This window comes from Lynx rufus, unplaced genomic scaffold (genome assembly GCF_022079265.1).
Source record: "Lynx rufus isolate CCGP_SWC_20201006 ecotype Redwood Valley unplaced genomic scaffold, mLynRuf1.p SCAF_6, whole genome shotgun sequence".
Taxonomy (NCBI): Eukaryota; Metazoa; Chordata; class Mammalia; order Carnivora; family Felidae; genus Lynx; species Lynx rufus.
This window is the reverse complement of record NW_025814878.1, coordinates 95,822,904-95,894,992: the sequence shown is the minus strand read 5'-3', so window position 1 is coordinate 95,894,992 and position 72,089 is coordinate 95,822,904. Positions and strand designations below refer to the sequence as shown.

The window sequence follows — 72,089 nt, the reverse complement described above, 5'->3', positions numbered from 1 at the left end:
CATGCTAGAACCAAGACAGATGAAAAACCTCTACCACGAGGCTAGCAGATCTCGGGAATGCCTTTTATATTGGGTTTTAAATAAAATACAGGGCACCCAATTGAATGTGAATTTCAGATACATAATACATTATCTTTTGGTACTGGCACAAAAATAGACATATAGATCCATGGAGCAGAATAGAGAGCCCCAGAAACAAACTCATCATTATATGGTCAGTTAATCTTCAAAAAAGGAGGCAAGAATATACAATAGGAAAAGAGTCTCTTCAACAAATGGTGCTGGGAAAACTGGACAGCTACATGCAAAAGAATGAAATTGGACTACTTTCTAACACCATTACAGAAAAATTAACTCTCAATCGATTAAAGATCTAAATGTGAGACGTGAACCGGGAAAATCCTAGAAGAGAACACAGGCAGTAGTTTCTCTGACATCAGCCTTAGCAACCTTTTTCTTTCTTTTTTTTTTTTTTAATTTTTTTTTTTTAACGTTTATTTTTTTTTTGAGACAGAGAAAGACAGAGCATGAACGGGAGAGGGTCAGAGAGAGGGAGACACAGAATTTGAAACAGGTTCCAGGCTCTGAGCTGTCAGCACAGAGCCTGATGCAGGGTTCGAACTCGCAGACCCCGAGATCATGACCTGAGCTGAAGTCGGCCACTTAACCAACTGAGCCACCCAGGTGCCCCACAACATTTTTCTAAATATGTCTCATAAGGCAAGGGCACAAAAGCAAAAATAAACTGTTGGGACTGAATCAAAATAAAAAGCTTTGCACAGAACAGAAACAATCAACAAAACAAAAAAGCAACTTCCTGAATGGGAGAAGATATTTGCAAATGATATACCTGCTGAGGGGCTAATATCCAAAATATCTAAAGAACTTATTTATACAACTCAACACCCAGAAAACAAATAATATAATTTAAAAATGGGCAGAAGATATCAAGAGACATTTCTCCAAAGAAGACATCCAGATGGCCAAGAGACACATGAAAACCTGCTCAACGTCACTCATCGTCAGGGAAATACAAATCAAAACCACTATGAGATATCATCTCACTCCTGTGAGAATCGCTAAAATCAAAAACACAAGAAACAATGAGTGTTGGTGAGAATGTGGAGAAAAAGGAAGCCTTGTGGTTGGTGGGAATGCAAAATAGTGCTGCCCCTGTGAAAAACACTATAGAGTTTCCTCAAAAATTAAAATTATAATTACGGTATGAGCCAGTAATTCCACTGCTGGGTATTTACTCAAGGAACATGACAGCAATGCAAAAAAAAAAAAAAAAAAAAAAATATATATATATATATATATATATATATATACACTCCAATGTTTATTGCAGCATTATTTAGAATAGCCAAGATATGGAAGCAACGCAAGTGTACCTGGACAGATAAATGGATAAAGAAGATGTGGTGTGGGGTTCCTGTGTGGCTCAGTTGATTGAGGGTCCAACTCTTGATTTGGAGTCTGGTCATGATCCCAGGGTTGTGCGATCAAGCCCTGCATCAGGCTTCACACTGAGTGTGGAGCCTGCTTAAGACTCTCTCTCTCTCCCTCTCTCTCTCTCTCTCTCTCTCTCCCCCTCTGCCCCACTTCCCCACTCACCCTGTCTCTCTCTCTCTGCCTCCCTAAAATAAAATAAATAATTAAAGCAAAGATGTTCTGTGTATATACACAAAAAAATATTACTCAATCATAAAAAGAATGAAATTTTGTCATTTGCAACAACACAAATTGACCTAGAGAGTATAAAGCTGAGTGAAATAAGTCAGTCAAAGACAAATACCATACGATTTCACTCATCTGTGGAATATAAGAAACAAAAGTAAAAAGAGAAACAAAAAAACAAAAAAAAACCCAGACTCTTAACTATAGAGAACAAACAGATGGTGATCAGAGGGGAGGTCAGTGGGGGATTAAGAGTATGAGTAGTGTGATGAGCACTGAGTAATATATAAAATCTTTGAATCACTGTATTGTACACCTGAACCTAATATCACACTGTATGTTAATGATGCTAGAATTAAAAAAATTTTTAATTACAAAAATAAAAGCTTTCAAAAAATAAATACTCATTTAGTATAAGTATGCCCTTAATGTTGTTTGGAACATACTTAACACTAAAGAATTATTGTTTACTTGAAACTCACATTTAACTGGTATCCTGAATTTTTTCTGCTAAATCTAGAAATCCAGTTCGCATGCTTTTTTCTCACTGTCACACTCCAACCAGCCTTCCTAGCCTCTGGGCCTTTGCACTTACTATTTGTTCAGTTTGGAATACTCTACCTAAAGCTACTGTATTTATCCAATTATGTTCTTTCTAACAGTATTTTGACATTATATGTTTACTATCAGTTTCCTCCATGGACTACAAACTCTTGGAAAAGAGTCTTCATCTTGTTTTCAGTCAAGCCCCCATTGCCTGGCACAGCATCGGACACATATTGGCACGTAGAGCTCAATAAATACTATGCTGTTTTAAAATAATTAAATGGAGGGCGCCTGGGTGGCGCAGTCGGTTAAGCGTCCGACTTCAGCCAGGTCACGATCTTGCTGTCCGTGAGTTCGAGCCCCGCGTCGGGCTCTGGGCTGACAGCTCAGAGCCTGGAGCCTGTTTCCGATTCTGTGTCTCCCTCTCTCTCTGCCCCTCCCCCGTTCATGCTCTGTCTCTCTCTGTCCCAAAAATAAATAAACGTTGAAAAAAAAAAAACTCATTTAAAATAATTAAATGGAAAATTTCTAGCAAATGCAAATTAGAGGGAACAGAGTAATAAATCCCGATGTACTCATCCCCCTGCTTCAGCAACTGCCAACAATCTTTTTTCATCAACACCCTGTAATGGGTGGTATACCGGCCTCCTAAAAAGATAGGTCCATGTCCAAATCTCTGGAACCTGTGAATGTGATCTTATTTGGAGAAGAGGTCTTTGAGGATGTCATGAAGTTAAGGAACTTGAGATGAGATCATCATGGATGATCTAAGTGGAACCTAAATCCAATAACACATGTCCTTGTAACATAAGGAAAAATACAGATACACAGAAGGTGAGGTGGTACAAAGATGGAGGCAGAGATGCAGACGATGTGGCCATGAGTCAAGAAAAGCAAGGAGTGCGAAAAGCCACCAGAAGCTGGAAGAGGCAGGGAAGGATTCTCCCCTAGAGCCGCTGGAGGAAGAGCAGCCCAGCCACCATCTTGACTCTAGACTTCTGGCCTCCCAAAGTGTGAGTTCTGTTGTTTTAAGCCTTCCCTCTGTAGTACTTTGTTAGAGCAACCATAAAAAACCACTGTATACTTCCATCTACTGCCCCCCAATATCATGGGAGTTTGTGAAGAAAACCCTAGACAGTGTATCACTCCATCTATCAAACATTTAATACATTATCTCTAAAATGTAAACAGTTTTGGGGTGCGTGGGTGGTTCAGTCAGTTAAGCATCTAACTTCGGTTCTGGTCATGATCTCATGGTCTGCAGTCCATGGGTTCCAGTCCCACTTTGGGGTCTGTGCTGACAACTCAGACCCTGGAGCCTGCTTTGGATTTTGTGTCTCCCTCTCTATGCCCCTACTCTGCTGGCATTCTGTCTCTCTCTTAAAAACAAATAAACATTAAAAAAAACTTTTTTAAAGAAATACAGCAAATACAAAGGAAAAAAAGAGTATTTTTTGTGTTACTAAATACAGGTCACATGAAACTTTCTACTTCAATCTTTTTGACAAGGTATATGATAGCTGTTATGACAATTTTTTAATACATCAAAGAATCCATTAAATTTTTTTCTCCCTTTATTTATTTTTAAGTCCAAGAGATGTCCTAGGGGCTGATCATGATTTGATATTTGGTAAAAACAAAATAAATTGCTTTGCAAATCTTCGTGTAGATGAAATTATATACTTTTGAAAACTTTACTAGCCTCACAATCATCAGCATCTTACATCAGGTAACGCACGTCATTGTTGGAAGCCCCAGATGCAAGTGCTGGCCATCCATGCCTGCTTCATTTAATCCTGAAAATCTTCCTTGCTTTTTCTAAATCTTCCTCACTGATAGGAGGCTTCCTCTGGCTGCCAGGCTGCAGAAACTTCTTCACGGGAGGGAGATTGCTGATTCTGGTCTTCAGGGCCTGCAATACACAAGGGCACAGCCTCAGACGGAGCCAGGGCCAGCCCCACTCCTGGCACAAGCCAGAGACCGTCCTAGACAAGGACCAGCTGAGTGCCCTCCATCAGCACCAGTGTGAGGCTGGGAAATGCACAGCCAGTGAGACAGGAAGACGGGAGGAAGAAAAGACAGCTCGATCCCATTTTCCCCAAAGATGTCTTTCAGGCTCTATTCAGTTTCTATTCAGTTTCTTCTTCCCTACACGAAAATCCTGTAGCTTCATGGCTTTTGTGCAATACAGGGAAGAGGATTGTGTCTGTCAGAATCCACACACATCAAGTCTCCAAACAGACAATGAAAATGTAGGAAAATTGCCCTGGATGAGAGACAGAAAATATAGAAAGCTGAACCATGAGACTGGTCAAAACCAGGCATCCCACTGAGCAAGGGACGGAGAGAGGGAGACTCTGCCCAGGGAAACATGATGTCTGCTCTTAGGAGCAGGTGCGGAGGGAAGAAATCAGAAGGCAGGAAACCTGCTCAGACAGGCACAGGAAGGAAAGAGAAGGACACAGGTGGATAAGGGAAATCCCAGAGAAACCAAGGACAAAAGCCACAGAGCAATGGGGATGGGGAGACTGATGCCGAGCCCTGGGTCCTTCTCATGGTAAAGACAAAGTGTTTTTCTTGGGGAAGCATCCACCTCAGATGTTCTGGGCATGACAAGATTCTCTGCATGCCTCGACCAGCACCCAGGAGGTAATTGATGCTGGAGATGTGGGGACAGCCAAGTCCTGGGCAACGATGGGACCCGAATGTAAATGTTAGATTCTGGAGGGGGAGATGCGAGCCTTCCCTCCTGAAGGCTGTGAGAGAGATTACCTTCAGCAGAGGGAAGTTGGCCATAAGGCTGGAGTCAAGCTCTTCCACATAGTACAGAAGTTCAACCAGGTGAATGTCAGCCCTGCTCAGCCTGTTGCCAACAAGGTAGTCTTGTCCGTGGCCCTTTAACACCTGGCAGGTTTGAGGAATTACATCATGAGCACAGGCATGGTCAGGCTGGGTCCCTCTGCCCCTCCCCACACTCTCCAACCCAACCTCCCCACCTCTGCTGCCTCACTGAGGGGTGTTGGCTGCAGACCCTCTTCACTGCACTCTGACTCAGTGTGACAGCAGGTCTCTGCTGTTCTGTCCCTGCTCCTCAGCTGAAGCCCCAGCTACCGTTTCCCTGAAACGTGTGCTCCTGTGTATCCCTTTCAACTATTCTGATGTATGCAACTTTTCCTAATAAAATGTTGGGGAAATTCACAGAATTTATTAAAACATCCCAATAATATGCAAATGATAACGTGAAGAGAAAACCCCACGGCATCACCAGCTTAAGGCAATTTGCGTAAACATCCTTTCACACTATGTACACATATAGAAACATGGATAATTGTTATGCAAAGAATATAAGACCACTTTAAATGCCATATGGTAACATATGTTTTGCATTTAACTTACCATAGGGCGCTTTGATTTCAAAGTATAGGCTTGCTCAAGTGGGATGACTGTTCAGGTCTTTGTCATGTGAATGCGCCCCAACTCTCAGCACCACAAAGGTCAGGAAAGAGAGTTTTTTTTTTTTTAAGTTTATTTACTTACTTTGAGAGAGAGAGAGAGAGAGAACGTGCACGAGTGGGGGCAGGGGCAGAAAGAGAGGGAGAGAGAGAATCCCAAGCAGGCCCTGGGCTGTCAGCACAGGGCTCAGTCTCACCAACTGTGAGATCAGGACCTGGGCTGAAATCAACAGTGGGATGCTTAACCAACTGAGTCACCCGGGTGCCCCAGCCCATAGTTTCCATTTAGCATGATTTCAGGTAGTTTGGATCTTGAAACATTCTCCTCTTACGTCCAAGGAGAAACATTAACTGAGATAAGCACTGTCTATGATGGAACCTTATTTCCTTAGTTTGCATGGCTGTCCTCTGAAGTGTGAGAGCCATGCCTTCGAGTAGGTCAATTCTTTTCTCCCTAACATCTCTCCATCTGTATCTTCCTCTTCATCACACTGCCCCCATCTCTGACTAGACACACCTCATCTGTCCACCCCCAAGACACTGCCACTTTCTCCCGAAGGGCAGCTGGCCTCATGTCTCCCTATCTCCCTACGCATGTTGCCACAGTATCTCCTGATGCATTGCTCTCACTGTGTTCCTCTTGGATCAAAGCCCCTATGTGGTGCTCTGTCTGCAGGACCTACTCCAGTGTCCAGTGTGGCTCTTAGAGCCTTCAGCAGCCCAGGCTCTAACTATGACCATGAAAGTCTGCCAAATAGAGAATTCTCGATTGGCTCCTGGTAAGTTGAAGTCTTGCTGGAAAATTAAAACTTGGGTATCACTGGTGCAATTCTTCCTCACAGTCAGTTTTTATGAAATGCCTTGAGAGTAAGGGTGCTGCATCAATATTCAGGAAGGCTCATTGGAAGTGAAGGTAAAGGTTCAAGGGCTGCCAGCCACTGTCTTTCTTTGTCCTCTATGTCCAGCACCCAAAGTGCTCAATGACTGTCCACTTACTTTTTCAAACATGGGGAGATAACGATCTGTTACTTTCTCTTTGATCTGGGCAATCTTGGCTTCTTTCTGATCAGGTGGACACAGAGGCAAAACGAGGATCATTTCATTCAAATCTGCCATACCTTCTGTGTACATATGTGTTCTGAAAGACAAAATGACTGAATTGTCAAATGCCTTCTGCCTTGTTTTTAGAGTTGAAAAACATATAAGAACAGGCATCAGGAGGTAGCAAAGTATATCAGCTCCACTGGATTCAATTTTTTAATGTTTATTTATTTTTGGGAGAAAGAGAGAGAGAGAACAAGTGGAAGAGGGGCAGAGAGAGGTAGGAGAGAGGATCTGAAGCAGGCTCTGTGATGACAGCAGAGCGCCCAGTGTGGGGCTTGATCATGACTGCGAGATCATGACCTGAGCTGAAGTCAGATGCTTAACCGACTGAGCCACCCAGGCATCCCTTGATTCATTTTTATATGCCAGTCATTCAGCTCTGATTTTTACTTGATTTGACCATTTCAGCCTGGAACAAGCCATCAAGGTACATATACATGTCTAAAATTGTCATTATACTCATGACCAAATAGAGGGACAGAGTCACACACAAATCAGTGAAATCCTACAAATACCCACTAGGACCATACCTAGGGTCTGTCACCTCTGCCATGACTTATTCTGTGCACAAATGGAGTGTGACTCTATGTGGCTATGACCTGCCCCCTAAGTGATCTCCAGAGAGAGTCCCTGGAACAGCCATCTTTCCCTTCCCCTCTCATCCTGTTACACCACACAGACCCGTTTATGTGCCCAACATCAGCAGGTTTTCCAATTATTTCCCACAGCACATGGTTCCACACTCCGTCCATATGCAGTTGCCCAACTCTGGCCTTGTTTGCATTTCTCAAGTCTTCACCTAAAATATCCCCTGAAATGGTGAAATTCTTAATACAGTTTCAACCAGTGCATATTATAAGGGATCTCTTTTTCTTTTGTTTCAAACTGGCTTTTCTATCTTACTTATAAAAATACCGGTTCTGCTGACATATATTCACATAATTGTCACCCTTTACAATGCATTTCTGTAGTTTTTAGTACATTATGAAACCATCAACACATTCTAATTCCAGAACATTTTTATCACCCCAAAAACAATTCTGTGCCCGTGACAGCCACACGCCATAATCTCATCCCTCCAGCCCCAGGCAACCACTCAACTACTTTCTGTTTCTGTTGATTTAAACATCTGGACATTTAATACAATTGAAATCATACAATATGTGGCCTTTTGTGTCTGGTTTCTTTCATATGGTATGTTTTCTTAAAAAAATTTTTTTTTCAACGTTTATTTATTTTTGGGACAGAGAGAGACAGAGCATGAACGGGGGAGGGGCAGAGAGAGAGGGAGACACAGAATCGGAAACAGGCTCCAGGCTCTGAGCCATCAGCCCAGAGCCTGACGCGGGGCTCGAACTCACGGAACGCGAGATCGTGACCTGGCTGAAGTCGGACGCTTAACCGACTGCGCCACCCAGGCGCCCCTCATATGATATGTTTTCAAAGCTCATCCTTGTTGCAGCAGGCATCAGTAATTTATTTTCTTCGTGGTTAAATAATATTCCATTGAATGGATATTCCACCTTTTGCTCATCCATCCATCGTTGATGGACATTTTATTTATTTCACCTTTGTGACTACTAAGAACAGTGCTGCTATAAATGTTTGTGAACAAGTTCTTGTGTGAATATTTTTTTTAAATTCTCCTGGGTGCATATGCAGCAGTAGAATTGCTGAAATATGACAACTATGTGTAATTTTTGTGTACTTGCTGAGAGTCCTTTATAAGATTTAAGTTTCAATCATGTGGTCCCATCACAACAGACAGGAGATTGCCCAGACAGCATATTGACTAAATCTGGCTGCTTCAGTCCTGTATCAAAGTGTTCAAAGTAACCGTGGCACCTTGAGGACCAGCCTCTGTTAACTTTTGTCAAATGGCCAGTTCATATAACTGGCTGATAAGTTAGGGTCCTAGTCATTCTAATTTCTGTAATTTCTGAAACTTGTAATTTCTTAATTTGTAATTTCTGAAATTTGAGAATCCAAAGGATCCTCCTTTGGATCCTTCCTTTCTCAAGCCTTATTCTCTAGACACTCAGACACTTGTCCCTTGTCTCTAGTTGTTGGCTATCTTCAGCTCCTAAGGCCTGAGTACATGAGTCATGTTGCACCATCTTCTTGGTTTCATAGTTCATCAGTTTTGGAAACCTCTGTCATTCTGCTATACCTCTAGACACACCCCCTTATATAACCACACTCACTTGAGCCCATGCCAAGTTTACTATTTCCTCTCCCTGGTAGGTCTCTCCTGTGCTAGACCTCAGTTATACCACCAAGGCCTCTACTGCTGTTGGCCATAAAACCTGTGAGCGCAGTTTGTTCATTCAGGGAAGGAACTAGATTGTTCCTCTTAACTGTTGCTGAAAACCCAGAAAATGTACCAAACAGGGCTCTCTCCTTTATGTCTTTCCCTCAGAGGTCATATGTGGTGGCAATGTCGTTGAGAATAGCTCTGGTCTGTACCATCTTCATTCCATTGATTTCGACCATTGGCACTTACTGGAACTTACAGACTTCCATCTTTTGAAAAAAAGAAAAAAAAAGCAGAGTTAAATGTTTGATGCATTATACTCTTTTGGGATGAAAAAAAAAGTTTGTGGAAATGACTAGAGATTTTTTTAAAAATGAAACTAAAATGACCTGCTAACACTTTAACAGAATGGCATTTTATTTTTAGGTTCCTAGAGTCCTTGTTTTTCCTCTCAGTCTTTTACTCTTTACCCTATTATTTCATTTATCTTTTGATTTCTCATCCAGGTCCATGAGAAGTCCCACATAATTTTGTGACAATTTATCTTCATGGAGACTTTAGGAAGATTTTGGAAGAGGGCTACAAGGCTGCCAACCAGATGTCATTTCAGATGGGAAGTTCCCAAGTAAGTCTGCAACAGCACTCCAGCCCGTCCTAAAGGCTAACTTGCTTTGAGTTAATACATTCCTTCCTTGCTGACCTAAGTCCCTGGATCTGTGACAGACTGGCCACGGGCCTTGAGGAGTGAGGGATCAGACCTTTCCCAGGCTGCAGAAGCCAGTGGGTTTGTTTGAAGATGCCTTGGCTTTCTGATTAACACAGCAATTTTTTTTTTCAGCAAAATAATTTTTATTTTTTAGGTCATACAAATGATTTTACTAACCTCCCTTTGTGTATCTGTAGACCTTAACCTCCTCTGCAGAAAGAACAGCATTCCTGCGTATTATGAAACAGGAACTAGACCCGCTCACACAACTCTGAGCAGTGAGATGACATTTGCAGCTGGCATCAAGTCTGTGCGTAATCAAGAAATGTTGCAGACCGCTGCATTCCCTTTACTGATTAACTACCGTGACCCCCCTGAAAAATTCCTTTGGAAACCTTGGAGTCGGCTTTTGGACAAGAGTCTGCTTCTCCCCATGTGTCCAGCCTCCTGAATAAAGCTCATATTCCTTTCCAATCAAAACCCACCTCTTGAGTATTGGCCTTTTGAATGACAGGCTTGGAGCTCATAAACAAAGCTCAGGTGTTCATGGCACTTAAATGAGTTTTGAAAGAGAGTTCTATGGAGGGGTTCCTTTCCCTGCTCTTCAAAATCTGCATTATTTGATAGGATATTAGCTTGCAATAACCCATCAGAGAAAAGAACTCACATAACTGCTGGCCTATTTCTACTCTTTTCATTCTACTGCATGTGTTTGAGAGTCTTTGCGTGGGCAGGCTATGTGGGATCCTGAACTCAGCTCACTTGGGGGCAGAAAAGTTGGAGAGTGCAAGGGGAGGGCATTCACAGGACATGGTGGGGGGGGTAGGGGGGTGGGGATAGTTCCTTTAGCAAACACTCAGAGTTCAAGCCCACCCAGCCTTGAGTGAGGTGGAAGATCTGCCCAAGGAGCCCCGCCCCTTACCTTGGAGCCACTCCTCTTCCATTCCACCACCCCCAGCTCCCACCACACTCACAAGTAGGTGTTCAAACCCTAACTTATGACTTCTACCTGACCCCCTCATCCGAGGAATTAGATACCTGGTCTTACCATTCTTTAAGTTCCCCAAGTCTTCTTGGAGTTTCTATAAATTTCTCTTCGGACTGGAAAGCAGAAACAGTAAATGAGTTCTTGTTATTTCATTCCATAACATTATAGAACTTTGAAACCTGAATGGCGCTGTCTGGTACATACTATGGAGAAGGTAAGATTTCTGAGTGTGGCCAGGAATGCAGAGGAGCATGATCATGGCCATCTGGAAATTTAGATTAGACCCATCAAGACAACAGCATGGGCTGCAGCACGTAACAGCTTATTCTTGTCAGTTCAATTGACCTCCACCCGCTTGGCGATGGGGTTGTCATTGGCAAAGATTAGGTTGTGATTGGGAAGGGGGATGTCATTTTGGAGGGAAGGAACTGAGGAGTCCTTCTAGTTATGAGTTTAATATCTCAGAAAAGCCAGTCTCACCACATGAGACAGACAGGACATTGCGTGTGCCCCAGTGTGGGCTATGCCACTGGGAGCCGTGACCAACTCAGATGTTGCCACCAGGGGCCTCTGAGGCCATTTATATCACTACATTCCATTTTATATTGAAAGAAAGAAGAAAGAAGAAAGAAAGAAAGGAAGGAAGGAAGGAAGGAAGGAAGGAAGGAAGGAAGGAAGGAAGGAAGGAAAACAAAAGTATCACCTGGAGAACTTGTAGAAGCACAGATCCTGGGCCTCCTTGAGGCGAGATTCTCATTTAGTTGGCTCAGATGGAGTTCAGGAATTTGCACTTCTACCCAGCCTTTCCACCTCTGGGTATATACTCAAAAGAATTGGGGGCGCCTGGGGGGCGCAGTCAGTTAAGCGTCCGGCTTCAGCCAGGTCCCGATCTCGCGGTCCGTGAGTTCGAGCCCCGTGTCAGGCTCTGGGCTGATGGCTCGGAGCCTGGAGCCTGTTTCCGATTCTGTGTCTCCCTCTCTCTCTGCCCCTCCCCCGTTCATGCTCTGTCTCTGTCCCAAAAATAAATAAACGTTGAAAAAAGAAAATTTTAAAAGAATTGAAAGCAGGGTCTTGAAGAACTACTTGTATGCCCACGTTTATAGGAACAGTATTCACAACAGCCAACAGGTGGAAGCACCCAATGTTCACTCAGAGATGAATGGACAAACAAAATATGCTGTGCACACCCAATAGAATATTGTCTAGCCTCAAAAAAGAAGGAGATTCTGACACATGCTACAGCATAGATGAACCTTGAGGACATTATGCTAAATGAAAGAAGCCAGACACCAAAAAAGGCAGGTACTGTATGATTCCATTTACATGAGATGCCTAGGGTAGCCAAATTCAGAGAGACAGTGGTTGCTCAGGGTGGGGGAGAGGAGAATGGAGAGTTGTTTCACAGGTACAGAGGTTCAGTTTTGCAAGATTAAAAGGAGTTCTGGAGATGAAAGGTGGTGATGGTTACACAACAATGTGAATGTGCTTAATGCCACTCAACTGTACACTCAGAAATCAGTAAGATAGTAAAGTTTATGTTACATGTATTTTGGCAATCAGTCAATCAATCAATAGCATTCTAAGCTCCCTGATGGAAATGCGGCTGGCCAATGAACCCACACAGTGGAGCAGCCTTACAAAGAGGACTCCACCAGCCATAAAAACATTGGCTCTGTATACAGATTAGCTCTTGGGGATATCAGCTTCCCTCTTTATCACTTGGTAACTTGGTGTTTGCTCTCAATAGAGCAAATCTCTTAATCTCTCTGGGTCTTTGTTTTCACATCCATAAAATGGATGAGAGCCTGGACCAGGTGATCCCTGTTTCCTTTGGACTAGGTGAGTGCATTCTTCGAATCTAAAAGTGCTTCCAGGAAAGAGCTCCAGTCAGCAGATGGAAAGCCTGTGCAGTATATACAGTGTGGGTCTAGGACAGTCCAGACTTAGTCTACAGGGAAGAAACAAATTCTTTAGGAAAACTTGGTTCAGTCAGGTTCTGAAGGTTTTGGATCATGTTCAACATGCCTGGAATCTGACAGGTGGTCACTGGAATCTCTGATTTCAATGTTTGGTCATCTCCAGAAATGTAGAAGTTTAGTACAGAAGGAAAGCTACAAAAATGACCATGGAAGCCATCAAATTACCATTAAGGAGACTTTTATCCAACATTTTTAGAGACATATACTAAGGCAAAAGCAAACAATGGCCTCATTTGATCACTTTTTCCCATTATGTTTAAAATTCAACTTGTCTGCTCATATTACAACAGGAACAAAAAATTCCAAATTCATTTCAATGAAGCGAGTGTTTATTTCAATACATCTTCCCTCTGCTACAGCCTTCTACTTTGAACACAAACCATTTGAAACTCGTCAACAATCAAGTTGCGCCTCTGTTAAAGCCCAGATGGCTTTAGGTTAAGATTAACCATCGGATCTCTGCACACCAGGTCTGAAGCACTGTGAAGAGGGCCTCTGTCCCTCCTTAGAACATGCCTGGAATTATACAGAGGGTAAAAGTGGCCTACTGGCACAGAAGGAGTATGTTGGTAATGATGAGCAATGCAAACCTATGGAGACAAATATCTGTGTGGACAAAAATACAGCCAGCTGAAAGCCAAAAACCACAACCAAAACCTTAAATGAGGAAAAGCAAGCAGATATAATTTTAATTTTGTTAATTTTAATTTTTAAAAATTTTTTTAATTTTTATCTTTTTTTAATTTTAATTTTAGTTAACATGCAGTTTTTTATTAGTCTCAGGTATACAAATAGAATTCAATAATTCCATATATTACCCAGTGCTCATAGCAGATGTAACTTTTAAATCCCACCTCCTCTTTCTTATTATTGTGAAATATTGTTTCCTTAACTGCAATGAGACCCCTACACTGCATGTACAACAGTAATGGTTGGGGCTAGGGCTTGCTGCTAATTTGACTTTAAAATCCAAGTGAACTTTCAGGGCACCTGGGTGGCTCAGTCAGTGAAGTATCTGACTCTTGATTTTGGCTCAGGCCATGATCTCACAGTTGGTCAGACTCTGTGCTCACAGCTGGAGCCTGCCTGGGATTCTTTCTCATTCTCTCTCTGCCCCTCCCCTGACTCACTCTGTCTCTCTGTGAAAATAAATAAATAAACATTGAAAAAAAAAATCTTATTAAACTTTAGAGGCAACACACTTCATAAAATTGGTACTTCTTTACCTTTTTGATTATTCAGCCATATCAGATATACATACAGCTTGTGTAATAAACCTAGTAAAAACAACTATTGTTTGGATACAGCCATTTAGAAAAATTCAACTTCCCCTCTCACTGAGCTACCAACAGGCAAAGATCATTTGAACAGAATGTGCCTTCTTACTTCTGCTGACCTCTAGTGATGTCAACAGTAGTGCTTCAAGGAGCAAACAAAAGTGGAAATGCAAAGGGAGAAAAAGTATGAGGTGTTTGTGGAATGCATGGAATTTATAATGCCCCAAACATGTTTTTGTTAGACATGCAATTTATACCACCAAAATGAGGGGTGCCTAGGTGGCTCAGTTGGTTAAGCGTCTGACTCTTGGTTTTGGCTCAGGTCATGATCTCACAGTTTGTGAGTTTGAGCGCTGTGTCTGGCTCTGGGCTGCCAGGGCAGAGCCTGCTTGGGATTCTCTGTCTCCCTCCCTCTCTCTCTACCCCTCCCCCACTAGCGCTAAATAAACAAACAAACAAACAAAAAATGATGAAAACTCATCCATTGGTGATGGTTAAATACTGTTTCCTCTCAAACAAAAAGTTGCCACAGCTGCCCATACCAACCATATGATTACCACACTTTGCTTGTAAGCAACTTGAGTAAAGATCTCATCCTAAATTTGCAACCCCGGAACTGCCACAATCAGAGCTGAATTCACGGCAGCCCAGTAATGGATGCCACGTGAGGATGGCCCAGGTGTGTATGGAATTGTTCACATCTGATTCTCTGGAGTTGATACCGGAAAAGGGTAGAGACTCAAGGACAGGTGGGCCGTGCCTGCCAAGGCTCTGGTTATCAAGAGATAACTAAAGCCAACCAAGGACGTTGGGCAAGCAGATGCATTCTGTCCCGGAAACTCTCTCTGTGGTACTGAGTTTACAGATAAGGAGACAGGCTTAGAAAGAAAACTTGCTTAGTCACGGGGTTGGCACAGCCAGCCCCAGGTCTTTCTGATGCCAAAGTCAATGCTATTTTCACCATCTGCCTCTCACCCAGAGTGGAAAGAAGGAAGCAAACCATGATCTGGGGCTTGAAAACATGAACCAAAGACACCACCACTGGAAGCAATTGAGGGTCTGAAACCTAAAGCAGGCGGCAAAGGAGGTGGGAAACCGTCAGAGTAGCCTAGTACTTTGACTCCTGCATAGTGTTGCCAGATAAAATACAGGACATATGTAACATTTGGAACATACTTATACCAAAAAACTATTCATTGCTTATCTGCAACACAAATGTAACTAGACATCTTGTATTTTTATTTGGTAAATTAGCAACCCTATTTCTGAATGCCTTTTGTATCTGGTTTGAGTTGGAGACAAGGCCTTGAGGTTGTTCTTATTAAGTAAATGTTTGATTACACCCATGGGGTATAGACAGCAAGTAGGGGATGAAAGGAAATAGAACATTCTCACACCTGGGAAGGATAGCATTCTACATGTGGAGCCAAGACTGTGTTTGTTTGGAAAGACAAGTATTAGTACAAGGCCATGTCAAAAACTTTAGTGAGCAGGGGCACCTGGGTGGCTCAGTTGGTTAAGCGTCCAACTTCAGCTCAGGTCATGATCTCACAGCTCGTGAATTCGAGCCCTGCATCAGGCTCTGTGCTAACAGTTCAGAGCGTGCAGCCTGCTTCAGATTCCCTCCCTTTCTCTCTGCCCTTCCCCTGCTTGCACTCTGTCTCTCACTGTCTCTCAAAAATAAAAAAAACATTAAAAAAAAAACTTCAGTGGGCACACAGATCACCCAGGATCTGGTTAAAATCCAGATTCTCATTCAGTGGGTCTTGGGTAGGGCCCAAGACTCTGCATTTCTAACATGTTTCCAGGTGCTATCTATAGTGCTAGTCTGGTTCCATACTTTAAGTAGGAAGTGTAAACCATGTAAGCTGAACGAGGAGTTCAGACACAAGTGCCCTCTACAGATGGAGCCTTCCACACTAGGATGGGGGACACAGGCACTGGGGAACAGCCACTGAAGTGCCACTGGAATCTCTGCTTCAGATACAACAGTCTAGAGTATGTCTGTTATTTTCTGCTGCTGTTACAGTCCAGCTGTGGGCTTAATTGTTTACTTTTGGCAAAAGACCTACAAGAACTGTTGACCTTGGAGGTTTTATCTCTTTTCTATCAATGGAAAGGTTTCTACAGTGGTTGGGCTGGCCTTGAGGTTTTGAGGGGTTATTTTTGTCAAAAGATGAGGAGGGTCTAATCTTTCCAAATCAAAGGAACTCCTTTCCCACAATCTCACTTTTCAAAGTTTCGTTGTTTTTGACATAGGGAGCGGCACCAATTGTGGGGCCAGACCCAGAGAGGCTGGTAAGAAGCCAGCTGTACCAGGACTGAGCCAGCATCTGGGAGCAGAGAGGTTTCCCCACCCAACATCAGCAATGATGATGCTACAGAGTGTAACTCTGTTCTGGATTCCAAGGCCTCCCACCTCATATTTGGCAAACTCGAAAACAGATATTGGCTTTGGGGTTATCAGAAAAATCTCTACTTCTCCTTTCTCCGTTTGGAAAGAAGGAGAAAAACTGCAATGCATCAAGGGACTGCTATGTGCAGGCATTGTGCCTAAATCTGTCACTGGATTCACACACATCTAAACACACACACACACACACACACACACACACACACACACACACCCATGTCAAAGTAAGAGGCAGAAAGCAGCTGGTTTTTAATTTTTGTTGAATTCATTTCATTTGTGAGAATAAATATCTATCTTTAGAGTCTACAGATGGACACACTCTCCAAATCTTTTTGCTTTTGTTGATGTGGATGTCCTGATTAAACAGAAAATTTGATTTTGGAAATTGGTGAGGTAGGGTATAATCTTACATGAGAAAAAGACTTTGCAATTCCATTCCCTAGAATAGGTTGCCCGCGTATTCGAGGGGACCTGTCTCTGGAGGCATCATCCAATTTAATTTAACTCCAGCATCTCTTCTAGTCCCTTGACTCTTGTTTGCTTCTTTCACACTTGACCAGATGCTTTATGACTATATAAAGCTGTTCTCTATGATGCCTTCTGGGAATAAGAAATACAACTAAATTATAGTTTTTAATTTGGCCACAAAGACCCAAAAGGAAAAACAATCAAATTAACCAGATTCTTGAATTCTTTTGCAGTTGTAAAGAGACAACAGGGGCCTTCAGACTTTGGGGAAATAGCAGCTACTTCTAGGTGTGCATTACAGGCCTGTGAAGAGGTGATCCGGCTTTAAGTAGAACCTGAGAGTTCTCCACACACCCCTTTCCACTGGACTGGTTTCCCTGGTATGCACAGTCTAATAACAATGGCGGTCCTTCCTGCCCCTGCCCTTCCCCTGCTAGTGAGACTGACAATATAAGGTGTTTTTGAAGATTAAGTAACAGATAAAAACTGCCTTGCATGAAGCTAGACACAAGGAAGGCACTCAAAGACAGTAGCCATTATGATGACTGCATCAATATAAATAGCAGAGGTTATGGGAAGAGAATTTAAAAGCACTGAGGAGAGAAAATAAAAAGTGGAGATGAGAGAGGAAAGTCAATTGCCTCCTCGAATGGCTGCTGTCTCAGGTAGTTAGAAGTCTAGACAAGAAGCCAACCTCAGTCTACCAGGCAGGTCTTGGGGGATACCACCAGGGAGAATGGGGCCACATACACCCACCACCCAGGATGCCCATAGTTAGGTACCATCACTACCAGAAAAACAAAATAGAATTGCCTCTCTGGCCCCTTCTGGGGTCACTGGCCTGGTGGACCTGGCTTGTTAGAATGCTCTCACCAGAAGGCTTGTCTGAGCAAGGGTATCCCTGCAGGACTGGATTCCTTGATGGTATTAGAGGCCATGCAGGGAAATAAGATGAAGTAATCTCTCCCCAACCAGGGTCTGGATCTTTTTAAAGCCTTATATTTTATAATCATTTGCTCTCAACCCTGGAAAAGGAAGGCACCTTGGGCCTGGGATGCGCAGGCCTGGCTCTTACACTAGTCCTGGTCCTGTCTCTGGGAACCTGGGTCCTCTGGCTTCTCAGGGCCTCAGTTTCCTTGCTGTACAATCTCAAATGACCCTATGTCTCCTGAAAAGTTGTCTAAAGGATTAAATCACATAATGAATGTAAAGCACGTAGAAGAGAGCCTGGTCCATAGAAAATGCCCAGTAAATGTTACTTTTCACTCATGACAGTTGTCTAAAGCAATCTCTGTGCTGTGTAGTTTCACTATGAAGGACCTTTGATCCCTGATATATCCATACCTGTTTCCTGATACCTGAAATTCCTCTTAGAAGGGACAAATTTTTTACAATTAAGTATGAGGTAGAGCATACAAATTGTGCAGAGGGAGGTTACATAAAGCTGAGAACTAGTTGTGGAGGGGAAGAGTGTTGTGGCCAGAGAAGCCAGAAAGAACAGGATCCCAGCCTGCTTCTCAGACAAAGATGGCGGTGTCTTGTATGATCATGAGCCCAGGGTCTGTGTATCAGCTCTTCAGGTCCTAAAATATAGTCGTGTAAATGTGCCTCCAGAGGTAATACAACAGGAGAAAACTTCCTTTCACGAAAAATACACAAGACAGCCTTTCAAAGAATGAAATTCTGACACATGGATGAACCTTGAAACCAAACACAAAAGGACAAATATCGTATGACTCCACTTATTTGAGGTACCTAGAGTAGGCAAATTCATGGAGACAGAAAATAGAACAGTGTTTAACAGGGGCTGGCCTGATGGGGCAGGGAGGGAGGGGGGATAGGAATTTATTATTTAATGGGTATACAGTTTCAGTTTGGCATGATGAAAAATTTTTTTAATTATTTTTATGTTTATTTATTCATTCTGAGAGAGAGAAAGAAAGAAGAAAGCACAAGCAGGGGAGGGGCACAGAGAAGGAGAGACAGAATCCCAAGCAGGTTCTGCACCGTCAGAGTAGACCCCGATGCAAGGCTCAAACTCATAAACTGTGAGATCAGGACCTGAGCTGAGATCAAGAGTCAGATGCTTAACCAACTATGCCACCCAGGCTCCCCGGGATGATGAAAAATTTTAGATATGGATAATGGTGATGGTTACACAACTATGTAAACGTGCTTAGTGCCACTGAAATGTACACTTAAAAATGGTTAAAATGGTAAATTTTATGTTATGCATATTTTACCACAATAAAACACACCCAGGAGACATATATACAAACCAGAGATACCTGTTACTTTACAAGAAGAAAATTATTGCCCGGAGGATCTGAAGGTTCCTGATGACTGGCCAACACACCCACACCCAGAGGGGGGAAAAGAAGTCTGTAAACGAAGCTCTGATGAAAGCATAACCGAAGGTAGGAAAGTGGGCTGATGTTGAGAGCCGGTTTGACTCATGACACTATGAACTCAGAGTCCACCACCTGCACTCCCCAGGGCAATTTCCCAACCTTTCACAAACCAGTTGAGAGAAGAAATGGTGGTATTTGTAAGCCCTGGAGGTAAACCACCACATGGCTCCAGCAGCCCCAAGGACTGAGCTGATTAATTCCTGGCTTCCTGCAACCCATCCAGGACACACAGATTGGGAAGTTCTGTGCCCAGGGGGCCCAGAATAGTCATGTTCAAGTGTTGGAACAGTGTGTGAATTCCTGTTCTATGCACACTGCTATATAAAACTGCTAAGTGAATTATAACTCACTTTTGCATTAAATCCTGTTTCCTTGAGGTTACACCTCAGCATCCTTAATTGACTTAGTGTCTGAGGTTTCCTCACAGGACCTTGACATTCTCTCTTTGCCCAGTGATGTCTGTACTACCTTACTTCATTCACTATTGAGAGAAGGAGCTACCGACTCGGGTAGGACAGCCTCTCACTGAAAAGGGCAGGTCTGCTGGACCTTTCTGCAGGAAGAGACAGTCACAGGAAGATGACCCAGGATTATTACCTTTGGCATTGGGGGTTCATGCCAGTTTTATCTTGGAGAAGTGAATGGGCTGTGACAGAAAGCAGATTAGGGATGGCCTGGCACTGGAATGGGGGCAGCCTTTGACTGGGACAAAGAAACTTTGTGGAATGGGAGCATTCTATGACTAGAGTGAGGTGATGTTTGCAAGATTATATACGCTAAAACTCATTGAACATTTCATATAGAGTATCCTCAGCACTGCTTCCTATTAAAATACAGAAATGTGACATTTGTAAGAACAAAAACAATGGACATTGAGCTGTAAATGTAAGATTTGCCTCCTTCACTGTTTGCTTTACTTCCATAGAAAGCTTTACAAAAATAATAACAAAGAGAGAAAGAAAGAAAGAAAGAAAGAAAGAAAGAAAGAAAGAAAGAAAGAAAGAAAGAATCGGTTGCCTGGGTGGCTCAGTTGGTTGAGCATCTGACTCTTGATTTTAGCTCAGGTCATGATCTCATGGTCATGGGATCGAGCCTCACTTTGGGCTCCATGATGAGGTTGGAGGCTGCTTAAGATTCTCTCTCTTCCCTCTGTCCCTCTCTCCCACTCACCCACTGTCTCTCTCTAAAATAAAAAAAATTTAAAAAATCATCAAGTTCCAGTAGTGTTACAATCTGAAAGAAAGAAGCTTTATCCTTGCAAGGTTTTGGGGAGGGTCCAATAGATACTGGATGGAAAGGGCCATGGGAAAAAAACAAAAACCAGAAAGTACAATTTACTGACTCAGCATTGTAATGGCTACTGAGGGCGAGGCATGGGAACACTGTGTCCAAATCTGCCATTCCTTAAGCCATTCCTTAATCAGGAAAGACTATCTCCTACCTCTCCTCAATCTCGCAAAATGAACACCAGGCTCCTGCCAGTCTATTTAAAAGACCATGGATCCATGGTCTGGGCTACAGTTCAGCCACTCATCAGCTTGTGATCTTAAATGAATTTGCCTCCTCTCTGTGGGCCTAATTTTTCCCATCTCTAAAGCTGGAAGGTAATTCCTACTGGTAGCACAACACAGTGGGAGCCTTGTGTATGGGGTAACAGACTTGCTGAGCCTCACTTTCCCTCTCTGTAGACTGGGGAGATAGTAAACCTTTGTGGGTGTGTCTGCCCAGCATGTCTCCCCTCTCCTCCTTGCAATACCAGCCCACTCCTTTAAGGAACCTCCTTTGCCTTCTCCCTGTGGTTCCACTGTGGCTGCAGCATCGCCAGCCCAAGGGCCCACCTGGGATGAGCATGAGCCAATCACAGAACCTCGGAAGAACCTAAGACCAACACAGAGTGAAATATGGGCAATCCTGATGGTCTGAAAGTCTCATACTTGTTCTTTCAGATGTATGAGCTAATAAACCTCCTTCTTTGCTTAAAAACTACAACTACACCCTCTGACATGCCCCTGCCCCAAATGAAAAAATCCAAAAACCAAAAAAAACCCCTTTCTCCCAATTTTACAAGCTAATGGAAACAACCATCTCTGGCTGTGTCTTTTTGCCCTCTGGACCTATCAGAGAAACTCATGAAGCAATCCCATGCTGCAAAGTCCAAGCTGGAGTCCAAAGGGAGGATTAATGATCAACATCCAGTTAGGAAGGGTCATTATGGGGTCACTGCCTGGGTTTTAATTCTTTGTATGCTGAGGTCTAAGCAAACAAAGCAAATAGGCTTTAACTGAAATAGGACAGATTCATAGTCACCAAGGAAAGAAATTCTCACCTTTCAGAGGGCTAACCTTTTGAAATGGACAAAGAAAGATGGTTAGAGGGTCTTCATCCCCGAATCTTTTGGAAGAGAAGACCAAGGACCTTTGAAGCCCTATACCTCCCTTTCTATGGGTATACTGAGCTGACTGTCTTCACTTGCCCATCTTTTTCTGTCCAAAGCTACGACTCCCTAGTGATGGAAGAGAAGTGGGGCCTTGAATGTTGCTGACTGCTATAGGCTCTCTGAGGCTCACTTCCTTGGACACCCAGAGTTACCTCTACTAGTTTGGGTAGCTAGGCAGTTGGCCCAAAGAGAGCCCTATAGGGAAGGATGAAGGGATAAAGACTATTACAAGAAAGACAGCAACTTTTATGTATTATAATGAATCATTCTCTGGCACTGGTTGGATGTGCCTTTGTTAGTTGCCTTTAGGGTGTGCTCAGAGAATGTGCCGGGTTGGGGTCAGACCTAGGGTTTGTTTTCATAACCCAGGAAGTAGGACCCTGGGCAACACAGGCTTAAGGCTTTGGGAACTCAACCACATGGTGCTTGGTTCTCAAGGGAGACCTCAGGGCAGGGAGTGAGGACCCAGGAAGTGCTTGTTTTTAAGAACAATCCAGAGAGGGGAGGATTTTATTTTTCACTGTGTAAGCCTTCTAAACTATTTGAATTATTTACCAAGACCATGTGATTATAACAAAAAGAGATTGGCTTACCATTTTGAATCATGAAAAAATAAGTTCTTTTCCTTTCCTTACTTAATTTCTGTCAGGTCAGACTCTTGGCTTTGGCGGAGGTCAGAGGAAAAAGTCATCCCACAGAGAGAAGGGCAGAGTTTCCCTGTGAGAAGTCTTTTCTCCCACTCTGATTCATCATCTGGTAGTGACCATGGCCTTGCCAGAGTGGGGAATGAGACAGGGCAATTAGCTAAATGAGAATCCCCAGGTTGGGATTTGACGACTTTGGGGGCAAGAGCTCAGGTCATACACAGGCTGGGCTGGGGGATGCTGAATGGTCTACATGGTTATAACTCTGTTGACCAATCTGTCATCTGAGTTGGGGAGGTAAAATGGAGAGGTGAGGTACAGTGTAGGGATGGTGAGGTACAGTGTAGAGATGCCCTGTGGTGCCCTTCAGGTGGCATGAAGTCTGGTGAGCCATTAAGTCATTTCACAAGTAAGGACATGTACCTGGATACATACTCAGAAGCTGATCAAGTGTGTGGCTTGGGCAGGATGGCCCAGCAGCAGTTTAGAGCTGGTAGAGTCATGTACCTCAAAGCATTGACAGAAGCCCTGCTCCAGACCACAGACCACCCATTGGAAAGCACCACCGTGCCTGTAAGATCACCCTGGACAGCTGCTCCATCCCCCACCAAACAGGGTCCTGATGTGGAGCTGAGTTCCAAATTACCCAACTTGGGAATGCAGTAGATACACTTAAAGCATGTTTATCCAGGACAGGGAATCTTTGGGTCAGTTTGTACAAATATTCATTGGTTACATCTTAATCTTAGTGTTACTTGGAATTGTTTCAGCAAAGCAAAACCCAGACTAAGGAGGCTCTGTTAGGGGGAATAGGGTTGTCTAACTGTCCAAGTTCTTTTTGGGGCCACAGAATGATGTTCCTTGGACATTCTCTGTCCCCCATCCTTCCTCTTAGGATTCACTAGCATCAGCCATCATGTCACTCCTGATTTGTCATTTGCCACTTTTTATCTAACCCAAGTACTCAGCGTCAGTGTGGGTATTGGAGAGATCCTGGCCCCCAAATCTCTCTGTTCACTCTTCCAACAGTGGTCCTGATCTTGGTACAGACAGCGAGAACAGTGCCTTATGTAGGCCGCTGCCCTAAATACACACTGCCTCTTATTTAAAAAAAAAAACAAAACATTTTTTAACATTTATTTATCTTTTTAGAGACAGAGTATGAGCGGTAGAGGGGCACAGAAAGAGGGAGTCACAGATTCAGAAGCAAGCTCTAGGCTCTGAGGTATCAGCACAGAGCCTGACGCAGGGCTCGAACTCATGAACTGCGAGATCATGACCTGAGCCGAAGTCAGATGCTCAACCAACTGAAACATCCAGGCGCCCCATACTGCCTCCTATTTATTTACACACAACACTGATTTCATAAAGGTTGTACCCATCATCCACAATCGACAAGCTTAAAAAAATTTCACACATCAGAATGGTTTCGTATTGCATTTAATCAGTGTTTGCTGTTCCTAGTAGTATGGTTTTGTTCTTTTCAGACACTTTACTCCTAGAATCTATAGTTTGCTTCAGTTTGCAGCAGCCCATACTGATCCTGCGACTGGATCATGGCTGTTTGCCACTGTAAGACGTACTTTCATCAGAACTGCAGGATGCCCCTGACTACCTCCACATAGTGGCTATCTGCGGGCGGCTTCCTCGGACTCCCAGGCTGCAGGAACTTCTTAATTGTAGGGATGTTGCTGATTCTTGCTTTAAATGCCTGAAATGAGAACCAGTAAAATGAAAGGCTCCATAGCAGCCACAACCTTTAAGAAAATCACAACTTTGTCATGGGAGGAGAGTGCTTAGGCTGCCAGCTTATGGAGCTCAGTGTATTGAATCTGAATTAATTCTTAAGGCCTGTTTGCTGGATGTTCCCAGGATGGTAATACAATTGCTAGTATGTTTAGCCTGAATAAACTGTTTTGTTAAACAATCATTCGGGTGCATGTGTGGCTCAGTCAGTGTGTCCGACTCTTGATTTCGGCTCAGGTCATGAACCCAGGGTCGTGAGATGGAGCCCCCATGTTGGGCCCCATGCTGGGCATGGAGCCTGCTTAAGATTCTCTCTGTCCCTCTCTCTCTCTCTGCCCCTCCCCCCCCACACACACTCTGTCTCTCAAAAATTGAAAAAATAAAAAATCATTGTCTCAAAGAGGTTCATATTAAAAACTCTAAAAAACTCATACTCTTTGACCTACTGATTCCTGTTCTAGGAATTTCTTATAAGGGTGAGCAAAGAAATAACATAACGTATGAGCGAAGAAATAATGATAAGAATGTTAGCACAGTGAAAAGTCAGAAATAACCTATATTTCCAAGAACAGAAAACTGGTTATATAAACTATGGTACATCCCTACAAAGTATATAGTTCAGTAATTTAAAATGATATAATATATAAGAAGAAGAGGAAGACCCCTGTATTGACAGGGAAAGAGCTCTAGAATGCACTGTTTAGTTTAAAGGGAAAAAAGGGGAGGGGCAAAAAAAGAGAGGGAGAGAGAGAATCCCAAGCATTAGCAGTTGGCAGCATGGAGCCCGATGTGAGGCTTGATCTCACGAACTGCGAAATCATGATCTGAGCTGAAATCAAGAATCAGATGCCTGGGGCCCCTGTGTGGCTCAGTCAGTTAGGCCTCGGAGTTCAGGCCAGATCATGATCTCACAGCTCATGAATTTGAACCCCGCATTAGGCTCTGTGTTGACAGGCCAGAGCTTAGAGCCTGCTTCCGATTCTGTGTTTCCCTCTCTCTCTGCCCCTCCCCTACTCATCCTCTGTCTCTCTCTCTCAAAAATACATAAACATTAAAAAAAATTTTTTTTAAGCAGTCTTCTTTTAAGATGACCTGGAGATACATTTTGTTTTAGTCTTTGTTTCTATTCACTTTTTCTTGGACTTCATGTGGATATTAACACACTACCTTCAGTAGAGGGAAATGAGAAAGAACAGAAGCATCGAGTTCTTCCACCATTAAAATAGCTTCCAACAGTTGTATGTCTGCCCAACTGAATTTGTTGCCAACGAGAAAATCCTCTCCGTGGTCATTCAAAATCTGCAGAAAGAAAGATGACAAAGAATATCATATAAAAGTAAAGACTATTTTGCCTGGCTAAACACTTATAAAAGCAGGGACTCTTTTGTAAAGATCATATGTACTAAAGAATCTTTTTCTTGATAATCTCCAAGAATGCTAGAAAGGGTCAGATGAAACCAACTCTTAAACACTCTTAAACCTGCTGCAAATTGGCACAATATTGTTGGAAAATTGTCAGTGATTATGAAGATATTTGGGGTAGTAAAGTGTTAGAACGGAGTTCTCTCTTATAAGCTTAGAGCTGGTTAAGTAAAACTGAACCCACTAGTATAGGGAGACACTAAGGTCATGATTAACTAGAATCTGGCTACTATCTCACAAGTAGAAATAAATCATCAATGGGATATCAGAAGCCCAAACCTGAGCCTTCTTACTATCCAATGAAAAGTGAATATAAAAATCCCTCAGGTGTAGCTTTGAGTGGCAGATGTACAAAATATGGGTTTACTCCATAGGTAAGGAACAAAGATAAATTCAGGCACCACATCTCTTCCTGTGATACATGAATAAAAATAAAGTATTAGTATGGATGAATAAAATGACTTGAATCAGTGAATTCTAGAGTATTCCAGCCATGGCAAACATAAAAACAGTTGATGGAATATATCAAATATGCCAAATATATGGAAAATGATTCCTGCAGAAGACAAGCTCACAGACACAAGTTACAAAGTACATGATTTGTACTTGAGATAACTCTTTTATAAGACAGAGGCAGCACACTGACAAAGAAGAATTTTGGGTCACAGAGCCAAATGTAAGAGTGGACTCTTAAAATTTTTTTGTTTAATCTTTATTTATTTTTGAGAGAGAGAGAGTGCAAGGGAGGAACAGAGAGAGAGAGGGAGACCCAGAATCTGAAGCAGGCTTCAGGTTCTGAGCTGTCAGCACAGAGCCCAATGCAGGGCTCGAACTCATGAACCATGAGATCATGACCTGAGCTGAAGTCAGATGTTCAACTGACTGAGCCACCTAGGTGCCTCAAGAGTGGACTCTTTAAGGAGTTAAAAATGCTTAAAATGTTCAAAGAGAAAATGGGGGAGGAAGGCATGTGGAAAAAAAAAAAGAGCATATGGGTTTGAAAAAGAAATAAATATTATTAAATGAAAAATATAAATGGTATAAAAATATTCAATAGAGAAATTGAAAAAAATAAGTAATTTGGCATAAAGATCTGAGGAAACCCACAGAAATAAAGATACTGAAAATATGAGAGAGAGGTTAAGAGACATGTAATATAGAAGGAAGCTCCAACCTAAGTCTAAGAGGAGCCCAGAAGGACAGAACAGAGAGAATAGGGAGGAAGTCATTTTCCCTATTATTTGGTGGAGGATTTTCCAGAATCTTTTTAAAAAGAAGGACATTCTTGTTAACTAACTTGGATTTAAGTAAAATTAAAAAATTAAAAAAGAACAAATCAGGAGCTTATAGATGCTGGAGAGGATGTGGAGAAACGGGAACCCTCTTGCACTGTTGGTGGGAATGCAAATTGGTGCAGCCACTCTGGAAAACAGTGTGGAGGTTCCTCAGAAAATTAAAAATAGACCTACCCTATGACCCAGCAATAGCACTGCTAGGAATTTACCCAAGGGATACAGGAGTGCTGATGCATAGGGGCACTTGTACCCCAATGTTTATAGCAGCACTCTCAACAATAGCCAAATTATGGAAAGAGCCTCAATGTCCATCCACTGATGAATGGATAAAGAAATTGTGGTTTATATACACAATGGAGTACTACGTGGCAATGAGAAAGAATGAAATATGGCCTTTTGTAGCAACGTGGATGGAACTGGAGAGTGTGATGCTAAGTGAAATAAGCCATACAGAGAAAGACAGATACCATATGTTTTCACTCTTATGTGGATCCTGAGAAACTTAACAGAAACCCATGGGGGAGGGGAAGAAAAAAAAAAAAAGAGGTTAGAGTGGGAGAGAGCCAAAGCATAAGAGACTCTTAAAAACTGAGAACAAACTGAGGGTTGATGGGGGGGTGGGAGAGAGGGGAGGGTAGGTGATGGGCATTGAAGAGGGCATCTTTTGGGATGAGCACTGGATGTTGTATGGAAACCAATTTGACAATAAATTTCATATATTGAAAAAAAAAAGGGAACAAAAAAAATTTACAAAAAAAAGAGGGAGATTCTTCAGACTGAAAAAAAAAAGGGAGGAATCAAAGATTGCTGGGACCATGTCAAAAACCAGAAGCAAACCTGACGAAGCTACCACTGTCCAAAAGATAAGATACTTGAGCTTCTATAATCACTTGCATAATTACTGAAACTAATGTAACATTGTGTGTCAACTATACTCAAATTTACTATATTTATGTATTTTTAAAAATTTATTTATTGAGAGAGAGAGCGCATGTGGGCATGCATGTGCACATGTGCATGCATGGGGGAGGGGCAGAGAGAGGACAGAGGGAATCCCAAGCAGGCTGCCAGCTGTCAGCACAGAGCCTGATATGGGGCTCAATCCCATGAACCACAAGGTCATGACCTGAGCTGAAACCAAGAGTCGGATGCTTAACTGACTGAGCCACGCAGGCACCCCATACTCAAAAAAAAAAAAAAAAGAAGAAGAAGAAGAAGAGCTCTAACATTAATCAAAGCACAGCCAATGTTTAAATTCATGGCAATAAACAGTATCATCATGTTATTTAAAGAACAAAAACAAGAAGGAAAAATCAATAAACTCATTAGTCCCCTTTGAAGACGCTAGGTAACTAACTCATTTTGAAAAGCAGTGAACACAGAGCAAGAATCAAGGATTTATCCTCCTTTCCTAACATAAACCACACCCCAAAGTAACTAAATATATTATGACGGGGAAGATTCATTTTATAGAAAGTATTCCAGCTAATAAATGAAGAGGGGTTAACAGATTTGGGTGTCAGTATTTTGCATTCACCAATAAATCAGTGGGTCTAGGCATTAATCATCAGTCGCATTTAGTTGTGAGAAGAGGGAAAACCAGATAATGTCTGCTTCCTAATGACCTTCACAACATCACCTATGACAGTCTGGCCAAAATCATCACACCTGTACACGATTAGGCTTCTAATTCTAACTTCCAATTGACAGGAATTTTAGAGAATAAAGGAGTATGCTGCATTTAGTAAAATCCAGGCTATGGGAAATTTGACAAGATAAATACAAGAGGAATAGAAGGAGAGAAAAAGGGGAGCCTGAGTGGCTCAGTCAGTTGAGTGTCCAATTCAACTTGATTTTGGCTCAGGTCCTGATATCGTGGTTCATGAGATCCAGCCCAGAGTTGGGTTCTGTGATGACAGCAGGCAGCCTGCCTGGGATTCTCTTTGTCTCTGCCCCCCTCCCTTGTGCACTCTCTCTCTCAAAATAAATTAATATTTAAAAAATAGAAAAAAAGAGGAAGGGACCTTATAGATTAAAAGAAGCTTAAAAATGTAATTGACTAATGACAGAGAATGAATTTGAGGATTTTTGTTTCATTGTTTTCGGGGTTATTTTTTTTTTAATGAAATACACTTGACACACAATGTTACATTAGTTTCAGATAAATTATAATTCAAGTAATCACACTAGTTTGTTTGTTTGTTTTTTTTTTTACATGAAAGGCATTTCAACAACACTGTACATCGTTCCAGATAAAGAGGAGCTTGCTTGTCTAGTTCTGAGGTACTGGCAGAATCCTTCATTGTGGTTTAATAAGTAATAAATCATTTTTCCCCAAGACTAAGACTGAGGAGAAATACCACAGAATTCTTCTGTCTGACAAGCCTTTATTTATGGAACCCTATGCATACATGGTACCTTACCATTTGTATTTCCAGGACATTCCTAATGATTCACTCCAAAATGACCGGAAAACTTGTAACTTTAAGAGACCTTATCTTTTTACTGAGGCATGATTACCCACCAGTATTACACGCAAAGAAACATCTGACAGGAAATTTAAGGCGAAGATGCCTTGGGCTGATGGCTTTTTAAAAAATCAGAACAGAAATGCTGTACCTTTCATTGCATTTGGCTTATTCCCATTCAGTTTTGTTAGAGGTTCCATAATTACGTAACCCTTATTAAAGTTTTGCTCCAGGTGCAGTAAAGCTCTACCACAGCTTCTGTCTTTTTAACATTTTTAACAGATATTCACGCCTGAAATAGTCTTCTTAGCAACAGGAAGTGAGTCCTGAATGCCTGCATCCTGCAAGTGCAGGTGGGAACTTGACTTGCCCGCGCTCGGCTTCCCAGTTCTCGTCCGCCCCGCCCCCAGTTCCCCTCTGGCGTGGGTGGGGGTACCGACCGGCCTCTTGAAGATGCCAGCCCCTCCCCCTGCTCCCCTAGCAGGACCTGCGCGCGCAGCCGTCGCGGAGCGCGACCCTGCCTCTCGCGAGAGCACCGTGGCACGTCTGGCCCGCCAGGATAAGGCCTCAGTGAGGTCCAAAGTGGATTGCTCCCCCTCTACCTTTTCAAAGGCGGGGAAGTAACGGGTTTTAGCTTTCTTCACGATTAAAGTAAGATTCTCCTCTTTTTCCTCAGGGGGTTTGAACGCAGCCTGCGCGGTCATCATCATGAGGTCCAGGGTGCCGTCAGCTACATGTTGATCCTGACAAAACGGCGTGTTGACTCTCATTCCGACGCGACCCTTTTCCCTAATTCGCCACAGTGGTGGTGCAGATCAATATTGGGGCAAATGACTTTTCATGCCCCCTCCCTTAAGAGTCCATGCTCAGGAATGATTTCTGCCAACAGAGCCATCCTAGTGACCAGGGTATACTAGCATCTCTGGAAATGTTTATTGAATGAAGGGATGTGTGAAAAAAATTAATAAGTGCCTCTAAGTTGATATCTGCCATATATAAATAGATTATTGTGGTTTTAAAAACCCAGCTGAATGAAGTTTACCAGAAGTGCGAAACTATTAGCACCAGAACCTCTTTAGTTGTTTAGGAAAGATGCATAATTTAGCAGGTCTTCCCCTGACCTGGCAACTGAGAAGGAAACGTTTGCTTTCCTAGTCAGATCAGACAAATACCTTGATTCATTCTCTAAAATTTTCCCTTGCATTGACAAACGAAAAAAAAAAAAAAAAACAACTAAGAATGGTAGATATATGACCATTATTTATTAGACTATTGGTGCAGTTATGCTGTGCAAGTTCTCTCTACAACCAGTTTGCAACCATTAAGGGTTGTGTGTCTGTGTATCCCCCACTATATGCTAACTGCCCAACAGATTTGGTTCAGTGATCATCTCTTTCTATTTTCAACATATATAAAAGCATAATTTACTTTGTTGTCCTATCTGAATTACAAATCGTTTTTCTTACATGTTCGATTGTCATCTAGCCTGTCACCTTTAATTGTAAAAAACAAACACATGCATCAAAACAGTGAGAAACAGATTGCTTTTGCATAGTATTACTCATTTACATTGTTACAAAAGGATGCTTTTCATACACTGAAATTGCTTCTCTTCCCATAAGCCTTTGGGACTGCAAGTTAGGATGACTAAATTCATTTTAAAGGTGGATCTAAAGAAGAGTTGGGTGCGCTGCTTCTGGTTATGGACTTTTTCATTCCTGTTATACTCTCTCTCCTTCTTCTGAACAATTGAACTTAGGCCTTTGTCCTACCATGTCTTCTATGTATATGTACAGACCACCCATAGTGTTCATGCTTGTGGGGATAAGATTTCAAGGACCACTGAAATGGCCCTTTGACCCCAAATACAGATAAAACCTTTATAGTTGTAAGTCTTTGTTTTGTCTGTAGTTTACTTATCTCATGTGAAGCTGAACTATGTATTCCTGGGAGTAATAATCCAGCCATTCTCAGCCAAGCCTAGCACAGTGCCCAGCATGGAGTAGATGCTTGTGGTATATATGTGCAAAACAATGGACACAAAACTTCACCGTTCAGTAATTGTGATAAAACTTGACAGTCCCTTCCATCATTAGTTGTGGTCTGTTTTCTGGAATGACTTCATGACTTGCTTCGACAAATAGAATGAGTTGGAACTGATGACCAGTTCTGAGCCTAGAACTTAAGAAGCTTTGTACGCTTTTACTCTCTCTTAGAACCATCCCTAGCTGCTCCAAGAACAAGCTTGGCATGAGAGAATGAGAGACACATGGCCCATTTACCCCTCGGTGGACAGTCAACACCCTAAACCAGAGCCCCCTGACTGACTACTGGTTGACTACAGACATAATGAGTAAGTCCAGCCAAGAGGAGTCAAGCCTGGCCCAGATATGCCAATGCCCACGTGACATATAGACTGGTGAGGAAGAATAAATGCCTACTGATTTAAGTCACTGTGGTATGTTTTACAACAGTATTTGTGGTAATAGATCATTGGTACAGTGCTCAGTGTTTGCTGAATCAGTCATTTCCACCTTACATAGAATGAAGTTTACTAGGTCATTTTATGAGAACCTATTTTGTGAGGAGTGGGGAGAGGATACGAATGTTGAATGCAGACCACCATGAGTAGTAAAAGGGGAAACCTGGAGTATTCAGAGTTATGCACAGCACATGTGGGTATAGCAACAGCATCTCCCCATTTGTTCCCCTTGCCTTCTCCTCCTAGCCCAGGCAGAAAGTCTACATCTGAACTGAATTTCAGCTGGTGCAAAACTACAGAGCTTGGATAAGAGTCAAGTACAGACATGAACACTGTGGTACCTGACTGTCTCCTTCAGGTCCTTCCCATACAAGTCGTACTTGGCAGCAAGGTAGCTGAGGATGGCTCTAGTCTGTGTCAGCACCATTCCATCAATTTCAACCATAGGCACTTGGCCAAATAGCAGGCGTCCGTCTATGGATTGAGCAAAGAGAGGTTAGGGTACTCTCCTTCCATGGTTGTGGTAAGCCTGCAGGAGGGTCCCTTCTAATTTTGTTGAGTAGTTTTTAGTTTTCATCCAAAGTGGTGAGCTAACGATGCCAGTTGTTGAGGAAATTCCTACCATTTGCTTTATGGAAAATCTGAGACTCACTTGATGGTTTCATGCATTTTTGTGCATTGGTTAATCACGACTATGTAAGACGCTATACATTTACTATGACTGTATTATAATATAAATACTATGAAAATCATCTCAGGGAGATGGATTGTTAAAAATACTCACCCACTCCCCAGATAATTCTGATTCAGGGCTGGAGGCTGGGAGCCTGAATTCTTTGAAAAGCACATCAGGTATCACTCCAGGTCTACACAGCAGCAGGACGGATGTGACAACAAGAACCCAGGAAGACTGGGTCCAAATGCCAGCTTTAGCCCTCCCCAGCCATGTGTCTTTAAACAAATGACTTACCTGAGCTTCAGCTTCCTTTTCTCTAAAACAGTAATAATACCTATCAAGCAGGATTTTTGAAAAGATTAAATGAGATAGCTTTAAAAAAGCACTGAATACTGTCAATAATCAGTGTTCAGTAAAATTAAATTTTCTGCATTGTGAGTGACTGCCTATAAAAGTAATGCATTTAAAGGTGTACTATAATTAGTACTCTTTTCATAGGATAGGGTCTTGAAGAAATACATAGCCTTTAAATTTCCTTTACTACCTGCACATTGCTGAGAATAAGGAACTTTATCTAGAATAGGAACCAGACTTCACTAGTGCATTGGCAAAGACCATAATGAATTTCCCTAGTTTCCAATATTGTTGCTGCTTGCTTTAATGAGAGACAGTAGAAGATGGTGGAGAGAAAACCACCACAGGAACTTTTCAGGGAGCCAGTGTCCCTATTTAGTTGGATGATTCAGGCAAGTCTCTGTCTTCCCTAAACCTATTTTCTGATCTGTAGCAGTATTGTCTTGCCCATTGTAGGGTTTCCTTGAGCAGGAATAAAATCATGCTTGTGACCATGCCTTGGAAATATTAGTACAATTATTAATGGAGAGACTGAAAAATCTCCACTTCCTAAAAATAGTGCTACATTTGTCTAACACTGAATGATCATCCAAAATGGTCTCTGTGCTACTGCTTTTAAGGATGCAGAAGTCCATTAAAAATGATCCATGCTTCTAGGAACTGATGATCTTCTTCAGAAGGATTTTTTAAAAATCTAGAATCAACAGTGCAGGGAAGGATCTTTGCAATCATTTAGTTCATTCATATTATAGACTATGGCACTATGGAGGCCAAGAGGGCAAACGTGACTTGCTCACACTCATAGGAGACAGCTAAACCAACAGAAGTAGGTCTCCCAACTCTCTGCTGAGGGCCCTCTCTGCTGTCCTTTTCTGCCTTTTATTTGCTAATAATAGTAATGCCCAGGAGGGTATCAGAAGCACAAGAGTAGCATCACAGACTCAGAGAGAAATGGAGGATCTCCTAGGCTGTTAGGGAGGACTTCCTGCCAGAATGATCATGGAAGAGTTTCTGAAGATACATTTCATTTACTTATTCAATACATATGTATTTACTCCCTACTACGTACCAGTGACCGGCCTTGTTTAGGGTGGAGTAGGGCAGAAATAACGAGGAAGAGGAGGTTCAGGGATTTATTAAAGTTTCTGGACAAGAACTGGGGAGGGGTTAGCTGGCCTTCCCCATTTAATGAGATCTACTGGCATCCTGCATCTGTGACCACAGAGATTATTTTTATTTTATGGTAAGGAGAAAGGACGCAGAGAAGTTAAAGGCCTTCTGCAGTCATACAGTTTGTAAATGGTAGGTCTGCTGATTACTAGTTGAACATTTTTCCAAAAAATAATTTGTGTTCATTTCATGACTGTTTATCAGCAATAATGGGAACATCCAGGTTTCCTTAGATAAGGAAAATAACTTTGTGGCGGTTAGAAGTTTAGGAAGCTCTGTGAAAGTACTAGTCTTTTGTCTTGGTGTGAGAGACTTTTCTAGGGCATTGTAAGGATGAAGGACTTCTTCCAAATGTAATCAAATTTTGATCTTTTCTACAGTCTTGGTTCTATAATTGTAACCTGATAAACAATGGTGTCTGTTAACCTGCTGAAACCATTAAGAGGAAGTGGATATGAGCCATGAGAACTAAAGAATATCTTTGGTCAAATTCCTCTTCCCTTTTACTCCCTCCCCTCCAACCAACTGGATCAGTATTTAAGAATTCTAAAAGGATTATTTAGTGGGGTGGGGAGTATTGAACCAATTTGCTCAGTTAGCCCATGCTATCATATCTAATTGAGGTCAGGGTCATAGTCTACTTGATAAGCTTTTATGAAGTCTAAAGAGAAATGCAGATGATACATTTAGCTCTATGACAGGGATACAGTCAGCATTCAATCAGTGTTAGCAGTCCTTGTCCTCATAGTTGTCACTGTAGAGTTATGTGTTCCTGTATTGAAATGAGTATTTCCAGAAACAATTTTTTTTCTAGTAAGATAGCATTGGATAAATCTAGGCTCACCCTTCTGCAACTTCTCATATTGTTCTGTTGTTTCAATAAATTCTTCTTCAAACTAGATAAAAGAAACGTTGTTATAACTTTAATGTCCTCAGAGAGAGAGAGAGAGAGGGAGAAATGTTCACAGTATAAAATGTCCAATGTCTTCCTGAATGAAAATTTTATTTTTATTTACTTTTTTTAAGATTTTTTAAAAAAAATTTTAATGTTTATTTATTTTTGAGAGAGAGACAGAGCATGAGCAGGGGAGGGGCAGAAGGAGGGAGATACAGGGTCTAAAGCAGGCTCTAGGCTTTGAACTGTCAGCACAGAGCCCAGTGCAGGGCTCAAACTCACGAACTGTGAGATCATGACATGAGCTGAAGTCGGATGCTTAACCGACTGAGCCACCCAGGCACCCTAAGATTTCATTTTTAAGTAGGGGTGCCTGGGTGCCTCAGGTCGTGATCTCACAGTTCATGTGTTGGAGCTCCAAGTCAGGCTTTGCACTGACAGCTCAGCCTTTGGCTCCCTCTTTCTCTGCGCCTCCCCTGCTTGTGGTAGTGCTCTCTCTCTCTCTCTCTCTCTCTCTCTCTCTCTCTCTCTCTCTCAAATAAATAAACAACAACAGCAACAAAGATTTTATTTTTAGTATTCTCTACACCCAATGTGGGGCTTGAACTTACAACCCCAAGATCAAGAGTCAGAAGCTCCACTGACTAAGCCAGCCAGGTGACCCCAGAATGAAAATTTTAAAAGGAACCACAAAGTTACCAATTTAGACACAGCTGAAAATTCTGCCAGCATGTGTGTGTAGGGGGTAAGGGGGCATGTGTGTGTAGGGGGTTTTGTCTACTTAACAGGATATCCCCAGCCCCATTCATATTATTTCCTTTTCTTCACATTAGCTCTTTTTTCTCTCCAAATTCTTGTCCTTTTCTCTAACTTCCCCCAATAATTTCCCTTCTCCTATTCCTCTCTTTCCCTTCTTCTCTCTCTTCTGTGCCATTCTCCCTCTGTATCAGGTCAAATTAAATTTCTCTTCGATACTTGTACATTCAATGAAAGGGATCTGAAGATTATTACTCAGGTGGGGTTATCATCATTTACTGATGGAATCTCTGAAGCTTCAGTGGGAAAGAGTGACTTTTTGTCCCTAAGACTTGAGATGGGGGTAGGATAAGGTGAACAAAACAAAGAAGGTCATGCATGAGTCCTTGTTTTAAAGAAGATGGCATTCAAAGAGGGAAAATGAAGTCTACACCTGCATGAAACCAAACAGTTTCAAAGCACTTGTGAAAATCTATGGAAAAGTCAGTGGTTAAGGAATTCAGAATTAAGGACAGATCCAAGTGGGGCAGACTTTTCTGGGCTCAAGAGGAGACCAGATCGCAGCTGGAGGTAAGGTTTCAGTGGGTAGCCATGGGTAGAACATGGTGCCAGGCCAGAGCTGGAAAGACCCCAGGAAATCAGTTTGTTCCAGTGAAAACAATGATGCAGATGTGGGTCTCCTCTCTCTCCTTTGTCTTATGAGTCATCATGATCTCTCTGCCCCTACAAAGTTTCCAGAACACCTCCCTACACTTCCACCCTCCCAACCCTGCTTAAACAGAGGACTATGATCCCTCCCTCACCTCTTACAAAGGAAGACAGATGGAAAGGGAAAGAGTGGATCCATCTCTAAAGACCACCCTGAATTATGAAGTGGGGAAGAGGACCACTCCAGCCCACCCAAATTACCCTCCTTCCTTTTCCCAGGAAGGAACCAACCTCCACTCCAGCTGCAGCCAGCAGCCAGCGGATCGACTCCATCCTGCCCCTGCCACGAAAGTAGCAGAGCTTGGGCTTGGTTGTCATGACTCCTGGCTCAGGGTTTTCTGAAGGGCAAAATAAGAAGAGTAAGAAAAGCAAGAAAACAATGATCATAGAAGCAGGATTGTGGTTACCTCCAAGGGGGAGATGAGGGTTGTGATGGCAGGGGGTGAATGAGGGTGAGTCTGGAATGCTATTAATATTCTGTTTCTTTCTTTTTTTTTTTTTTTAATGCTTATTTGTTTTTGAGAGAGAGAGAGAGAGAGCAGGGGAGGGGCAGAGAGAGAGGGAGACAGAATCTGAAACAGGCTCCAGGCTCTGAGCTGTCAGCACAGAGCCCGATGCAGGGCTCGAACTCACGAATTGTGAGATCACGACCTGAGCCAAAGTTGGATGCTTAACCGACTGAACCACCCAGGTGCCCCAATATTCTGTTTCTTAAACAGAATTAATAATCGGTCTTTATAATTAGTCTTTTTTTTTTTTTAAATTTTTTTTTTCAACGTTTTTATTTATTTTTGGGACAGAGAGAGACAGAGCATGAACGGGGGAGGGGCAGAGAGAGAGGGAGACACAGAATCGGAAACAGGCTCCAGGCTCCGAGCCATCAGCCCAGAGCCCGACGCGGGGCTCGAACTCACGGACCGCGAGATCGTGACCTGGCTGAAGTCGGACGCTTAACCGACTGCGCCACCCAGGCCCCCCTATAATTAGTCTTTAAACTGCACATAAATGCACTCTCCTGTATGTATGCTCTATCTCACAATTTAAGAAAAAAGAACAAACTATACTTATCAAAGTATCAAGGTATCCATAGATTTGAAAGACTGTCTCTGGTATTTTGAGAAAGGATCCAGGTGTTAATATGATGGTTTCATGAACAACCTTGCAAAAGAAAATCTTTTCTAACAGTGGCAAGGAGCTGGGCCGTTTTGGACTGAGATGTTCTGTGGGAGTTGGGCCACTCTTTCATTTCTGTCACAAGGCTTTTCTGAGTGTTGGGACAGGCACAGATGTATGCCTAGTCAGGACCAGGATTCTAGTCCTTGCGTGACCACCAGGGAGCCGGGTAACCTTAGGCCCAGTTCAGTAGGTCTGTCCACCTGCATGCCCTTATCTGTAACTGGGAGGGATTACACTAGGTGACCTACAGCCTTTTCAAGAAAAGTATCTTGATAGCGCAGGCATATGTGATAGCACTTTCTACCTCACTGCTGCAAGGGCCACAGTGGCTATTATGCTAGTGACCTCTGCCTGTCGCACAGGATTATTGAACACGCTTTGAGAATGTTAACACTCTATACCAACTCAGCGAACTGCCTCGTCTCCTTCTCCCACATCTGCCTCTCTGACCCCATAGGTAACAATGCATGCTCCAAGGAAACAACAAAAAAAGCCAAACTACTGGCACAGTGCTCATGGTGCTGTGGCTGGGAGGGTGCTCAGATGATCTGGACAGGGAGACCGACCTCAGCTTCCCAAGGCAGCCCTCACCATAGTCCTCTGCCCACCAACCCCCAGACTGCCGAATAGCATGTCCTAGCCAGGATTCCACTCAAGGACACTGCCTGTGCTAAGAAAATTCACAAGAAAGTAAAAAAAAAAAATCAGAACATCAGTAGCTCGGTTCATGATGAAGAATTTGGGTGTTAATACCCTATATCCTATGATAACAAAGTCACTCAGGTTCACAAAATCTTGCCGGTGTTTTGAGGCCGTGTTGCCCTCAATCATTCTATTTTCCTCTACGTTGGATTTACAGTTTAACTCTTGGAAAAGCTGAATCCCTTTCTTTTTGTAATATGGAGCGTTTCACAAATTTGCATGTGGGACATGCACAGGGACCATGCTGATCCCTGTATTCTCTTCCAGTTTTAGCGTATGTGCTGCCAAAGCCACACCAATTCTTTTCTTGTTGTGGTCTTGTCACCTCTTGGGCACTGCCCATGTTGGGTTGCTTTTAAGACTCATTTCTTTTAAGTTGCCTCTTTAGCTATTGAGTATTGAAAGTGTCAGGAGCTTCCTAAAAACCCACTTCTTTATTGTCTTGGGAAACACAATGATTAAAAAGGCACCCGAATTCCCTGATTAGAGAAACATGTTCGGGTCTAGTAACTTACTACTAACACAACTTAGAATGAGCCTTACAATAAAATCAGTGTGGAAAGAATATGGCAAGAGGGAGAAGGGAAATGGTGCCTTTTTGTTTAACCTCTTCCCAGTGAGATAGCTCTTGAATTCTCTGGTCTCCTACAGGTCCCACGTAGGATGGTTAAGGAGCCAATGCAAGTGCTGTTGGAAGTCAGAAAGAGGAGGCATGGCAGTTTGCTAGCATGCTAAAGACATGGCAGGACACACATGCCCAGTGGGTGTCAGCACTAGAGTAATTCACACCCACATGGGCCATTTTTCAGGTATTGACCAGATGTCAGGAAGGCAGCAAAGCAAACAAACAACAACAATATCAACAACAGCACACCCTGGGTGACCGACAGATGATTCAAGCCCTCTGAGAACCCCTTCCAAGTATCTGTCCATCCTGCTGCCTTCAGACAAAAATAAAGCAACACTGGTGAAGTTAAACATCAGTGTCTAGCTTGAGGAGCTTCATCTTTCCACTCCGCTTAGTGCATGGAGCTCTAACCAATTTGACCCCTCTCCACCTGCTCTGAGAGATGGAGATGAGGCTGTGAATCTAGCTGTGGCTGGTCTCAGGTAAATTCCTGTCATTTCATCTCCTTGAAACCTTCAACGAGTCCAAATCCTGTTTGAAATAAATCTTATGGTGAAAGAATATGGGACATAGGAACTCCTGCTAACACCTTTTTTTTTTTTTAAGTTTATTTATTTTGAGAGAGAGACAACACAAGTCAGGGAAGGTGAGAGAGAGAGAGAGAGAGAGAGAGAGAGAGAGAGAGACACTCCCAAGCAGGCTCCCCACTGTCAGTGTGGAGCCTAACACAGGGCTTGAACTCACAAAAGCATGAGATCATGACCTGAGCCAAAACCAAGAGTCAGACACTTAACCGACTGAGCCACCCAGATGCCCCAGCTAACACCCTCTTATAGTGATTCTGTCCTACCCCCCACATCCCTACCCTCCACCCTCCTACCCCCAGTTAGACAAGGCTAAAAGTTATCCTTTGTTTTTTTTTTTTTTTTTAACGTTTATTTATTTTTGGGACAGAGAGAGACAGAGCATGAACAGGGGAGGGGCAGAGAGAGAGGGAGACACAGAATCGGAAACAGGCTCCAGGCTCTGAGCCATCAGCCCAGAGCCCGACGCGGGGCTCGAACTCACGGACCGCGAGATCGTGACCTGACTGAAGTCGGACGCTTAACCGACTGCGCCACCCAGGCGCCCCTAAAAGTTATCCTTTGATTTAGATCTTGGATCCAGAAAAGGTCATCTCTGGTAGCCTCCAAAAGCTGTTTCTAAACAATGGTCACTTAAAATGTAGGCTGGATGGTCTTTCTTCTGATTATTCTCTAGTTACTTGAAATCTACAGAGATTAAAATTCTGGCCCCAGATTGCCCATGAGAGACAGATACCTAACACAACTACTGAGCGTCATAATGTGGAGGCTCCAGACATTGTATTTGTTCCAGAGACCCAGTCAAGAGTAAGAGTAAGATTACTGGTACTGTGCCTGGTACCAGTAATGGTGAAATCTCTCAGATGAAAAGAGGGGCAGCAAAATGTACTCCTAAAACGATCAAGAAAAGGCAAGCTTCTTGGTGGCATGGGCAGAACCAACACTCAAAGAGATGCAGGCATATGAGCCTTTGGAGGTGCTGGAATGAAACAATGGGAACCAGCAACATCAGGTGCACAGGAGTCTAGGTGCCAGGGATGGAATGTGGCGTTTTCTGCTGGTAGGGGCATTGTCAATGGGTAAGAAGGGAAAGCTGTGCTCCTTCGGGTATATAATCAAGACTATGGATTAATAGCCACCCTTGGGGCACCTAGCTGGCTCAGTCAGTTGAGCGTCCGACTCTTGATTTTGACCCAAGTCATGATCCCAGATGAGCCCTGAGTCGGGCTCCAGACTCCTCAAAGAGCCGGCGTAAGATTCTCTATCTCTAAAAAACAAACGAAAGAAAGAAAGAAAGAAAGAAAGAAAGAAAGAAAGAAAGAAAGAAAGAAAGAAAGAAAGAAGGAAAGGAAGGAAGGAAGGAAAGAAAAGAAAGAAAGAAGAAAGAAAGAAAGAAAGAAAGAAAGAAAGAAAGAAAGAAAGAAAAGCCACCTTAGCTTCACAGAGAGTGAACACTGAAAAAGTTGAGGGCTCAGATGTGGATCTAGTACCATTCATTTACATCCCATTCTGCCAGGCATGGTACCCAACTATGTCCAGTCCTCAAAACAGAGATGACGCATGTGTGTTACTATCCCCATCTTTCAAAGCAAGGTGCTCTTGGCTGCAGAGTCACAAGTCCTCACTTATGTTGTACAACTTTTTTCCACCCCTGTAAGCCTCAGTCTCCTAATCCTTAGAATGGGTATGGTGGTTGTACTACTCACTTCAGAGGGCTATTGCAAGGATCGAGGACAAAATAATGGATAGAATACATACTACAGTATCTGGTCCATAAACAGAGTCCTCTGTGCTTCTTTAAATGAATTATAAACAGATTTAATGTTTTCTTAGAGTCTCTCATGCTGATTGGCTTCTCTATTAGTTTTATTTGTGATCTATAAGTTTTTGTTGCAAATGATACTGATATTTTGTAAAAGGGAGCTAAGACAAGACTTTTGTAAATGTGACTCAATATTGCAATATAAGACATTTTAAAAGCAAATTAGGGTGTGACTTTTGCCTTCATTTTTTGATTGTGAACATCATTGGAGCTTTTTCGTGGTTTGCTTGCTGTATGGAAGAGAATTTGGGGATTTTATGTGATGCCCTTGTGCCCATCACTTTCCCCCACTTCACTTCTGCCAGGCTCTTACTCATTCTCAAGGCACGTGGGAGATTGAAGGATGAATCTTTGGAATCCAGAGTTGAATTACAAGGTACAGGATCACTCCCCTCCCTGCCACCACCTCCAAACCTTCCCTGTTGTTCAAGGGAGCCCTAAAAGCTCAGGGTTACAATGGAGGCCCCACCTCTGAAAAAGAGGACTGTAGCCTGCAACCCTCCCTTTCCAGTCCAAAAGAAGGAAACTTTTTCCACTAGTTATTAATAACCAGGCACTCAAATGATAACCCATTACCACTTCTTGTAAAAATCTTGATGTTTGTGCACCCCATGAACAGCTGGTTCTGGCCAACCAGCCACCATGCCTCACCTCTCAGCCTCAGTTCTGGTGTTCTAAAGTGGGCTCTTGGGTCCAGTCCCTATCCCCAACCCTTCCCAGGAACAGCTGTTTCTTCTGGAAGAGTTGAGTACAGGGAAGGAGCCCAATACTGCTTACAATCTCACCCCAGCCAAGAACCAACTGCTCCCCCTAGATTCTGCACTGCAAAACTCTAACAGGGTGGCAAACTCTTGGAAGGCAGGGGTTAGGGTGTCTTCCTTCCATCTTCTAGAGAACCAACCCAGTACTATCCCAGACACATGGCGGTTGTACAGAATATAGTTATTACCTCAGTGTGCCATTCTGAGATGCCAGTTTCTAAACTCGCCACAATGTCTGTTTGATCTTTCATTCTTTCAACATCACACATTTATTGAGCTCCTATTATGAATACAGTACTAGGTAAAGTACTCCAAGCATACAAAGATAAATAAGATATAGTTCCTGCAATCAAAAACCTTACAAACCAAGGGCGCCTGGGTGGCTACGTCAGTTAAGCGTCTGACTCTTGGTTTTGGCTCAGGTCATGATCTCACAGTTCATGGGTTCAAACCCTGCCTTGGGCTCCATGCTGACAGTGCAGAGCCTGCTTGGGATTCTCATTCTCTCTCTCTCTCTCTCTCTCTCTCTCTCTGCCCCTCCCCTGATTGCACTCCCTCTCTCTCTCTAAATAAAAAAATAAACTGAAAAAAAAGAAAAAAAAGCCTTACAAATCTGATACCTAGTGATGGAAACATCCAGACTATCAAGTTGTAAGAAGTAAATAGTGTTTAAAAAAAATACAATATGGTATTATAAGAATTGGACAGAGCCGTACAGAATGAGCATATAAATATAAGTTTTTCTGAGCCCTGCCCCTTGACATTATAGGTTAAGGGCCTAAACCAAGTCTTTTAATCCTTTTCCTTTGACCTCTAATGAATTTCGACAAAGATTAGAATGAGCCACAGCTTGGTAATATAGAAGACCAAGTTTGTTTGTGCTTCAAGAAATAAACTAAATTATTCTCATTGTTAAAAAAAAGTAAAAGTACATTGTCAAATGTGAAAGGAACAGGTGCAATGGAAATATTTGTGCCTTTCATGCGAAATAAAGGGAACAAAGGAGCAGTGTGTTCTGGATTTCACCCAAAATTCAGACATTCTGCAAACACAGCTGCTGGAAGACCCAGAACCCGAGGTGTTGATCTCACCATAAACTCAAACCCCAGTCTTCAAGTCTGCTTTTTGTGCCACTAATATTGACCAACATGTATGTCCTTAATTAAACAAACCTGGTGCACCAGCTAAGATTCCCAAACAGGGCTTATTACATTGGGAACTGAGGGCCACCTTTTCGGGCTCGCAAACTTCACCTGTGAGATGAGCTGTTGGATGCACTCCCCCCACTCAGAGCCCCGGGGGCCCATGCCTAAGACAGGGTCAGCAGAAGACAGTAATGGGATGACATCACAACATTTGCATAGTCAGAGTGTGGACCTGGGTAAAAAATATGCCCCAAATCTTTTAGAAAATGTGGAAGGACTCCTATCTGAGTTACACCCTGGGTACCAATAAAAGCAAAGACCTAAGTTCAAATTTTAGCTCTGTTTCTCACTTAAGCAAGTTTTTTAACCTCTCTGAGCCTCACTTTCCTCACTTTTACAATAAGACAAAAAGTTCTTAATTCACGTGAGTAATGAGAGGGATATGAGATAATGTGTGCAAATTGCTGAACATAGTAAGGACTCAAAAAATGACGTGCACACATGCATGCACACACACACATAGGCACATACACATTCCCTATCTCCAGATTGTAGTAACATTCACATGTGAGAAAAGAAGTCAAATTTGCTTCTGAAAGAAGGCATTCTCCACAAGTGGGATTTTGGACTGGCAGCATCAGCTTCACCTGGGAGCTTGTTAGAAATGTAGACTCTAAATTTCTGGGTCAAAGCTACTGAATCAGAGTCTATGTTTTTCATAAGAGACCCAGACAATTCAGTTGTATATCAAAATGAACTTTGAGGGGTGCCTGGGTGGCTCAGTTGGTTAAGTGTCCGACTTCGGCTCGGGTCATGATCTCACAATCACTGAGTCCAAGCCCAGTGCTGGGCTCTGTGCTGACAGCTCAGAGCCTAGAGCCTGTGTCTCCCTCTCTCTCTCTGCCCCGCCCCTGCTCGCACCCTGTCTCTGTCTCAAAAATAAATAAACATTAAAAAAAAAATTTTTTTAATGAACTTTGAGAAGCCAGGTCTGGAGTGAACACCCAACACAACTGCATTTGGGGCTCCATGTGTGGCCCTAGGTCATTCTTCTCAGGAACTGTCGTGCAGACATAAATTGCAGATACTTAAAAAGTAGGGTGAGCAAATGGTGAAGTGCTGGAGTGGCATGTGGCTAAGAATAGAGAAAAAGAAGGGCAAAGGGAGTTTGGGATAATTGTAAGTGAATTTCCCATGCTAAATAAATTTTTATTGACCCCCTTTGAAGAGATATAATGCTTCTTCCATCCCCAAGTTTAACCGAGTACCAGATGTGTAGCTTTCCTCCAATCCTGGGGTAGGTCTGGAAGAAATGTCACTTGCCTGAACTATCAAACGGGGAGTTGGCTTAGAATTTGATAATCTCCTTCATTTCTTTCAGTTTTAACAGTCTTTCTGATCTTATTTTTCTTCACTTGTCTTCATTCTTTGCCCTACACTCCTAACTGTCGAACACACGCCTTGAGAAAACAGGCAATCTTTTTGAGGTGAAATTCTACTGACAATGTTAACAGCCATTCTGGATAACTGGGGCAAAACAGCACATGATTTTCTGTTATTTGAACAGTTAGGCAAAAGGCAGGCTTTTATTGAATTTTCAGGATAATGAAAATTTTAAGGGGTTAATTTAAGAAGCTGCCAATTTTAGCAGATGTTTTGGGCCAGAATTCAAGATGTTGATGCCAAATCTATTATTAATGGAAATATCTGTAACATTTACTTTGGCTTCTCCAGTGGATCAGAATGGCCTATCTTCATTGTAACCAGTAGATCCAAATGTATCATTGAGACAAAAACAAAACAAAACAAAACAAAACAAACAAACCCAAATCTCTCCCACATAACCCTGTATTCACCCACAGAACTTAAATTTGCTAGACTGGAAAGATGTAGCATCAATTTAGCCTTAAGTTGACAATGTTTCAGACAAAGAATATGTTAAAGTTGGAAAACAGCAATATTAACAGCATAACCAAGACTTTCAGTGTAGCTTTAAAGTATAGTTAAATATAGGCTTAAAGTTACAATCCATTTGTAATTGAGTAGGAATTATTTCTCTTCTATTTTCCTAACATGACATATTAGAAAAATATTTAATTAGTTGATTTGACACGTTGGTTGAATTTGACATGTTATCAAAAGGTAAGCCTCTTACATGGAATTAGCCCCTCCGAAAAATAGCTCAAGTATTTCTCTGACATTTTTAATACACAAACCGCCAAACCACATTCCTGGGTAGGGTGGGGGTGGGAGTTACTTCTGTAATAGGGTGGTTAGGGAGGTAGCTCTATTCCAACCTCACATGCTAAGCAGTTTCTCCAAAGAGCCCTGTATTTCAGAAATATATATTTCCTAAATATTTCAGAAACTGTATTTCCTTTCCATTAGGGTTTAATGGGCCTAATGGATTGGTTCATGTTGCCAAAACTAACAAGAGGTCGACTTACACCCCCCAGGTTTATAAATTTATCTTGGTGAAATACATACCTGAGCCAAGGAAGAGACATTCAGCTGCCCAGGTGATTCAGGCTGTTGAAGGAATGAACAAAGTAGGCCACCACCTGGCCTATTGCTGTTTAAAGATCTGGGCAAGACCTAGAAAAACTGTGTCAGGGTTGACTAGAGAGAGACACCTGTTTTTCAACTTAGCACAGACCCTCAGGGATGCAGGACCTCGGAGGAAGACCCCCGTGTCAGACTGGATGATTATATCTTCCAAGCCTACATAGAGTAGACACCTAGATGGAGGAGATTTACTCTGTTAGCCACCATGGCACAGAGTGGGGGGCACCTGTGTTCTTTTCAACTGTGTACAAAAGTAGGAGATTTGCCTGAGGGGAAAAGAAGCAATGGCTTAAAAATTGGTAAATGTTTCAATTCTACTTAAGTGTGTTATTTCCACCAATCAACTGAAATACCACTTGACTCTTACATACTTATTTTTTAAATTACATTTAATGTGCAGTATGGGCCTGGGGGGGGGCATTTCAATGTGTGATATGTATGTCATACATAGACAATAAAAGTCTCTAAAAGGCCTGTCTAGATGAAAATTTGCTATTTCTTTTCCATGTACAGATCTACTCTGCATAAAAAATGTTCCTTTTATTTGATATAGGCAAGTTTAAAATCCTAGGCATTAAATTAACCACAAAGTTAAAACAATTGCTGACTGTAAGCTGCAAATTTGGCCACAAAATAGAACTACCCAGCCAAACCCAAGAACATCATATAAGAAATTCACCACTATCCTTACCTCTTCGTGGCTCTTGTCTTGGAGTGTTGCAGGAAGTTCAAGTGAGGGTTTATGACCCTTTCCTTTCCCACTGAATGCTCCACCCAACTCAAGGGATTAGCCAACGAGCATTCCAGTTTGTACACACCTCTGGGGCTTCACTTTACATCCATTGTTTGTGTATTTGAGAGTGCATCAGGTTGCCCAAGTAAGAAGAAAGTAAGATTCCACTGGTGCATTGAACAAATATTTACTGAGTACCACTCTGTGCCCGTCAGTGGTTTAGGCCTGGAGTCTACAGTGGCAGGCATGATAACCCCAATTCCTGCACTCGTGGTGCTTACATTCTAGTTGGGAAAGACAGGCAGGATAAATATATGAACAAGTAAATGTAGTGTGTTAAAAATAATAGTAGGAACAATATGTCAGATGATTATAGCTTGTGGATAAGTGACATCTATGACAGAAATGTTATAAGGGACCAGAGGAAAGAATCAGGAATACTCTAAGATACCTGCACTATCCATCGGGCAGTATAGTGTTATTTGAAAGTGGTCTTTGCATAGTTGTAAATCTGTATTGCAAACTTTGAGTGGCTTGTGCTGGGTCCCAAGCTCATTAAGTGCTGCACCTTCTCCTCTGTCCAGACACCAGAGCCTCTGCAACTGGCCCATTTAGGGCTAGGCACTTTTATTTGTTCGTTCACCTGCTGAGGCTTTAGTTGGTGAGCCTCTTATTCCATGGGCTTGGGGTCAGCCCTGAACCCTCTACCATACTGCTGTTTTTGAGAATAAACGATTTCTTGTTCCTGACCTCTTACTCTATTACCAGAGTCTGGTGGCTCATGAAAATGGGGGCGGAGTGCTGTGGGCTGAGACCAAAGGGTAGGAGCCTGGACCAAAAATGGACTGTGACAAAATGGGTAATGCCACCTGAGGCAAAATAGGGGAGGAGGGAAAGTTGTTTTCAATACAGGAAGAGAACCACACAACTTAAGGTCATGTAGCCCTGAGCAGGAAAGACACAGGAACCTGTCTTCATTTGACACCACATGGTCTCTTGTATTTATTTTTTCTAATCCTCTAATTCAGAAGCCAACCTTTCTTTCTGGTTGTTTTCTCAGAGCCCTGAGGGCCCTCTAGTGTTGAAGAATTAAAACCCACCGGTTACAAAAAGGCTTGAGGTCTACATATCACCAGGCAATGGCACTGCATAGTAAAATCACACCACAATAATAGTACAAAATAGTGCAAATTTGCTGCCATCCCACAAAACCCAATCATACAGACCCTGGGTGTTATCAAATCAATGTCTGGTTCCTATGCATAAATTAATCTACACATGAGTATAACATGTTTCTCTTCTCTGAAGAGGTTAGAAGGAGTAGTTCAAAAGACCACCCTCACTTCTGACACCAGCTACAAGTTGAAGGGTGCCCCCAAACCAGCCTTAGTTCCACAATCTGCCGACAAACTCACAGAACACATTGAGAGCTATTATACCCACAGCTGTAGTTTATTATAAGGACAGGATACAGATGAAAATCAGCCAGGGGAAGACATGCACAGGGCAGAATCCAGGAAGGTTCCCAACATGGAGCTTCCAGATGTCCTCGTCCTGTGTAGTTGTGGAGAGCATTAACTCCTCCTGACAACCATGTGTGACAATGGAGTATAATTAACCAGGACAGCTCCTGGAGCATTGAGTCCAGAATTTGGGGGTGGGTATGAGGGCTCTATCATATGGTCATGATTGACTGTCCATATGGCTGATCTGTCTCCAGCCCCTCCATAGTTGAGTAGACATGTGACCCCACCCTATACTCTATTGTTGGTGTGGCTCAAGGGTCTCACCCTAAATCATGTAGTTATGATCTGGCTGGCCCAATTCCTCCAGACAAACAGGCGTTCCCATCAGGCATGATATTCCAAGGGCTTAGAGATCAACTCCCAGAAGCAAAGGGCAGACCTGTCTTTGGGTGAGGTGATACTGTACTATAAACTCCCCCATTTTCCTCTTACTGGCTTGTGCTCTTGCTCTCAGGAGCCTAGAGGGAGCCTGGGCCTCTCCCTCAGAAGCAGCAGCCTAGCCCATCATTACTCCTCAGGCTTGCCCGGCACTGTGCCTGCCACCAAGCCATTGCTCCTCCAGCAATTCTAAATATCATAGTGATAACAGAAGCCCACACTGTGGACATGAAAACACAAATAATCACCCTGATGGCTGTACTTCATTTTCCTCTAATAAAACACTGAGGTACTGGCATTGATTAAGATAGGCATTAATGATCACCTCATGGCTGCTGTTTGCTTTTTACATCTGGACAAAAATTCCTCTGCAGTAAGAAATGAGTTTGTCCCCTCTAAGACTCTCATCAAAAACTTGCTTTTCCTTAGTTTTTTAATTCTTGAAATATCAGGGGCGCCTGGGTGGCTCAGTCGGTTAAGTGTCCGACTTCAGCTCAGGTCACGATCTCGTGGTCCGTGAGTTCAAGCCCCGCATCGGGCTCTGGGCTGATGGCTCAGAGCTTGGAGCCTGCTTCCGATTCTGTGTCTCCCTCTCTCTCCGCCCCTCCCCCGTTCATGCTCTGTCTCTCTCTGTCTCAAAAATAAATAAAAACGTTAAAAAAATTTTTTTTTAATTCTTGAAATATCAGATACTCTAAAAGCAGCAACTCTTCCTTTTCCAAAGTTACTTCAGCTGTTTACATGTCTATCTCCTTTACCGTGTGGTGGATTTTTCCAGAGCAGGGGCTCTGTTTTGGGATTCTGCCTCCTGACACCCTCCCTGGCACATAATAGGTACTCAGTACCTGAGCAATAAACCAACACATGTGGGGCGCCTGGGTGGCGCAGTCGGTTAAGCGTCCGACTTCAGCCAGGTCACGATCTCGCGGTCCCTGAGTTCGAGCCCCGGGTCAGATTCTGGGCTGATGGCTCCACTCTGAGCCTGTTTCCGATTCTGTGTCTCCCTCTCTCTCTGCCCCTCCCCCGTTCATGCTCTGTCTCTCTCTGTCCCAAAAATAAATAAACGTTGAAAAAAAAAAATTTAAAAAAAAAAACAACACATGTTTAAAGCAGTATTAATACAGTGGTTTAACAAGGGTATACGTTCTTGGCATAAAAATTATTAAGTATAAAAAGTAAATAGAAAAATGTGTATCATATGATTGCACTATATATACAAAAACTATTGAGAAGAGACATTTGGGGGGTGCCTCTGAGGTGTTGATGTTTTATTTCTTGATTTGAATGGTGGTTACATTGGAGTATTCACTTTGTGACAATTCATTACACTTTAAAATTACAATATGCTTACCTTTGTGTGTGTATTATACTTTAATTAGTAAGTTTACTTAAAAATAGGGGCACCTGAGTGGCTCAGTCGGTTAAGTGTCCAACTCTTGGTTTCAGCTCAGGTCATGATCTCACAGTTCATGAGTTCAAGCCCCTCATTGGGCTCTGTGCTGACAGTGTGGGGCCTGCTTGGGATTCTCTCTCTCCCTCTCTCTCTGACCCTCCCCTGCTCTCTCTCTCTCTCTCAAAATAAATGAATAAACTTAAAAAAAAAGTTTACTTAAAAATAAAAAAAAAAACAAAGGAGTATTAATAAACAGTACTTTTAGTTTTGAAATGCAAAAAGTTACCAGTCTACAAATAACCATTTGGGTAGTAAGAAGATAAATAATATATATTTATATTTTCATATACATGCATCAAATACAACTGGAGGGATATACAAATGATAAGTGTGTTTACCTATGGGGAACAGAACTGGGTAGCTTGGGGGCAGGGCTGAAAAGAACACTTCCAACTCTATACCCTCTTATGCTATTTTGATTTTTGAACCATGAGAGTGTGTTATAAATTCCAAACAACTTAATTAAAAAAAAAATTCTGGCAACACGGTGATGATTTATAAATTCTTTATTTTGGCTAATACTGACTGCCTTCATTACTACCACAGACTTATTATAGCAGAGAGGAATTATTCACTAGATATTCTGTTGTTATCAAACACTAAACATTAGGAAAAGATTGGAGGGCATTTAGAATGGGATAAGGAAAGGAGAAAAGAAGCTCAGAGGAGAACATGAGGTCCTGCCCATCCTTGGTATTCAGGAAATGAGTAACCACATCAGATCTAACTTAAATGTCAGCCTCTTCAAAAAGGTTTTCAGAAAAAGGTCACTTAACAATTATTCACTGGACAAAAAAAAAAAAATAAATAAAATAAAAAATCAATGATTCTAAAAGAGATCTTGACATGAAAGACCCAACTGAAGAACAATCATACATAGCACCATGACAGAGCTGGGACCGCAGTGGCCCAGCATCAGTGAAGATGCTATTGTGGAGACAGCAATCTCTAGGGACTAGCTCGCACTCACAGATGGGTGTGATGTCTTAGGGCATAAAGATGTTGTAGACGGTTCTCACGTAGATGTCATCTGGAGGAGGCTTCTTCTTGCTGCCAGGTTCAAGGAATTTCTTAATTGTAGGGATATTACTGATTTTCACTGTGAACTCCTGAAAAAGGAAAACACAACAATTCAAGGTTAACAGCAAAGGTAATAAGTTACTGTGAAAATACAGTTGTGCAAAATGGCCCATGAAAGTTTGTGCAATACATATTTGTTACAGGAACCCAAGCAGAAGTGTTGGTGTGACTATTTACAATCTCTGCCCACAATGGCTGGGATCTATCCAGGCTTTATTCATGCAAACTCACAGCTCAGACCAAAATGTGAATTCTTTTCAGACATAGACAAATAAAAAAGATACTTAGATTAGGATTACAATGCTTGCTTAAAGAGAAAAAAGGAAGGAAAAATCAGTACCTTAAATATACTGTTCTACTCAGAGAAAATGCATGAGTCATTTGAATAAAAGTATTTAAAAAAGTCATCATATGGCACAACTGAAATTCAGCTTCCTTGGACTTGTTTTACTCCTATTAGCAAATGGATCCTCTTTATGGCTATGAATGGGAGACGGACAGTAGCATTTTTTACGGCCTGGGGTTCAGACCCCAGATACCAGATATTTACGGAAATCATATTTTCCATTCATACAGTCAAATCTTACCAATTCTCAGTAATTGAGAAGAAAAGTCTATTCGATCTAATAAAAATTTTGAACCATATGAAAAAGTGTATATCTATCATATATAATTATTCTAATAAAATTTTTCAAAGAGGTCATTTATTCCAAAAGTTACTATTTATTAAAAGTCAATAATATACAAAGCATAACCTTAAGCATGCACACAGAGATACAGAAACATACATACATATTTCACTATTAACAAAAGCTAATAATTATGTCAATTAAAGCTATGTAAATGACAATTTTCTCTTTTTATTACTTATTTTAACTCTTTATATCATCTAATTTCAAATATTATACTAACATTTGGAAACTTGTTCTATAGGATTTATCATTTAAAGATTTACCTGAGATTCATATTTGTCACATATAATAAAACTTTTGTGACATCTGACTTTTATGCCCTTTAATCAATGCAGGAATGATCCTCATTTCAACTTAGATCTGGTGTTAGATTCTAAAGTCCTTTAATACCAAGGGGTCCCTGGGTGACTCAGTCAGTTAAGTGTCTGACTTTAGCTCAGGTCTGGAGCCTGCTTCAGATTCTGTGTCTCCCTTTCTCTCTGTCCCTCCCCTGCTCATGCTTAGTCCCTCTCTCTCTCTCAAAAAATAAAATAAACATTAAAAAAAAGTGTTTTAATATTGATGCCCAATCTCATCAGAGATTAAAATTGTATTTAGGTGCAGCTGCTATGGAAAACAGTAAGGAGGTTCCTCAAAAAATTAAAAATAAAAATACCATACAATCCAGTAATTCCACTACTGAGTATTTATGCAAAGAAAATGAAAACACTAATTTGAAAAGATATATGTACCCCTGTGCTTATTGTGCTATTATTTATAATAGCCAGATTATGGAAACAACCTAAGTGTCCACCCATAGATGAATGGATAAGGAAGATGTGGATATATAAGATATGTATTTATATATACAATGGAACACTACTTGGCCATACAAAAGAATGAAATTCTGCCATTTGTGACAGCATGGATGGATCTAGAAGGTATTATGCCCAGTGAAATAAGTCAGAAAAAGACAAGTATCATAGGATTTTTCTTATATGTGGGATCTAAAAAACGAAACAAGCAACAGAAACAGACACATAAATAGAGAACAAACTGACAGTTGCCAGAAGGAAGGTGGTGGGGTGTGGGCGGGATAGACAAAACGGATGGAGTGGGAGATAAAGGCTTCTAGTTATGGAATTAATAAATCATGGGAATGAAAGGTACAACACAGACAATATAGTCTATGACACTGTAATAGCGTTGTATGGGGACAAATGGTAGCTACACTTGTCATGAGCATAGCATGATGTGTGGAGCTGCTGGGTCACGGTGTTGAAACTAACATGGCATTGTGTGTTAACTATCCTTCAATATGGAAAAAAAACACCTTGACCCACGTTTCAAAAAATTACATTTATACAGATGTACCTGGGGTTTAAAAATAAGTCGTTAGTGTCATGGATGGAAAATGCCAACAGGTCCCTGAGTTATTTCAGGGACCTACTGGTATGAAAGTCATGTTAAAGAATGTTCGCCCCTGTGTCTACAAGAGGAAATGAACAGGCAGCTAAACAATATAATGGCTACTGGCTTGTTGAAGACTTCTATTCTTCTTTTCCAGGTGTATGTATTTAACTAGGGTTGTTGTCCTCATAAGTATATCAAAGTGTATTTGCTAGGCTTGGAAAAATTATTATCATTTTTTAAGAAGCATTGGAGATTTTGGAGATCTAGTGTATTTCTCTTGACTTTTGGTAACTTAGTCAAATATGTGCCCATTTGGGTATATAAGGGATTGGCAACCTTTTCCTATAAAGGACCAGTTAGTAAATATTTTAGGTTTTGCAAGCCATATGGTCTCTATCAGAACTACTGAACTCTTGTGGTAGCACAAAAGCAGCTGTAAACAATGTGTGCATGAATGAGCCATGGCTTTGTGAAACTCAAACTTTATATAATTTCATGTGTCATGAAATATTATTCTTCTGATGTTTTTTTTCAACCACTTAAATATGTAAAAATTGGGGTATCTGGCTGGTTCAGTTGGAGGAGAGTGTGACTCTTGATCTTGGGGTCATGAGTTCAAGCCCCATGTTGGGTGTAGAGATTTCTTAAAAATAAATAAAACTTTAAAAAAAAAAATGTAAAAACCATTCTTAGCTCAGGGACCATACACAAACAGGTGGCAGGGCTGATTTGACCCGGAGGCTGCAGTTTGCCAAACCCCCATATAGAGGAAACCCACTGGACCTGGAGATAAAAGGCTAAGGTCCTAGACAGAACTGAGGCTCACTAACTAGGCCATCTTGGCTGCTGACTTCTTGACCTTGGGTCTCTATTTCCTCGTATCTACACCAAAGGTTCTGGATGAGATTAGTTGTTTAAAGCCCTTTTCTGCTTTGAAGTTCCATGATCAGTCTTACCAGAATAATACTGAGGAATAAGTGGAGACACACACAAGTTTCTCCTCGGATTTTCCAAGAAGGGGAATGTATGGTGGGAACTCTCTGGAGTGATATTCAGCGAGCCTCTTACTTGTTTTCAGAACTCAGGCTGGGACATTTCCAATTCAAGAGCACCTATTTCTGAAAATCGGGAGCCACATCCTGACAAGGAGACTGTTTTTGGTGTTGACCCTGAAGCCCTCCTGTCAGTATATATACAGCACGGACAGATGAGGAACGCCTCATCCCTGAGATTACCCCTAAGGCAAGTTTGTTAGCAAACTGTGTATGCGATATTTTTTCAAGAGCATAGTTATGGGATAAAACTTAGGTAAAACTGCTTTCACAGATACGTTATCTTTCAGCCTGTAAGATCTAGGAACCAGAAAAACCATTTCAAGTTTCTACTTTCATTTCATCTTACTAACTAGAATCTAAAAACGGACACATGCACCCCTAGCCAACCAACTAACAGACATTGAAGGAAGGAAGGTCTAAGAGATCTGAACCAATCTTCTAAAACACGGTTTTATTTACCTGGAGGTGAGGAAATGCAGACAGGATATTGGGGATTTTCTCTTCTAGAGCCAAAATGGTTTGGAGTAGAATCACGTCCGCAAGGCTCAGCTGGTTACCAACGAGAAACCTTTGCCCATGATCCCTTAAAACCTGCAGGATATAAATGTTTTGCATTGCTAACAATTCTTTACACAGAGAAACTGATGAAACTATTGAATCAGTGCAGTATCTCTGCATATAAGTAATATCAAGAGGAGGATCCCTATATCAGAGAGAGAGAACACACAAAGGGTGTAGAACAGAAGTACCATTAAATACCTGCTTTATATCAAACACTGAAAAGGGGAAGAAAATCTGAACTCTAGATTTAGCATCCAGTGCTTTAAAAGGACACATCTAGGGGCGCCTGGGTGGCGCAGTCGGTTAAGCGTCCGACTTCAGCCAGGTCACGATCTCGCGGTCTGTGAGTTCGAGCCCCGCGTCAGGCTCTGGGCTGATGGCTCAGAGCCTGGACCCTGTTTCCGATTCTGTGTCTCCCTCCCTCTCTGCCTCTCCTCCGTTCATGCTCTGTCTCTCTCTGTCCCAAAAATAAATAAACGTTGAAAAAAAAAAATAAAATAAAAGGACACATCTATTCCATAAATGTATCCTACAGAAATGATTAGAGGTGACAGATGTAGGAGGCTGGGGGATGTCATGTAAGTCAGCAACAGGTCCCCTCCAAGGACTCTAATCTCACTTGCTGACTCCGTATTTCTACAAACATGGGGACCTGCAGTCATCAACTAGACATGACCATAAAAAAAGCAGGTTTCCGAGGTGCCTGGGTAGATTAGTCCCTTAAGTGTCCGACTTTGGCTCAGGTTATGATCTCACAGTTCATGAGTTCGAGCCCCACGTCAGGCTCTGTGTTGACAGCTCAGAGCCTAGAGCCTGCTCCGGATTCTGTTTCTCCCTCTCTCTTTCTCTGCCCCTCCCCTGCTCACAACCTGTCTCTGTCTCTCAAAAATAAACATTGAAAAAAAAAATTTTTTTTTTAATTTTTTTTAACGTTTATGTATTTTTGAGACAGAGAGAGACAGAGCATGAGCAGGGGAGGAGCAGAGAGAGAGGGAAACACAGAATCTGAAACAGGCCCCAGGCTCTGAGCTGTCAGCACAGAGCCCGACACGGGGCTTGAACTCATGGACCATGAGATCATGACCTGAGCCGAAGTCAGACGCTTAACCGACCAAGCCACCCAGGCGCCCCCAAAAAATTTTTTTAGTAAAGCAGGCTTCCTGTCACAACTTCCAAGACAGAGAAAACTAAAAGCACAAGGGCTGATCTTGACTCCTGTTGTGAGGGCAACATGTTGCTTCAGAGATTCATAGGGATAGATGATGAGGAGGAGGAAGCAGGGAACAGTGGTAAAAAAGGGAGGGATTGGGGCGCCTAGGTGGCTAAGTTGGTTGGGCGACCGACTTCAGCTCAGGTCATGATCTCCAGGCTCGGTGCTGACAGCTCGGAGCCTACTTCAGATTCTGTTGACTCCCCCTCTCTCTACCTCTCCCCTGCTCACACTCTGTGTCTCTCTGTCTCTCAGTAATAAATAAAAGTTAAAAAAAAAAAAAAAGAAAAAAAGAAAAGAAAGAAAGAAAAGGGGGGATCTCCTTTGTAGTGAACTCTTGGATGCCCATAAGTGAGTATGAATGCATGCAAGGTGTGTGTTTGGGGGGGGGGCGGTTGGGGGGGGTGTCAGACAGGGGCTCCACATACAACTCCCAATCAAGTATAGCTACTGGAGCCAGAGTGGGAGAGCACAGTGAATCCAGAATTGCAGTCAGAGGCCAGGGTTCCCAATCCCGGCTCCCCACATTAGGCATGTTGTTCAGTCTCTCTGTGATTCCGTTCCATTATGTCTAAAAAACAATAAAAATTAAAAAAAATAAAGCTAAAAATTTTTAGCTCATGTATGTATTAGGAGCTGACTCAGTCTGGGCCATAGGAATTTAAGAACCAGCAGTGACCTCTCACCAAGGCACCTCTTCCTCCCTTGTCACACTACATTTCTACATTATCATATTTTACATTTGCCAAGTGCCTGTGGGTGAGAGACCATGAAACCAAGTGACCGAAAAACCCAGAGAATACCTCTCCTTCTTAAATCTAATTCTACAAAGATGGCCAGAGATTTGCCAATTCCGTACATTTACACTCTCTTCTTTTTTTAACAGAAACATTTAAAACAATTGCTCTTAGTTGAGAAAAACAGGAGTCTGAAGCCCAGGAAAGCAGATATATTAACAAGATGAGGAAAATAACAAAACAGGAAGCAAAGAGAGCAAAGGGGAGAAAAATAAAACAATGGTCTTCTCATCATACCAAACTATCAGGTAGGATGTTGGTATACAATGGCCCTTCCCCAAATGTTCATGGGATGAAAGAAGGTAGGAATTAGGCAGTTTCTGCTTTTCTGCATCTTACACAGGGTGGGCACCTGGTGAACAATAATGCGCACATGTGGTGAACCCATGTTTTTTCCAGACTTCCGAGTAACATGGTCCAAGTAGAGCCTGAGGGGCTTCAAGACACCCTGGCTTTGCTCTGACAGCTACTGTCAGCTCTAGGGAATCCCCGAGGTTAGTCCAGCAGGTTCCCCTTTCCACTGCCCAGCGCAGAGCGGGGCGTCAGTGACAGCTCCCTTGTAGTCTGGTCATGCTGTGTTCGTGAGTTGCTCTGCCACCTACCTTTTCAAACACAGGAAAGTATCTAATTATAGCCTTCTGGGCCATGTTAACCACTTCCTTTTGTTGATCATCTGGTTTTAGGAAAGGATGCATGATAATGAGTTCCAGCAGATCTAGCGTCCCCTCCACATACATGTCAATCCTTAAAATAACAACAAAAAAGTTATCTCAGTTTCCCCTTCTTTGAACTCATCGGCTTCCACAACTAAGAATTCAGAGTGCTTTTCTCTTAAGGCTCTGGCAACTTAAGGACCCGGGAGCATTTATCTATACCTGGCTCAAGAGCAAAGATGCAAAGCCAATTTTAGCTGTAATTCAAAAAAATCTGTCACAGATCAGAAAGCAAATAGCCATGACATCCCCCTCTCCAGGGACCCTAATTGTCTATCCTTACTCCAGAACCCACGCTTGGTGTGGGTGGAATTTCACATTTATAAAAACAGTGGCTATCATTTATGGAATGTTTGGTATGTACCAGGCATGGTGCTAAACATTCCACCCAATATTTCATTGACTCTATTATCCATATTAATTGACTTTCATTATCAGGCATATGATATTAATATATTGTATAGGATACTCGGCAGGACTGTGGAACTCAGCATTTTGCCTTGGATCACGCATCTTAGTAGGTACAACGATCAGGCTTTGAGTTCAAAAATATAATCCAAATTATAATCAAGGTACAGTATTCCTGACCTTGAATGTCATAGCAGCCTCCTGTTCTTAATACTCTGTGATATTAAGTTTGCAAGAAAGGTAAAAAGCAATATCAAAGCATTTAAACATGTTGAAACCTGAAACAATCACACCCCAAATAGAGGATCTGGTATCTGAACTCAATTCTTCTCTATTGTTTTGCCCAGACTCTCTGTGCTGATTTTCCAACTGGTTTTTGTTCCCGGTTTACTCTAATGATACAAGACATAAAGGAGGCGGGGCGTGCTGTAGAGACTGCTAATCGGCTGAGGTCTCAGTAAGTGACAATTGAGAACACTTGAGAGGGCCACAGTACAGGGTTCTCTCCTTGAGATCCTTGCCAAACAGGTGGTGCTTCTCTGCTATGTAGTGAAGGATGCTGCGGGTCTGCACCAACTTCATCCCGTCAATTTCAACCATCGGCACTTGCTGGAACAGCAGGTGGTTACCTGAGAATGGAAGCCCAGAGTTAAAACTGATCTCTTCCCTGTCCCCCAACCCCTGAACATGCCCTATTGAATGAAAAGGGACGGTGGGGCCAGAGCCTTGGGAACAGTGGAAAGCTCCCTGATGACAGATGACATCAACTTCATGCAGGGTAGCAGACTGAACTGCCAAAGAAGCCTGAAAACAAGCCCTGTTCAAAACCTTCCCTCTTCGTGTTCACACCAGCAAAAGTGCCCAACAGTCATGACAAGGGGCGGGAGAGAATGTGGGGAAGATATTTGTTCAGAGCTGCACTGGCCAACCCAGTCAGTAGTCAGTAGCTGCATGTGTCTAGTTAAACCTACACTTAAATTAATCAAAATTTTGACAAATTTAGAATTCGATTCCTTAAGCATGCTAGACACATTGCAAGCGCTCAGTAGGCACGTATGGCTAGCGGCTATGACACCAGACTGGGAACAGAACATTTCCATCACTCTAGACTGTTCTATCGATTGCACTGCTTTAAACAATCTGATCATAAAACCTACGTCACCGACTGAGACTCCTGTGTACTCACCGGGCTTTCTGTTCCACAGCCACAGACCACGTACTACCAAGTCTGCTGTCATGGATCAAAAACCAACCACTTGCTTTTTTCAACAAAAACTGTGTCAAACACTTTCCACATACTAAGCCCTGGGGAGAGATGCAAATGTAGGATACAGCCTAGCCCTCAAGGGGCTCACAGATTGGGGGTACATGAGTGTTTGGGGAAAATGATTACTCAACACATGCCTAGTGACATGAGGCCAGTGTCACACAGGAAGAGTGACATTACAGTTGGTCCCTCTCGAGGCAGCCTTCAGTTGGGTCTAGAGACCCTGCTGATGGCTGGGAGGGAGGCTACTTACAGAGTCACTAGGTATTCCTTATGGAGCCTGGGCATAGAGGGAGTGGGGCTGATCAGGAGTTAAAAGTGGGGGGACTTTCACTGAATTCATTTCTGTTTAGTATTCACTGCAAATACGCGGCCCAGTTTAAATGAGGACTTCTGTTTGCATACTCAAGCAGGCACTGATGGCTCAGATAATTTGGAGCTAGGTGGGGAAGATGAAGAGGGAAGGTATGAAGGAGAGGAAAAAAAGCGGGAAAAGGGGGGCAGAGAGAGGAGAAAGGGATGGAGAAAGGCTGTTCACCTGATTGTTCACTCCCTTTAGCTCTCAGAGAAGAGCAATTTCAGCTATTTCCCCCCCTGGTGTTAGGATACTGTTGAGAGTTCAGTGTAAGCAGCATCTTTGACCTTCCACATAAATATCGGTTCTTAAAAGAAAAATCAGCATTACCAAACAGTTGTTTCACTTCCATACTCACCATCCTGCAACTTCTGTAACTGTTCTTTTGTTTCTAAGAATTCTTCATCAAACTAAATTAAAAAAAAAAAAGATATCCCCCATGAAGGCACATATCATTACAGGATCAGTACTGAAAATACCAAGTTAAACTGTCTCAGAAGCAGAAGGAGCACACTTAGCACCCACATCTTGGTTTCCCTGTATCACTAAAAGAAACCTGGACTCCTGGGAGAAAAGGTTGATGCTAATACATCAGAAAGCAAGGAAGAACTCAAAGACCAATGAATATGGCAAAGGCAAAGGCAGGCAGGACCCTACCTGAAGGGGAGTCCTTAGCCAAATTAGGGACAATTCAAGCATCAGACGGGTAATGTCACTTGAGGATCATCACACACTCCAATAAAAAAAAATCCCTGTGTCCTTAAGTGATGATATTCAACAAGGCAGAAGGAAAAGCTTTTTTTTTTTTAACAGAAGAATTAGTGCTAATGATACAATTAGAAAATCACCAATTTGTAACCTACAATATAACAACTGATTCTGAAGAGGATCAAAATGGATGCTGAAATCACTGCCTTACGGGGAACAGAATATTCAAACAACCTTAAAGTATCAGCCCACAAGTTAATTACGACAAAGGAAAAAAGCATCTTTGTGGTGGAAAGATTTGGAGATCACACCATCTATCTAACCAAGTGGTCAAACTTAGCTCCCCACTGGGGGACACTGAGACATTGTGTGCTTCCTGCCGTGACAGTGAGAAGGGCACAATAACACTGTAAAAAATACTGCCAGATCTAACTGCAAGGTGAAAATCAGGCAAATCCAGGACGCAGGGTATTCTGTAACAAAAATGGCTGAGACTCTTTCAAACCTACAGAAAACTTGTTTCCTTTTGTTTTGCTTGTGTTTAAGTTTCTCCTAAGCGTGCAACATCTGAGAACAGGTTCGAGGGATCCGCCTCTGCCATTCCCACTCTGCAGTCTTTACCACTTACCTGGCTCTCCTTTCCTAGACTAACTTTCACTTCCCAACTGAAAGTGTGAGCTCCATTCTCCAAGGACAAATCTTTATTTAAGAGATTGGACTTTAGCTAGGTAGCCCTCCTCTGATAATTCTTCTAGATGGAATTTGGTTACCAAGTTGTGTGGGAGTTCACGAGTCAGTTTCTCCTTTATACATTTCTTTGCGGTTTCCCTCCACACTGGCTGGAAGGTGGGTTCGGGACCTGCTGGGCTAATTCCTCTACCTCACCTGCCTGCCCACAGCGACTGGTCTAGGGGAGATAGGTTATGTGACCCACTTTCTTTTTTGTAGAACTTACTTAGGGTTGGTTTTCTACTGCTGTCACCAAGAATCTTGACTCATACATAGGAGAGTAGGAGGCATGAGGTAGAATGAGGATTGGAAAGAGAGAAGATTTGGGAAAAGATTATATTAAAGGTACAAATAAGATAACCATTGCAAACCTATTCAATAAGACAGAACTGCAAACTCAGAAGCATGCAGGGAAAAGGTAGGTGACATCAATAAGCCAACCAGGTTCAGGTCACAGGACCAAGAATTTTTTTCACTATCTTCTTAACATAATTAGAAAACATATCCTGAGACAATGGGGGAATAATGGGGACTGTGATGAACTAGAAAGGACCATCTATGGTGGCAGTCCTTCCTTACTTAGTCAGACTTAGTAATTACTTGCCCTCTGAAAATGAGGGTCCAGTATCAATCAGATCTTCAAATTTCTCAAGAGATGTCAGAAGTCAGAATTTGTATATAAAAGTGATATCAACTCACTGAGAAAACTGTAAAACACTGTATGGTGAGTTATAATGATATGCAAAGAAACCAAAACTAAAACCAACCAAACAACACAAAACCGCAAACCCCAAAACCCTCATGTATCATCTTTGGAGGTTACTACGGTAACGCCTAATTATTCTGAAAATCGATTAAGAGACTATATCAAGCATTTACCTTACTCTTCCCATATGAGCTGTAGTTCAAAGTAATTAAATAGTTAAGTGAAAAACTACTCTTCAGAAAAGAAACACAGTTAATAAATTCAGATAAAATGATAGACAGAAATAGAAAAAGCACCATTTTGTTATCCCTAACAATGGTGATGAAAATAGCTGCTAAAACCACTAGTTGAGAAGGTGATGGAGGAAACTTTATGCATGGATCCAGCCTGACATCACCGGAACACACTGATCAAGCCGACGTTGCTGAAAAGGAGACAAACATCATGCATCCCTTGATGTTGTATAATAAAAATATGCACCCAGTATCCCTGTGATGGAGTCTGGTAGGAAAAAAAAAAAAAGATTTAGAGATAGAAAGAAAAAAAGGAGCCTGGATTTGATCATATCTCTGGGTCTAACTAGTTTACAGGAAACATAAAGAATAAAAGAATATGTTGAAATGAGGGTAAGTCAGTCAAATCCAGAATGGGGGAAATTCTACAGGGTAGTTTCTTCCACAAATAAATGGCACTAAAAACAGATGCAGACACTTAGCACTCAGCTGTTGGTTGCTAATACCATTTGCTAATAAAAGGGACCAGGGCTCCTTGGAAGAATACCAATTTCTAAGGCCAGGGCAAGGAAAATACAAGATGAGCCTGAAGCATCTTGTAGTGTCAGAAAGTAAGAAAGAGCTAAAGGGAAAAAAAGAAAAGGGAGGATGAAGTCATGTGCACAGGTGTGACGCAGGAGCCAATGTGAAAGAGCTAATGGCCAAAGTGGGACAATTTGAGCAAGAAAACATTATTGGATTATAACCCAAAGCACAAAATAAATACTAAAGTCCACACTGATAAAAATAAATGATTGAATAGATAAATGGACAAGAAAAAACCCAAATCTCCCTTATGTAAGAATTCTAAACACAGATGCCGCCCCCTCCAGGAGGTAGAGTTTAATTCCCATCCTTTTAAGCGTGGGCTGAACTTAATGACTCGTTGCCAAAAAATAAAGGGAACAAATCCTTTTACAATGAAGAAACCTGGCAGACACCGTCTTAGCCAAATGACCAAGGTTAACAGCACCAGTGATATACTCATGTTAATATCAGCCCTAATATGATACAATGAGAAAGGCACTTGTCCTCTGTGCTATTCTTCCCCAAAACCCCAAATCCCAGTCCAATTATGAGAAAACTTCAAACAAACCTAAACTATGGAGAATTCTACAAAACACCTGACCAATACTTTTCAAAACTGTCAAGGTCGTGAAATAAAAGACAGACTGAGAAACTGTCACAGGTTGAGACTAAGGAAACGTAGTGACTAAGTATAATGTGGGATCCTGGAAGAGTAAAGGACATTATTGGCAAAACTAATTAAATTCAAATAGTCTGTAGTTTAGTCATGCACCAACGTTAATTTCTTAGTTTTGACATGATTATGTAAGATGATATCATCAGGAGGGACTGAGTGGCTGTTATGGAACACTGTGCACTGTCTTCGTAACTTCACTATAAATTTAAAATTATTCCCAAGTATAAAGTTTATTTTTAAAAAATGCAGAGGAAATTGTTACAGATTTAAAAAATCCTGAAAGAAACCTAAGCAAATGCGATGTGTGGGCATGATATAGATCCAGACTGGAATAAACTTACTATAAAAAGACCTGTTTGAGGTAATCAGACTGTTAAGATATTAGTAAAGAACTGCTAATTTTGTTGGGTGATATTATGGTATTGTATTAAAATCCTTACCTTTTAGAGATAAAAACTACAATACTCCCACAAAACAAATGGAGGAGATGGATGAAACAAGATTAGCACAAAGCAAATGACAATTGAAAATGGGTGAGGGAAATTTATGCCAATGGTTTCCCAACCTTTGTAACCCACTAGAACATTTCCATAAATAAGAAACTAAAAGAATAGAACAAAAAGACAAAACCACTGTGGGCCAAAGCCTACACATACGCAGAGGAAGGCTGCCAGTTAGAAGCCATTGAAGAGGAAATTTACCTATAGCTTGTATAATTAAGAAAAGTTGTAACTGGCAAATTTCAGGTTCATTCCTCTTCTCCTTATTAATACTTCTTGGTGGTAGATCAGAAGCCAATGATTAAGTAAAAGTGGAAAGTAAAACAGATTTCCATTAACCACATTCCATTTATAAAGAAAAACCCCTTTTGACTCAACCAAGGAATCTTCTGACTCAACCAAGCATGTCTGTGTTGGGTGGGGGAGAGGGCTAGAACAGGACTCCGCCATTTATGTTTTCCTCAAAAGTCTCAAAGTTGTACGACAAATCTGTGAAGAAACAGCATAGAGGGTACCTCGACTCCAGCGGCAGCTAAAACCCATCTTACGGACTCCATCCGGCCTCTTCCGTTGGGATAGTGGAGCTTGGGCTTTGCTGCCATGATGGCCTTTCAGGAAAGGTTTCTGAAAAAAACAAATACGCAGCTCCTCGCACACCAGCAGTCTTATTTCTCTTATTTCGAGTCTTCAACCCCGGTGCTCACGGGCTAAATGAATATTCAGGATTTTGGCAAAGGAAGTCGGTTTTGCTTTTTGTTTTCGTTTTTTTTTTTTTTCCTTTATGACTGCGTTTTCGCTCACTCAATGAAAACATACCACCATTTTCAAATATTAAAAGAAACAACCACTTGGCTTCCATACCATTTCTATTTATGATCTCTTATTCTGGATCTTGGGAAGCTGGGGCCATTTGTGGTAAAGACATCCTAGCCAGCAGTACGGTACTTCACCGATTCAGAACATCATACACTTTGACCTTGAAAATCTTAAATTTCTCAAATTCGGTCTGGTGAGGCAAGGTGCGGAGGGCCGCGGAGAATTATGCACTCTTTGGAACCCTTGCAAGAATTCATGTTTTCACATGCATCGTCATATGTGATTATTACAGCTATTGAGAGATGGGCCGGCTGAGCATTACTATTGTCTGCAAAATGTGTGTCTGTCGTCCAGCCTGCGGTAGCTTCCCCCGGGTCCCGCACGTCCCCCGCCACAGCTGGGAGGTGAGCCTCGGGCCTCGGGAATGCGCCCAGGCCACGGACTCGACCACCCGAGACTAGACTCCTAGTCTACTAGGACTGGGCTACTCCGGTCCCCGCTCAGCCCAAGGAAACCCAAAGCTAGCCCACGAGCTAGCCTTCCACGGAAACCAGTGGGTTCGGATTCCGCAGAGCGGGTTAATAAAAATACGCACGCTGAGCCAAGAATGACTCCAGCCCCAGCCAAGAGGGCCACGTCTGCCCAGAAGGAGGCGGAGGCGCCAAAGTACGGGTGGGAGGGAGATGAGAAGGACTGAATGGGTGCTGGGAGAGAGTTGGGACGCACGGTGGAGGAAGAGACTCGGGGCCAGGGAGTGGAGGGCGAAGGGGATGGGCGGGTGGGAGCGGCAGGAGGGAGACAGACCTGGAGTCCGCTAGGAGCACCCGGAGCCTCACAAAGCGCTCGGCCAGCTGTCTGCAGCGAGGCGGGACCAGCTGGCCGCGAGCTGGCGCTCGGGTGGGCGAGGCTGGGAAGTCTCACCAATAGAGACGGCAGTGTTTAGCATGCTCCACCCATCTGCAAGGCATTCTGGATAATATGAAAATAGTCCAAATTCGAGCCAGTTAGCGCCAATTTTAGCGTTATGAGGAATTAAGTAGACTTTACGGTGTTAGTTAGATTAGGACTTTAGTTAAAAAATCCTTTTAGAGACCCAGTACCATTAGAGTGACTCGACCTATGCGTAAAGTTAAAAATCTCTTTAGGTTTATATAGCTCGTGCGCGCCCCTAGCGCCTCGGATGTGAGGGCGATCTGGCTGCGACATCTGTCACCCCATTGATCGCCAGGGTTGATTCGGCTGATCTGGCTGGCTAGGCGGGTGTCCCCTTCCTCCCTCACCGCTCCATGTGCGTCCCTCCCGAAGCTGCGCGCTCGGTCGAAGAGGACGACCTTCCCCGATAGAGGAGGACCGTTCTTCGGTCAAGGGTATACGAGTAGCTGCGCTCCCCTGCTAGAACCTCCAAACAAGCTCTCAAGGTCCATTTGTAGGAGAACGTAGGGTAGTCAAGCTTCCAAGACTCCAGACACATCCAAATGAGGCGCTGCACGTGGCAGTCTGCCTTTCTTTTGAGACGACAACCCCTACCAAATATTTTAATAAATAGCAACTACAAACTTTTAATAAGGGCAACGTCTTGTAAATTCATATAATAGGTATAGCTAACATTTGAAAATAGGTATAGCTAACTTTTAAAATAAGCAAAGTACCCTACAAGAGAACAAAAGGCATTACATAAACATACTATTATTAAACAGAACCCATGTATTATTAAACAGAACTTAAATTCTCTCATTTCATTTTGTGTATATATACTAAATACATATGTGTTTTCCCCCCTTTCTTTCTTGACCCCAACTATCATCTCGAGCTTTACCATTCACTTCAGAAACTCTAAGTCACAGGCTACACAGAGCACCTTCCTGGATGGGAGGAAGGAGAACATTGGGGTAGACGTGTCACTGTGGCTAAAAAAGTGATTTGGCTGGTAAATAGGTTAAAACTAAAACAACATAGTAAAGTCATCAAGGCTATATTACAGAGTAGAAGGCAGAACTCACATGGATCTCAGTTTAAAATATATGCCTTCAAAAGGACTTCAAAACTATTTCAGCTATTTCTCCGACTATAGATGTTGATTATCGGTTTCCCCCATGAGGGGTTCTTGAAAGTACCTGCCTGGAGAGGCCTGTGGCACTGAACAACCACAGCAAATAATACAGATTTTATTTTTAATAGATTTCTCTGTCAGGAGTGTGGAGAATAAATTGGGACAGTGCAAAGTAGAGAGAAACCTACTAAATATCTGTGTGTATTAAAGTAGTACCATTCATTTGAAGACTATGGTTAAGAAAAGAGTGCAATATTGAGGTGTAAGATAACAGACTTAACAATCAAGTCACAGTGTTGCAGGATTTTTTTTTTTTTAACCTCAAAACCCAGGATTTGTTGTTTCACCACTTCAAAGAATGAAGAGGAGGACACAAAATGAGCAGCAGGCAAAAGTTTATTAGCGTATACAATCAGAAAGCAAGAAAGTAGGAAAGCTCTCTTTACAGAGAGGGGACATTAGAAAATGAATGCCCACCAACTATAGGCAAGGATCTTTATTTTATAAGGTTCTGGTAGTGCCCTCCCTGCCCCCATCTCTTCCCCCTGTTCCTTCTCAGGTTCTACCCTTATTGGCTGGATATCTCTAGGTGCTGGGTTGTCCATTCCCGATTGGGTTGTTTTCATTGTAGACTCAGGTCTTTTGTCAAATTCCGAGGGGAAACCTGAGGGGAAGTAGGTGGGGTCTGTTACATTCTTAAGAGGAACCTTAAGCCTGAGGGGGTTTGCTGTGGTCTGACACTCCCAGCATTGTTCCAAAATCTGTCTTTCCCCACCCAGGGATCTCAGGCCCTAATCCTTTCCCTCTTTGCCTATTTTATCCTATTTTTTCCTATCATAACAAGGAATAGGGGAAGGAAGAGAAAAAGTCTAGAATGATGCATCCCCCCACCCTCCGCCCAAGCACACACATTTCCTTTTCCATCCTCCTCTATTTTTCATAACATTTATTGTCATCTAACATACCATGTATTTTGTTTACATATTTTATTATCTACTTGTAGACTTAATAGAGTGCAAATTATATGAGGTTAGGGATTTTCATAGTTTTAAAAAATACATTTTTGGATATCCTGCTTCTAGAATAATGCTTAGCCCAGAGTAAGTGTTTAGAGAATATGTATTGGACAAATGATTGAATGAATGAATGAACAATGCTTTGGTTTCTGCTCCATAAAGAGTGGAGGAGGACAAGGCTCGGGGAAAATAATGAGGTGATTTGTCTTTCATTTCTCTAAGCCATTCAACTGAAAATGTCCATTAGACACTTGAATCAGCCAGCAAAGATTCAGACAAGAGGACTGAGATGGGTCCAGCTGGCAGCAAAAGGATGAGCTTATCCAGAGAAAGTATATAAAGAAGATAAGCAAGTCAAGAACAGCTGAGCACCAGAAGAGTCAGAATAGTCACTCACAAATAAGACTAATAGTGTATGTTCAATTTCACCTTTCTAATTCTGACCTAACACAGACATGACTCAGTTTAACATAGGTAGGAAGTCATATTTTCCAACCCTGCTGAAAATAATCATTCTTTATTCATTTTTTTAACCCATCTTTCTGTAAGAATTCACTTTAACTGAACTAGACAGGACAAGTATTATTCAACATTGTTGATAAACCAAACATTTATCTCCATTTCCTTATTTCTAATGAGTTGAAACATACTAAAGTGCTGATAGTTTAATGGGGTTTTTTTTCTAACCTACAAAATGACAACTTCAAAAGTCCAACCTAATACAATAGGGATAACAGTATCCTAACAGTCTTATTTGCCTGAATGAGAAACTAAAGCAGTATCATAAGACTATGATGACACAGGCTGGTGGAGAAATAAAGAGTCCTGTTATAGTAATTCTGCCACTCTACGACAGGTGACTTTAAGTCATTTTATTACTTGGAAGCCTCCGAAATTGTTCTATTCTTAGAGACCCTTGGAGTCGCTCTCATTCTGGGATAGTCTTAAACATAGTAGATAGTGTGGTGGTAGATAGTAGAATCTACCTACCTGATTTGTTTTCAGTGCCCAGGGAAATCCTCAGCCCTCAACCCTTTGCCCACCCTCTCAGTTGTAGGTTAAAAAAAGTGCCTCAACAAAAATCCCTGAGTTTTAAAATAATAGAGCTTTAAATCTCAGTTTAAGAGAAGGTTTATATGTAAAACACTCCAGGAGGAGGGAAACAATTGGCTTACATTCAGCCTTAGCTGTAAATGACTGATACCAAGACCCTGTCCTGACAGCAAGGTAGTTTGTCAATTTTGTTCATCTTTTCAAACAACCAACTCCTAGTCTGGTTAATATTTTCTATCGTTTTTTATTTTATTTCATTTATTTCTGCCCTACTCTTTATTATCTCCTTTCTTCTGCTAACTTTGGGCTCAGTTTGCTTTTGCTCTTCTTTTTCTAGTTCCTGATGGCATAAAGTTAAGTTGTTAGGGATTTTCTTGCATCTTAATATGGGCATTAATTGCTGTGAACTCCCCTCTTAGAACCATTAATACTGCATCCCACAGGTTCTAATATGCTGGTTTTCATTTGCATTTGTCTCAAGAATCTTTTTTATCTCTCCTTTAATTTCTCCTTTGATCCATTAGTTGTTCAGGAGAGTGTTGTTTATTTTTCACGTGTTCTTGAATTTTCCAGTTTTGCTCTTGTTGTCGGTTTCTAGTTTCATGCCACTGTGGTCAGAGAAGATACTTGGTGTGATTTCAGTCTGCTTAAATTTGCTAAGACTTCTTGTTTGGTGGCCTCACATATGGTCTATCCTAGAAAATGTTCCATGTGCACTTGAGAAGAATGTGTATTCTGCTGTTGTTGCATAGAACATTCCGTATATGACTATTTGGTCTATAGTAGTATTCAAATCCACTGTTTCCTTATTGATTCTCTGTCTGGATAATCTACTCATTGTTGAGAGTGGTGTATTAAAGTCCCCAACTATTATTGTATACTGTTTATTTCTCTTTTTACCTTTGTTAGTGATAGGAAAAGATAGGATAAAATAGGCAGAGAGGGAAAGGATAGGGCCTGAGGTCCCTGGGTGGGGAAAAAAACCTATTTTGGAACAATGCTGGGAGTGTCTGACCACAGCAAACCCCCTCAGGTATAAGGTTCCTCTTAAGAATGTAACAGACCCCACCTACTTCCCCTCAGGTTTCCCTCAGGAATTTGACAAAAGACCTAAGTATGGCATAGACCACCAATGGAAATGAGCCAATCAGGAATGGACAACCCAGCACCTAGAACTATAAGGTCAATAAGGGTGGAACCTGAGAAGGAACAAGGGGGAGGGATGGCGGGATGGGGCACGACCAGAACCTTATAAAACAAGGACCCTAGCTTATTGTCAGCAGGCATTCACTTTCTAGTGTCCCCTCTCTGTAAAGAGAACTTTCCTACTATTCTTACTTTCTAATTTATACTCTAATAAACTTTGGCCTGCTGCTCATTTTGTGTCCACCTCTTCATTCTTTGAAGTGGCAAGACAATGAATCCAGGGTATTGTGGTAAAGAATCCTGCAACATTAGTTTTTGCCTTATATATTTAGGTGTTCCTATGCTGGGTGCATAAATATTTACATTTGTTATATCTTCTTGATGTATTGACCCCTTTATTATTATATAATGACCTTTTGTCTCTTTTTACCATTTTTAGTTCAAGGTCCATTTTGTCTGATATAAGTGTAGCTACCTCTGATTTTTGTCGTTTATTGTTGTTACCATTCACTTGGAATATCTTTTTCCATCCCTTCACTCTCAGCCTCTGTGTGTCTTTAAGGCTGAAGTAAGTCTATTGCAGGCAGCGTATTATTGAATTGGGGTGTGTGTGTGTGTGTGTGTGTGTGTGTGTGTGTGTGTGTGTTTACCCATTCAGTCATGCTATGTCTCCTTTAACTGGAGAATTTATCCCCTCTACAGTAAAGTAGCTATTGATAGTTAAGGACTTACTAATTGCCATTTTGTTCATTGTTTTCAGATTGTTTTATAGACCCATTATTCCTTGTTTCTTATCCTGCTGTCTGTTTTTGTGCTTTGATGTCTTTGGTATCAGTATGTTTTGACTTCTTTATCTTTTCCTTTTGTGGAATGACAGCAGGATTTTCCCTTGTGGTTACCAGGAAGCTTACACAAACTGGTAACTTACATATCTTAAGCTGATAACAGCTAACCAATAGAATTCTTTTTTTCCTGAGTTTATTTATTTATTTGGAGAGAGAAAGAGGAGAGAGAATCCCAAGCCAACTCTGTGAGGTCAGCCCAGAGCCTGACGCAGAGCTCAATCTCACAGTTCGAACTGTGAGATCATAACCTTAGCTGAAATCAAGAGTTGGGTGTTTATCTGACTGAGCTACCCCATGACCAATAGAATCTTTAAGCTTTACACTAGTACTTTTCTCCCCCCTTCACATTTTAGGTTATTGTTGTTACAATTTACATGTTTTTTATATTGTGCGACTAATAGCAGATTATTGTAGTTACGGTTATTTTGATTACATTTGTTTTTGTTTTTAACTTTTAAACTAGAGATTTATGTGAATTATGCATCACTATGATTATATAGCAGAATCTAACTATGACTACATATTTATCATTACCAGTGAGATTTATGCTATCTTTTCATGTTTTTATGATGTTAATTAGCGTTCTTTTACTTTCACTCAAAGAAATCTTAGCTTCCTTCATAAGGCAGGTCTGATGATAATGAATCCCTCTGCTTTAGTTTGTTCGGCGAAGTCTTTATCCCCCCCTTCATTTCCAAAGGACAGCTTCTCTAAGTAGAGAATTTGGGGCTGACAGTTATTTTCTTCCAATATTTTGGATATGTCATCTCATTCTCTCCTAGCCTGAAGAATTTCTATTGAGAAATCCACCAGTAGTCTTATCAGGGTTCTCTCATATGTAACCTCTCTTTAATTCTTTCTTTGTCTTTAACTTTTGACAATTTAATTATAATGTGTCTTGGTGTAGCCCTTTTTGGGTTTAACCTATTTAGAGTCTTTTGGTCCTAATGGATCTGGATGTCTACTTCTCTCCCCAGGTTTGGGAAGTTTCCAGCATTATTGCTTTAAACATACTTTCTGTCCCTTTCTCTTTCTCTTCTCCTTCTAGAATTCCCATAGTATGAATACTGTTTCATAGTGTGTCCCATAACTCATGGTGTCCCATAATCCTGGTAGGCTTTCTTCACTCTTTCATTCTTTTTTTCCTTTTGCTCCTCTGACTGGGTTATTTCCAGCGTTTCATCCTCCAGGTTGCTGATTCTTCTACATGGTCAAGTCTACTTTTGAAACTGATGAATTCTTCAGTTCAGTTTTTGTATTTTTCGACTCTAGGATTTGTAGGGTTTGGTGGGGTTTTTTGGTGGGTTTTCTTTTCTTTTCTTTTTTTTTTTTTTGATGGTTGCTATTTCCTTGTTGAACTTCTCATTATTTTTCATGTATTGTTTTCCTAATTTCGTTTAGTTGTCTGTGTTTTCTTAGAGTTCACTAAAATTTCTTAAGAGTATTATTCTGAATTCTTCATCAGACAGTTCATAGTTTTCCATTTCCTTAGGGTCAGTACTCGAAGCTTTATTAGTTTCCTTTGGTGGTTTCATATTTACTTGACTTTTTTGGGACCCTTGATTCCTTACATTGGTATCTGTGTATTTGAGTAATGGGGCTCCTCTTCCAGACTTTACAGATTTTCCTTGGGAGAGACAGTTCTTCACCAGTCAGCTCAGTTTGGGTTTCTGGGTGTGTCTGCTGGTAATGTGTTTGGACAGAAGAGGC

The 72,089-nt window shown here is 41.9% G+C and overlaps 1 protein-coding gene and 1 pseudogene across 3 annotated transcripts; both read right to left on the bottom strand.

Annotated features, from left to right (window-relative positions):
• Positions 1-3,837: 3,837 nt before the first annotated feature.
• On the bottom strand, positions 3,838-9,305 carry LOC124529159 (glutathione S-transferase A2-like; annotated as a pseudogene).
• Positions 9,306-23,947: 14,642 nt separating this feature from the next.
• On the bottom strand, positions 23,948-64,073 carry LOC124529260 (glutathione S-transferase A4). Of its 3 annotated transcripts, XM_047103090.1 has the most exons (7): positions 63,969-64,073; positions 59,693-59,744; positions 58,209-58,341; positions 57,245-57,335; positions 29,893-29,949; positions 25,273-25,404; positions 23,948-24,070 (listed from the first exon to the last, which is right to left on the bottom strand). In XM_047103090.1, the coding sequence occupies exons 1-7, from the start codon at positions 64,053-64,055 to the stop codon at positions 23,948-23,950; spliced, it is 675 nt and encodes a 224-aa protein (XP_046959046.1). In that variant the 5' UTR covers positions 64,056-64,073. The 3 variants fall into 3 exon arrangements, with proteins under 3 accessions (XP_046959046.1, XP_046959047.1, XP_046959045.1); XM_047103091.1 differs by lacking the exons at positions 57,245-57,335; positions 58,209-58,341; positions 59,693-59,744; positions 63,969-64,073 and adding exons at positions 32,106-32,246; positions 34,817-34,868; positions 36,563-36,649 and having other exon boundaries at positions 29,893-30,020; XM_047103089.1 differs by lacking the exons at positions 23,948-24,070; positions 25,273-25,404; positions 29,893-29,949 and adding exons at positions 50,293-50,913; positions 54,483-54,614 and having other exon boundaries at positions 57,194-57,335.
• Between the last annotated feature and the right edge of the window lie 8,016 nt (positions 64,074-72,089).

What these genes read in the sequence shown, in the direction of transcription:
- LOC124529260 (XM_047103090.1), bottom strand. Translation starts at nt 64,055, where the DNA reads ATGGCAGCAAAGCCCAAGCTCCACTATCCCAACGGAAGAGGCCGGATG. An exon ending in GATCTCAAGGAGAGAACCCT is followed by an intron (nt 57,336 to 58,208) that starts GTACTGTGGCCC and finishes TGTTATTTTAAG; the next exon opens with GATTGACATGTATGTGGAGG. An exon ending in ATGATCAACAAAAGGAAGTG is followed by an intron (nt 29,950 to 57,244) that starts GTTAACATGGCC and finishes GAAAAAGAGGAG; the next exon opens with AATCTTACTTTAATCGTGAA.